This window comes from Bombina bombina, chromosome 2 (genome assembly GCF_027579735.1).
Source record: "Bombina bombina isolate aBomBom1 chromosome 2, aBomBom1.pri, whole genome shotgun sequence".
NCBI lineage: Eukaryota > Metazoa > Chordata > Amphibia > Anura > Bombinatoridae > Bombina > Bombina bombina.
The window spans coordinates 84,602,327-84,674,415 of NC_069500.1; positions in this window are offsets into that span (position 1 = coordinate 84,602,327).

Consider the following 72,089-nt stretch of genomic DNA (forward strand, 5'->3'; position numbering starts at 1 on the left):
TAGTGGCAGCGATGTTGCAGGTGGCAGATTAGGGGTTAATAAATGTAGGTAGGTGGCGGCGACATTTGGGGCGGCAGATTCTGGGTTAATAAGTGTAGGTAGGTGGCGGGGACATTAGGGGCAGCAGATTAGGGGTTAATAAGTGTAATGTAGGTGGCAGCGACATTGGGGGCGGCAGATTAAGGGTTAATAAGTGTAGGTAGGTGACGGCAATGTTAGGGGAGGCGGATTATGGGTGTTTAAACTCTGGGTTTATGTTAGGGTGTTAGGTGTAAACATAACTTTTTCTTTCCCCATAGGAATCAATGGGGCTGCGTTACGGAGCTTTACGCTCCTTTATTGCAGGTGTTAAGCTTTTTTTCAGCTGGCTCTCCCCATTGATGTCTATGGGGAAATCGTGCACAAGCACGTAAAACCAGCTCACCGCAACGCTGGTATTGGAGTGCGGTATGGTGCTCAATTTTGCTTTAAGCTGCAATATTGCCTGCTAATGTTTTGTAAACCTGTAATAGAGGCGCTATAGGGAGGTGAGCGGTGACAATAACTTGCAAGTTAGTACCGAGCAGCTCTTACCGCAAAACTCATAATCTAGCCGTATGTTTTTTGATTAGAAGAAAATGTTCTTTAAATTTTTTATATATATTTCTAAATATGTATTTATACTGTATATATGCCTTTATATGTGTTTATATGTATGTATGTGTTCACATACATAGTTACACATATAAACACATAAATACACATGTATACACATGTATATATACACACATACAAATATATATATATATATATATATATATATATATATATATATATATATATATATATACACACACACACACACACACACTCTGGAGCTCTTACCAGTGAAACACCTTGACATATACCCTATCACTTTTTATACCTTTTTAAACTCTTTTTTTCAATATTAAACATATATTTTTTAATTAAAATTATATATATATATATATATATATATATATATATATATATACACTTTATTTTAATGTGTTTTATATGTGTTTTGTGAAACTTTTATTTTAACACTAACACTTGCCCGCAACTTTTAAACTTATAATATTTTTGATGTTTAGCACGGCCACACCCTGCACTATCATTAGTGCTTCATTTATAATCTGGTCCACTATTGGGCTGGTAGGCATGAAAAGGGGGTACACATCTGTTGAATGCCTGTGTTCTCATGATCCATGCAAAGAAGATTTTCAACAGAGTCAACTAGAATTTGTTTACGTCCCTAGCAGGCTTTTGGTATGGTTTGGAGAGTATACTCACCCGACAGAATCAATTTTGGTAAATGGAGATGTGTTCCCACCCTTTGTACTGGGGCGTGGAACTAGACATGGCTGTCATCTGTCATGGATCCAATTTAATATAGCTCTAGAACATTTGGCAATCTATATTAGAAGTCAATTTGAAGCTGTATGGATTAAAGATCATGGTGTACATCTTGTGTTCTATAAAGATGATCTCCTTTTATATGTCCCAAATTTTAAACAAAATGTTCCAAAGCTATTAGCATAATTTAAAAATCTGTGTCATGTAAATGGAGATAAATTGGAGGTCACATGGTTAAAAAAAATTCCAAAACAAGGACATGTAAAGAACAAAATTGAGAGTAGTGTAAAATTCCTTCAAATATTAAATACTGCATAATAATCCCAGTCATTTATATAATTTAAAAATAACCCATGCGATAACTCAGATATGGATGATAAGAAGAAGAATGTTGAAGCAAATTACCTTTATGGCCATATTACAAAATTACAAATTACACTTTATGGCCATATTAATCTCATAAAAATGAAAGTGCTGTTCAAAATATTTTACCCCGTGGAGATGACTAGACTAAAACTTGCAATGCCCACTGCTTATGGAGGAATCAAATTATCAAATATACAATGGTATAATTGTGCTACCCTAGTAAAATTGGTAATTTAGTGGCTAGCAAAAAACAACATACCAGGAATCTAAGGAGATTAAAATGCTGTGCTACCCCAAAACACTCCTGTGCTAAATGGAGTGTAACAAAAAATGGCAAAAAATACAAAGGGGCCAATTTATTATGTCTGTCTGCATTTAACATCGCACAAGCAGATCACCAGAACTGCTTGTGCAATGCTGCCCCCTGCAGATTCATGGCCAATCGGCCGCTAGCAGGGCGTGTCAATCAGACCGATCGTATAGGATCGGGCGGATTGATGTCCGCAGCCTCAGAGGCAGCGGTCCAGTTATGGAGCAGCGTTCTTCATAACTGCTGTTTACAGCGAGCCAGAAGGCTTGCGCAGAAACAGGGACATCAAATAGTGGGGAGCTCCTTAAAAAAGGATAAACAACATACCGTACCTTATAAAAGGTTTAATAGCACATCATATCAACATACATAGTCATATACAAAATGACATATGTATTCTAATCCCTATAGGTACCTCTAAACATAAATAAGTTAGTGCCAGCACTATAAGTCCAGTACACAGTTCTTATTGAGTTTCAAGAGATATCCTATATGGAGTAAGAGATCCTTTCTTAAATGTTTACAGACTATAACATTCAATGAAAATCAAGCAAAAGACATCCTCTTCTTGGTTCTTACACAAAAGGTAAACCTGTGGGGCAAAAACAAAACAAAACAAAAAAACAAAAATAATGCAACACTGCTAAAACAGATAAAGAAAAACAGAAATTTACTGAAATTTAAAATTACTCACCGGATAGTCAAAATAGATAGCCTACGCGTTTTGACCTGTTTAGGTCTTTATCAAGGCTCTATTGGTCTATCCGGTTAGGTCCTTAAATAGTCCCTGGTGTAAGTGGTGATTCAGCACACATTCAAATGTTTTGGTGCCAAAATCGGCTAACTGCTGCTGCACTTCTGGTTCTGGTGAATGAGTGTAAAATCACCACTTACACCAGGGACTATTTTAGTAACTAGCAAAACCTGCAGATTTCACCTTTTATAAACATACAATACATCATAGCATAGATAGTATTTTTGGCACCACTCACATATAAAGCTGCTGCATAAAGCAAATAAACACACTGTAAAGTGTTCCAGTTGGGTGCTGGGTGCATTAGATGTCTGTGGATGGTGTTTAGAGTAGGCCCTGAATATGATACATTTGCCCAGAGGTAAAATTTTAGTGGGGGAACGTTTTATACTGGTTAAAAAGCAAAAGAAAAAAACCAAACAAATAAAAATCCCATTATCATATATTGTTTTAATAAAAGAGGGATTTGAGTCTTTGAATAACCTATTTATTCATACTGTGACTTTATTAGTGAGAATACAACTTTTTAAAAGCTAAACCACTAGTAAAAAACTCATTAAAATCGCTAACTGCACAAATATACAGACACAAATGCTTACGTTTCTGACAAATTGACACCGTATATAGAATCTATCTCTAAACAGGTATCAGAAAGAATATTATCCTCTTTTCAAATCTGTTGAAAGAGCGATTGTGGGGATGATGGCAACCAGAGGACACACAACTATGGTGTCACTGCTCTTATCACTGCAGGTGCAAAAAGACTGTGAAATTTGTACTTACAAAAACTAAACTCAAAACATATAGTTTTCTTTATTATAAAATGAGTTTCCTTACTTCTGCTACTGGGCAGAACAGGGGTGTGCTAGGAAGCAAAGCTGAAATTCCTCAGTCAGGTCTAGGTGAATTCTCTAAGCATTTTCCACTGCAGTTCTCGCTGTTTTATATTGCAAGCTGAAAGGTGCCAAGATTTTATCCAAATTAACTAAACAATGATTACTCTAATGGAAAAAAAACATGCATACAAAAAATACAGACAACTGTAAGATACTATACACTGAAGAAAAAGTAAACTGATTTGTATTGGCTGCATTATTTAATTTTTATCATGTGCCCCTGCTAATTTTGCTCTTTTAAGTTAAGTTTCCCTCTCTAGCAGACTTAATTACTTTCCACCATAGGCATCTTGCAGGGACATACCCTTTTTAAGAATTCCCTGAGGGCAGCCCCGGCAAGTGTCAATGAGGTTTTTCAAGTCTGATCCAAAAAATCTTAGATAATGGAGCCCTTAATTACATTGAACATATTAAATAATAAGTGTTAAGGAAATTAATACCTTCACTACAGTTTTAAAAAAATAGTTAATAAATAATAAAATATATAGAGAGGGTGACATTAAATGTGGAGCACAAAATATTAGCGCTATTGTGATTTTGCTTCCATTTTTCAACTTATTTTACACATTCAAAGTCTTTTTTTTATCTCTTGATTGATAGTCTAGGACATGCTTACATCTACATGTTGGATAGCGTGAGTGCACTAAATACCTTACATTATAGACTTCTATGGGGGTGCACCATAAAATTAATATTGGATATCGCTCGAGTGCTATGCCAATGGTGTGCTAAGCAATGTGTGTGCTAAGCCAACGGTCTGATAAGCAATGTGTGTGCTAAGGCAATGGTGTGTTAAGCAGTGTGTGTGCTAAGCCAATTGTCTGATAAGCAGTGTGTGTGCTAAGCCAATTGTCTGATAAGCAGTGTGTGTGCTAAGCCAATGGTGTGCTAAGCAGTGTGTGTGCTAAGCCAATGGTGTGTTAAGCAGTGTGCGTGCTAAGCCAATGGTCTGATAAGCAGTGTGTGTGCTAAACCAATGGTGTGTTAAGCAGTGTGTGTGCTAAGCCAATATTGTGTTAAGCAGTGTGTGTGCTAAGCCAATGGTGAATTAAGCAGTGTGTGTGTGCTAAGCCAATGGTCTGATAAGCAATGTGTGTGCTAAGCCAATGGTGAATTAAGCAGTGTGTGTGTGCTAAGCCAATGGTCTGATAAGCAGTGTGTGTGCTAAGCCAATGGTCTGATAAGCAGTGTGTGTGCTAAGCCAATGGTGTGTTAAGCAGTGTGTGTGCTAAGCCAATGGTCTGATAAGCAGTTTGTGTGCTAAACCAATGGTGTGTTAAGCAGTGTGTGTGCTAAGCCAATGGTGTGCTAAGCAGTGTGTGTGCTAAACCAATGGTCTGATAAGCAGTGTGTGTGCTAACCCAATGGTGTGTTAAGCAGTGTGTGTGCTAAGCCAATGGTCTGATAAGCAGTGTGTGTGCTAAGCCAATGGTGTATTAAGCAGTGTGTGTGCTAAGCCAATGGTCTGATAAGCAGTGTGTGTGCTAAACCAATGGTGTGTTAAGCAGTGTGTGTGCTAAGCCAATGGTGTGTTAAGCAGTGTGTGTGCTAAGCCAATGTTGTGTTAAGTAGTGTGTGTGCTAAGCAAATGGTCTGATAAGCAGTGTGTGTGCTAAGCCAATGGTGTGTTAAGCAGTGTGTGTGCTAAGCCAATGGTCTGATAAGCAGTGTGTGTGCTAAACCAATGGTCTGATAAGCAGTGTGTGTGCTAAGCCAATGGTCTGATAAGCAGTGTGTGTGCTAGGCCAATGGTGTGCAAGCAGTGGATTTCTACATGTAGTTTTGTGCTATACTATTAATAGTAATGGTTTATTTCAGATCTCAAAAAGTGCAACATTTTACAGTGGTATTTTGAATTGAGGCCAATCTCAATAGTTAACTCATCACTTGTGTGCTGAGTTTATAGTAGCCTACAATATCATGATTTATAATACTATTATTGAAATGGAAATCATTACTTGTTAAAATCAAATCATGCATATTAAATGAAGTAATCAACAGTTATATTTTAACAGTCTATTTATGAAACCAATGACGAATAAAATATTATCTGCAAACAAAAAAACTCGATTCTAGTAAAACCTATTTCACGAACTATATGTTTACAAAAGAATACATATTATATTTTGGTCTGAGAGGTGACATTGGCAAAAGTAGTTAGATTAGACTTTGAGTTTAAATTTTTAATGCAATAATTTCCTGCATTACTCTAGGATTTCACAGAGTGTTTTTAGCATTTGGAAATCGTTCAACGTCTTGTGAAGTGAAGAGAAATTGCAACAGCTTTTAATTTCCCTAAGGATTGTCGCACTACAGCGGCGCACGTGAATATTCATGTAAATCTAAAGCCTTGTATGATTTTTTGAAATAATTGGCTGCTTTAATAGTTCTTGGCGTTGCATTTCAAAATTTAGCTTTAGTTGTTATTGCAGATTTAACGGAATACCTACATGCCAAGAGTGATATTAAATATTTAGATTACAATCTCAAAACACATTGAAAATCTGTTGATGCGAGTATTGCATACCAAAATAGCATTGAGAGTTCTTGCTATCCTAGGAATTAATTAGACAAATCATTTTAGTTAGATAAGAAAATAAAAGCCCATGATAGGTATTTGAGTTATCTACTCTCAGAATTTGTGTTGTTTAAGATGAAAATGTATCTAAAATATAGTTTTGTTTCTATATTGATGTGGTCTTTAAAAGAAAAAAGGAAAATGTAGTTTATGTAAACTACTGATAACTATTTTAGAATAGTTGAATCAAGTCCATATTGTAATTTAGAGATGTATTTGGATTGGGGTATAAGTAAGTATTACACTTTATTGGAGCTTAATCCATTATGAGGTTATATAAAAAAAATAATTAAAAGTAGTAAAACAAAAACAACACAAAAACTAGAAATTAAACATATACGGCTAGATTACGAGTTTTGCGGTATGAGTGAAAAAGCTTCATAATGCTACCTTTTCACTACCACTGGTATTACGAGTTTTGCAGGTATAGCTGTCCCGCAAACATTTTTGGCCGTAACGCAAAGTAACTACCGCAGCTTTTAAAAAGTCCTTTCTCAATGGGACTTCTACAGCACCGGTATTACGAGCTTGCCTGTCCCGCCAAAAAGTGAGCGGTACAGCCTATACCGTCAAGATCCATACCGTAAACTGAAAGTTAGTAGTTATGAGTTTTACACTACAAATCCGTAACATAAAACTCATAACTAAAGTGCTAAAAAGTACACTAAAACCCATAAACTACCTATTAACCCCATAAACCGAGGTCCTCCCGCATCGCAAACACTAAAATAAAATTATTAACCCCTAATCTGCTGCTCCTGACATCGCCGCCACTATAATAGACATATTAACCCCTAAACAGCCGCACTCCCGCATCGTAAACACTAGTTAAATATTATTAACCCCTAATCTGCTGACCCTAACATCGCCACAACCTACATTACTGTTGTTAACCCCTAATCTGCCGCTCCTAACATCGCCGCCACTATACTAAAGTTATTAACCCCTAAACCTAACCCTAACACCCCTAACTTTAATATAATTAAAATAAATCTAAATAAAAATTACTATCATTAACTAAATAATTCATATTTAAAGCTAAATACTTACCTATAAAATAAACGCTAAGCTAGCTACAATATAATTAATAGTTATATTGCATCTAGCTTAGGTTTTATTTTTATTTCACAGGCAAGTTTGTATTTATTTTAACTAGGTAGACTAGTTAATAAATAGTTATTAACTATTTACTAGCTACCTAGATAAAATAAATACAAATTTACCTGTAAAATAAAACCTAACCTGTCTTACACTAACACCTAACCTTACACTACAATTAAATAAATTACATTAATTAAATACAATTAACTAAATTACAAAAACTCCCCCACTAAATTACACAAAATAAATAATAAATGATCAAATATTTAAACTAATTACACCTAATCTAATAGCCCTATCAAAATAAAAAAGCCTAAACTAAACTGCCAATAGCCTTGAAAAGGGCCCAAAGAAATCAGCTCTTTTACCTGTAAAAAACAAAATACAAACCCCCCAACAGTAAAACCCACCACCCACACAACCAACCCCCCAAATAAAAGCCTAAATAAAAAAAACTATGCTCCCCATTGCCCTGAAAAGAGCATTTGGATGGGCATTGCCCTTAAAAGGGCATTTAGCTCTATTGCAGGCCCAAAGCCCTAACCTAAAAAATAAACCCACCTAATACACCCTTAAAAAAATCCTAACACTAACCCCCGAAGATTCACTTACCGGGAGAAGTCTTCTTCCAAGCGGCAAGATGTCCTCAATGAAGTCGGCAGAAGTGGTCCTCCAGACAGGCAGAAGTGGTCCTCCAGACGGAGCTCTTTTTCTGCCCAAACTCTAAGCTAAAAATAAAACCCACCCAATAAACCCTTAAAAAAACCTAACACTAACCCCTGAAGATCCACTTACAGTTTTTGAAGACCGGACATCCATCCTCAACGAAGCGGCAGAAGTCCTCAGCAAAGCCGGCAGAAGTCTTCATCCAAGCAGGCTGAAGTCTTCATCCAAGCCGGCAGAAGTTTTCATCCAGATGGCATCTTCTATCTTCATCCAACCGGCGTGGAGCGGCTCCATCTTCAAGACATCCAGCGCAGAGCATCCTCTTCTGACAATGGCTAACAAAGAATGAAGATTCCTTTAAGGGACGGAATAGGATCAGCCAATAGGATTGAAGCTCAAGCCTATTGGCTGATTGCATCAGCTAATAGGATTTTTTCACCTTTAATTCCGATTGGCTGATAGAATTCTATCAGCCAATTAGAATTCAAGGGACGCCATCTTGGATGACATCCCTTAAAGGAAACTGTATTCTTCATTAGCCGTCATCAAAAGAGGATGCTCTGTGCCGGATGTCTTGAAGATGGAGCCGCTCCGCGCCGGATGGATGAAGATAGAAGATGCCGTCTGGATGAAGACTTCTGCCGGGTTGGATGAAGACTTCGGTCCGCTTGGATGAAAACTTCTGCTGGCTTCGCTGAGGACTTCTGCTGCTTCATTGAAGATGGATGTCCGGTCTTCAAAAACTGTAAGTGGATCTTCGGGGGTTAGTGTTAGCTTTTTTTAAGGGTTTATTGGGTGGGTTTTATTTTTAGCTTACGGTTTGGGCAGAAAAAGAGCAAAATGCCCTTTTAAGGGCAATGCCCATCCAAATGCCCTTTTCAGGGCAAGGGGTAACTTAAGTTTTTTAGATAGGATTTTATTTGGCGGTTTTGGTTGTGTGGGTGGTGGGTTTTACTGTTGGGGGGTTGTTTGTATTTTTTTTACAGGTAAAAGAGTTGATTTCTTCGAGGCAATGCCCCACAAAAGGCCCTTTTAAGGGCTATTGGCAGTTTAGTTTAGGCTAGGGTTTTTTTTATTTTGGGTGGGCTTTTTTTATTTTGATAGGGCTATTAGATTAGGTGTAATTCGTTTAAATTTTTGATAATTTATTTTTTATTTTGTGTAATTTAGTGTTTGTTTGTTTTTGTAATTTAGTTAATTGTATTTAATGAATGTAATTTATTTAATTGTAGTGTAAGGTTAGGTGTTAGTGTAAGACAGGTTAGGTTTTATTTTACATGTAAATTTGTATTTATTTTAGCTAGGTAATTAGTAAATAGTTCATAACTATTTACTAACTAGTCTACCTAGTTAAAATAAATACAAACTTGCCTGTGAAATAAAAATAAAACCTAAGCTAGATACAATATAACTATTAGTTATATTGTAGCTAGCTTAGGGTTTATTTTACAGGTACGTATTTAGTTTTAAATAGGAATTTAGTTAATGATAGTAATTTTTATTTAGATTTATTTTAATTATATTAAAGTTAGTTGGTGTTAGGGTTAGGGTTAGACTTAGGGTTAGGTTTAGGGGTTAATAACTTTAGTATAGTGGCTGTAAGAACTTCCAATCCCTCTGAAATGAATTAGTTGTCACTAAAGGATACTCAGTTGCGGAACAAAAGATATGGAAATGTATCACAGTATATTCAAGCTGAAACAAACAAAAAGTAGCAGCGACGAATATAATGTGAGTTAATATAGTAAATCTCTGCTTAATCCCAATGTAGTATGTTTTAGCAGTGGGAAAGAAAAGAGGTAAAGCAGTAAAATTACAACCAAATTACTGACTGAACTATAACTATCTCCCTATGAAAAGACTAAATACAACTTTCCTATAAGCGTTAAATAACACAAAACCTGTTACTTCACAGGAGTGTTATATTTCACAATTGTGTTATAGCAAGTAATGATCCCAAGAATCACTATCTAAAAGTGTGTGACAAAGTTCAATCAATTGGTAGGTAGCGCAGAGAGAGCGCACAGCTCCGGTAGCTAAGAGGTAGTGAGACCGGCCTGCCCGATACCTGTTACGTCACAGGGGGCGTGGTCCAAATGCCGTGGAGCGGCGATGGATAGCGTTCCGGTAAAAGAGCTTGAGGCTGCAATCACCCCAGCGGGGTACAAGGAGAAAGTTCAAGTAGGTGCACAGAAAGTCCTTAATGGTGCTGTGGGGTATTAGCTGGGTGAACGCCAAGTACTGCTGTGGCGGCTGGGCTGCGATGTAATCCTTGCAACAGGAAGATGTCACTGTTTGTGTAAAAAAGACCGAGTACTCTAGCTGTGGTTCAGTAGGTAGTTTTGCAGAGTAGGTTCAGCAGAAAGTTGCAGGAGCATGAGTCTGTGATAAACTCGTAGAGGTTAGCTTCCAGAGAGTTAGGCTTAATGAGAAGGAACAGGTTGTCAGCAGAAGCTGGGAGATCTGACATGCAGGTCTGCAATGCAAAATACTAAGCACCTGTCTGGTCTTAGCAGAATGGTGAGGACAGAGTGAGTTGAAGATTCCCCCAGTCAATCTGGGGCTGATGTTTCTGTAGCCAATGTAAGCCTAGAACAACTGGGAAAAGAGGAGACGGAAGAACATCAAAAGCTATGCTCTCAGTGTGGCCCTCAGAAGTTGTGACTTGTAAAGGGACGGTATTGTGTGTGATGGGACCTGAGGAGATGGTAGATCCATCAATAACACAAATGGAAACAGGGTTATCTTTGCAAACAATTGGAATTTTATTTTTTACAACAATATCCTTGTCGATATAATTGCAATAAGCACCAGAGTCGATGATGGCTTCAGTGTTGCATGTTCTGTTTACTCCCCACTGCAAAAGTAGAGAGAGGTTACAGTAAGTAGTTTGTTTTCCATTGGAGTGAGTAGAGAAAAAATGGAACTTACTTTTCTTTGTCTTGAGCAGTACATCACAGTCATGCACTGTATGTGCAGGGTTAGCACAGTACATACATAGTTGGAGGTTTCTCCTTCTCCTTCTTTCAGTGGGTGAAAGAGGACCACGGATGACTCCAATCTCCATTGGTTCTGGTTGTAGCTTGGAAGGTGTAGTGGTAGAATATCTTGTCTGTGAAGAGGCATTAGGCTCTGTGTAAACTTTTTCCTGTCTTCTTTCTCTGAGCCTTCTATCTATCTGGATGGCGAGTTTCATCAGTGCTTCAAGTGAAGAGGGTATTTCTATTCTTGCCAGTTCGTCTTTAAGCTGGTCGGAGAGACCGAGACGGAACTGATTCCTGAGAGCCACGGAATTCCACTGGGAATCCATGGCAAACTGCTTGAATTCAGTTATATATTCCTCTACAGCCCGGCGTCCTTGTTTCAGGCTCCTCATCTTATTCTCAGCCGTGAGCTGTATGTCGGTATCTTGATTCAATTCATCCATAGTGGAATAGAAATCATCCAGTGAAGATAGAATGGGGTTATTGGACTCATAGCAGGTATCGGCCCATACCCTTGGCTCACCTCTCAAGAAAGCAATGATGATGAGAACCCTAATCCTATCATTATTATAAGTTTTGGGTTTGAGGTTAAATAGTAGATTGCAGGCATTTTTGAATTGCCGGTATGCCTTACGGTTGCCAGAGAAAAGGTCCGGCAAAGAAACTTGAGGTTCTGGTGTGGAGTCAGATAGTGGAGCTTTAGAGATGGAATCCTTTATTATTCCATGTAAAGTCTGGTTCTCCAACTGGAGCTCACGTAGTCCCTGGCTTAACTGGTCTACTCTTTGGGAAAGATTGTAGACAATTTGTGGGAGTTCCGCTGGATCCATGGTGGCTTAGTATTATGTAAGAACTTCCAATCCCTCTGAAATGAATTAGTTGTCACTAAAGGATACTCAGTTGCGGAACAAAAGATATGGAAATGTATCACAGTATATTCAAGCTGAAACAAACAAAAAGTAGCAGCGACGAATATAATGTGAGTTAATATAGTAAATCTCTGCTTAATCCCAATGTAGTATGTTTTAGCAGTGGGAAAGAAAAGAGGTAAAGCAGTAAAATTACAACCAAATTACTGACTGAACTATAACTATCTCCCTATGAAAAGACTAAATACAACTTTCCCATAAGCGTTAAATAACACAAAACCTGTTACTTCACAGGAGTGTTATATTTCACAATTGTGTTATAGCAAGTAATGATCCCAAGAATCACTATCTAAAAGTGTGTGACAAAGTTCAATCAATTGGTAGGTAGCGCAGAGAGAGCGCACAGCTCCGGTAGCTAAGAGGTAGTGAGACCGGCCTGCCCGATACCTGTTACGTCACAGGGGGCGTGGTCCAAATGCCGTGGAGCGGCGATGGATAGCGTTCCGGTAAAAGAGCTTGAGGCTGCAATCACCCCAGCGGGGTACAAGGAGAAAGTTCAAGTAGGTGCACAGAAAGTCCTTAACGGTGCTGTGGGGTATTAGCTGGGTGAACGCCAAGTACTGCTGTGGCGGCTGGGCTGCGATGTAATCCTTGCAACAGGAAGATGTCACTGTCTGTGTAAAAAAGACCGAGTACTCTAGCTGTGGTTCAGTAGGTAGTTTTGCAGAGTAGGTTCAGCAGAAAGCTGCAATAGTATGAGTCTGTGATAAACTCGTAGAGGTTAGCTTCCAGAGAGTTAGGCTTAGTGAGAAGGAACAGGTTGTCAGCAGAAGCTGGGAGATCTGACATGCAGGTCTGCAATGCAAAATACTAAGCACCTGTCTGGTCTTGAGTGACAGGATTTATAGAGGAAGTGGGAGGAGTATTAGGAAAGGTAAAATCCTGAAAGTGGCTGAGACGTTGGGGGCGGCAGATTAGGGGTTAATAAGTGTAATGTAGGTGGCAGCAACATTGGGGCAGCAGATTAGGGGTTAATAAGTGTAGGTAGGTGGCGGCGGTGGTGGGGGCGGAAGATTAGGGGTTAATAAGTGTACTGTAGGTGTCAGCGATGTCGGGGGCGGCAGATTAGGGGTGTTTAGACTCTGGGTTTATGTTATGGTGTAAGGTGTAAACATAACTTTTCTTTCCCCATAGGAATCAATGGGACAGCGTTGCGGAGCTTTACGCTCCTTTATTGCAGGTGTTAGGCTTTTTTTTCGCCGGCTCTCCCCATTGATGTCTATGGGAAAATCGTGCACGAGCACGTAAAACCAGCTCAAAGCAGCGCTGGTATTTGAGTGCGATATGGAGCTCAATTTTGCTCAACGCTGCCATATTGCCTGCTAACGCCGGGTTTATGAAAACCTGTAATAGCAGTGAGCGGTAGAAATAATTTGGAAGTTAGCAGCGAGCCGCTCATAACGCAAAACTCGTAATCTAGTCGATAGTTTCACTTTTTATTTTGCCCTTTACTCCCTTTAAAATAATTTAACTCTGAAATGTGTTTTTTCTTTTTACTTTTGGGTAACAGCAAACATCTGCACACCTTCATCCTTATATTTAGAACTTTTTAATTAAAATAATGTTTAATTTTTCATTTGCCAAATGTTTATATATTCTCTATATAAACAGCATCTGTACTTCTTATATTTTGATTAACACAATAATATGTGCTCATTAGAGAGTATTTCCTCTGATGGAGCTGAGGAATCTGTTTTTTTCTTTACCCCAAGAACAATCAATCAATAGATATCTAATGCCTGAGCAGTTCCCCCTCCTAGTATATTTTATGATTATTTTACTTGTGCCACTACTGGTTCATTTTGCAAGCTATATTGCTTTACAAATGATTTGTTGCTTCATATTCTGGTGGCCATTGTGGATACAATGCTTAAACTTTGTATTGTACTTTCCAAAGATCTGCATTCATTTTCATACGAATGCACATTTATGACGAAAATCGGATTTGTTTTAATTTTAATGAAACTAATATCCTAATCAGAACACCAAAGAAAATGAAAGTAAACAAAAAAATACTGATGAAAATTGTCAGTTTTCATTCGCTTCCTTTAATTTATTTTTTAATGGGTTAATACTTATAATACTTTTATTTAATGTGCTTTGGATTGAGTGCTACCTGATACTCTTCTTGCAAGAGCCCTAATCACTCTAACTGGAGGCTTAGCGCGCTCGTCTCCCAGAACCTGCACTTTCTCACAAATGTCTTCCCAAAACATATTGCAAAGAGCAGGCCTGATTTTGCCATCCTCCAACTGCCTAGATCCCTCCAGCTAACCATAAGATCCTTTGTCTCCTCAGTATACCACTCCTCCCTGAGGCTTCTTTTGATGACAGTAATACCAGCAGGCTCAACCCAGTACTATACCTTGCTCCTGAGCTACAGTACTAGGTTTGTGAAATTGCCCAATGAACCCTAACCTAAAAAAACAAACAAAAACAAAAACTAAAAAAAAACACTAAAGCTCCAAATAGGTACTCACGATTTTTGAAGTCCGGTGGAGAAGGTCTTCTTCCAGGCGGGTCCATCATCTTCATCCACAGCGAAGGCAGCGCAGAGCGGAGGTCCGAAACGGTCTTCCCAGATGTGGTGATCCTCGGCAGCGGCCAATAAGATTTCAGTAGCTCTCATCCTATTGGCTGATTTTGAAAATGCCAGCCAATAGGAATGCAAGGTACCACAATAAATATGGGGTACCTTGAATTAAATCTTCAGTGTGCAGTGGATGATCGCATAAAGAGGAACCTCCAAGCCTTCGCAGAGGACCGCCGCTGCCGATGACCGCCGCCAAGGAGTGCCACATCTGGGAAGACCACTCCAGACCTCTGCTCTACGCTGCCTTTGTTGTGGATGAAGATGATGAACCCGCCTGGAAGAAGACCTTCTCTGCTGGGCTTCTTAAACCGTGAGTATCTATTAGGGGCTTTAGTGTTTTTTCCTTTTTTTTTTTTTTTTTTTTTTTTTTTTTAGATTAGGGCTTATTGAGCAATTTGCAAAAGAGCTGAATGCCCTTTTAAGGGCAGTGAAAAAAGCTGAATGCCCTTTTAAGGGCAATGCCCATACAAATGCCCCTTTAGGGGCAATGGGTAGTTTAGGTTTATTAATGTTATTTTTTTTTTATTTTGGGGAGTTTGGTGTGTGTGGGGTTTTACTGTTAGGGGGGAATTTGTTTATTTGTAATTTAATAGAGCTGATTTATTTAGGGCAATGCCCTGCAAAAAGCCCTTTTAAGGGCTATTGGTAGTTAATTCTTAGTTTAGGGGGTGTTTTTATTTATTTTTATTTTTTTATTTTCATAGGGATTGGGTTTATTTTTTTTTATTTTGGATAGTGTTGTTTATTATTTTTTGTAATGTTAGCCTTTTTTTATTTTCTGTAATTTTAGATTAATGTAATGTATTTTTTTTCATTTTTATTTTAATTGTAACGTGCTATTTTTTTTTTAAAATGTAATTAAGGGTTTAATTTAGGGGAGTGTTAGGTTAGGGGGCTTAGTCACTAAATTAGTTTTTTGTAGTTCACGATATTGTGGTTGGCGGATTTAGGGGTTAATAATTAGTTAGGGGTTAGTTTTTTTTTAATACTTATTGCGGACGGTTAGGCTTTTTTTCTTAATACTTTGTGCGGGTGGTTAATAGTTCATACGGGCGGTTCATTTACACATTGTAAGTGTAACCATTCATTATCACTTTGCCTGTTTAAATTATACTAGGCTATGATAGCTCTGCTTTTTAATCTCAATACAGGCACCAGTGACACTCCTGTGCTAATTTCCTGTGTGGGGGCCAAGTCTGTCTGCATACAGTGAGCTGGACCACTGCAAAGTTCCAGTCTGCCCCACTAGCACCATTGGGTGCATTTCCATTGTGATTACCTCTATCTATTATTGCTTATCCCCTGGTTTGACGGTACTAGGCCATGTTGGCGCTTCTGTGTTTTGTCTTCTCTAGATCATCGCCCATCTGGGACTGACCATCCTGCGACAGAGTGCTGCCTCCCATTTGGATACCAAGGACTCTTTGTTGTTTTTGTTTGATTTCCCATTTGTTCTATACACTTGTCTGTTTTATATATTTATATCTTTATAGATATCATATATATTCTGTATATTGTATGGGTTATTGTATGGGTTTTATTGTATTGGTTAGCCATTAGTGTGGAAGCGCCCCCTATGGGAAGTCTGCTTTGGTGCATCTTTCAATTGTTTTCTTACTATTGAACAGGCTACATAGGGAACACATTTTACTAAAGTATCTTAAAAAGCTTCTTTTTTTCTGTGGAGGCTCATCCCTGTCAACTATAAGAGTTGGTGCCTGTAAGCATTAAAAGAGAGTAGTATTGCATAATCAACAATTTAATATTAAAAATACAATGCAATAGACTTTTTTTCTGACCAATTTAAAAATTTCCTTCCATTTCCCTGCCCTGTCCCCTATCATGTGACAGCTATCAGCAAATCACAAATGTTATATGTAAACATAGTGAATGTTTGCACATTTTCAGTAGGAGCTGATGCCTCAGTAATTTTGCATTTGAAAAAACTGTGCATAATTTGATACATTTTGGAAGATAATTTGATTTTTTTTTTTTAAATTGCATGTTCTATATAAATACTTTTCTGTTAAATGTACTTGCATGAAAACTTTAAGAAAGTTTAATTAATGCTCTTTTATAATATGTGATAAAAATTGAGAATAATGTACTGTCATGTATTATAAAACAGAAACTGTTTTTACAAAGTACAAAGTCTGTAAACTTGTTCATAAAACATATAAACAACAGCACTCATATTACTTATAATGTGTTTATTAATTTATAAATATGTTGTGCTCCTTTGGCAGCGTGCCCAGATGAAAGCCCATAAAGATTGTCACTTGCTAATACTTTAAATGACATGTTCTAAATCATATTTAATCTCTTGTTCTCAAACCTCAGAATCCTTTTTCATTTAATTGTTTTCAATGATTGTGGGATTGAACACAACCCTTAATTAAAGTTTGTGTAATGATTTTTCAAAAAGAATAAAATAAAATAAAAAAAATGCCATTCAATTCTACTGAGATTTTTTTAGATAAATTATAAGATAAACTTTTCTAAAGGATAGTGATCAACCCTGTGTTTGATTCTAGCAAAGTGATGAAGAAAATTAAAGTTAGGGACAGATGATGAGTGCCGCACTATCTGTGCCCAAATTATATCGAGTCTATGGCGGCTGTTTGCACAAGTTGTAAGTAGAGGGCGTATTACAAGTTGAAAGTAAACGCGTTTGCTCTAACGCAATTGAATTTAATGTGTGTCAGGAAAGCATAACCTCAGCGTTCTTGTTAACTTTAATGCAATTCAAAAAAGTGTCACAAACCACATCAAAATTACATTAAAACGTAACGTACAATTGTACTCCTAATAACACTATCCATTAAAAATTATTAAAAAAAATTGCACAAAAAAGTTATAAGGCTCAAAGATATGAGGATTTAGGTGTTACAAAACAAAAAAAATGGACTGCATAGGGTTGTAACATAAAGATACATACATATATGTCTAAAGATATATATGTATGTGTGAACATATATATATATATATATATATATATATATATATATATATATATATATATAAAAATATCCAGCAAAGTGCACTCCAGATCCCAGGTATATCCGCCTTGGGTGCTTAAAGCAACAATAGTAATACCATCAAAACAAGCAGCACTCCAAAGGTCCTTCATCCATATATCACCTTTATTAAGTGAACGTTTTCGGGCTCAAAAACAACCCGTCCTCAGACTTACAAGGTTATCAAACCTTGTAAGTCTGAGGACGGGCTGTTTTTGAGCCCGAAAACGTTCACTTAATAAAGGTGATATATGGATGAAGGACCTTTGGAGTGCTGCTTGTTTTGATGGTATATATATATATATATATATATATATATATATATATATGTATATATATAAATATATATGTGTGTACATATGTATTTATGTATTTATATGTGAATATATGTATTTACAGACTTATATATGTATATGTATGTATATATATATATATATATATATATATATATAGTGCATTAGAGCCCATTGCAGCTAAGTAGTTAAAAACAGAAAAATCATATCTATGCAATATTAAGTGTTTAACTGTGTATTTACTGTAAATATTTCACATTACAATGTTCTTCACATAGGGAAATACGTTCTAAGTATTTTAAATAGATATTCCTATTATATATATGTTTATATCTTTACCTATATATAATCATATACACCTAGAATACAAGTTGTGTGGTACGGCAATACTGCTGAAAAATTGTCCTTTGCGAGCGGAATATTCAGTTCACCCGTGTTACAAATCGCAGCAGTACGGCTATACTGCTAGCGTTTTAGCCTATACCGCAATGATCCATTCCACTCTCAAAAAATGGCTTTGCAGTGTGGAATATTCAGCTCACCCGCATTATAGGTTGTGTGGTCCGGCTTTTCCTCTAGCGTTATAGCTTATACCGCCACAATCCATTCCGCAATCAAAGGCCTGTAGATATGGATTTTGCAAAACAAAAATGTTTCACAAAACTCATAACAAAATGTTACAAAGTAACTAACACCCATAAACTCCCTATTAACCCCTAAACCGCCATACCCCCGCATCGCAAATAATAAAATAAACCTATTAACTTTTAATCTGCCGCCTACCAACATCGCCAACATTAAATGAGTATTAACCCCTAATCAGAGCACCAAAGGGTTAAAATTATGGGGGATAAAAAAGATCATTATGAAAAGAGGGGGTAATATCACCCAACAACTACTCTACACAGAAGCAGAATATATTGTAGACTTTGCCACCCTAATACTAGGAGGTTTAATTGCAGAACTGGATTTGAATCCATTTAACTAATAATTCTCCATAATCTGTGAAAATATTATATAATAAAAATATCATATCTATAGAGATCTATAGTCTATAATTGATTAAACATCTAAATACTATGTGCACAATATTATACACCAATATCCTCTTCTATGCCACTTTACTATATACATTTCTAATTTGAACATAATAATTGTGTATATATATATTATTTATGACCTAAACATTCTTTCTCTCTATATGGATCTTATATATTAATAAGATAAAGTATAATTAGAACTAATTTCTTATAATAGGAGTGATAAGACGCAATGCTAAAACTCTTAACTAATAATATAGAAGACATATACGGCTAGATTTAGAGTTCGGCGGTAGATGGGCTGTTAACGCCACGCGTGTTTATGTTTAACGCACGTCATTGTTTGACTCCGGTATTTAGAGTTAATATAAGACCATCTAACGATGCTCCTAACGCGTGTATGTCACACGCGTAATCCTGCCCGCGTTAGACAGTCTCCCATAGAGATCAATGGGAAAGCAAATAAATTGCCTTTTTTAACCTAACACTCGATCTCGCGAGAATACGCACAGCTCGGTCATATGACGCATACCACATCATGCACAACAATAACACGCCGCAAATGTCACAACAACAATCAATCAACAAAGCACACAAGCATTACACATTCACAAGCGGGGGAAGTTTTAATACTATTTATACGGGGAATACGCATATACTTTAAGATGCGGAAAATCGCACAATAACAACAAGGATTAAAAAATATATACATACACTAGAAACAAAATCGCATTCAATATCATTATATATTATGAAAAACATACATATACAACACTTCACGAAGAACACACCATCGCAAATTCACATTTAAAAAGAATACTTTTGGACAATGAAAGCGAAAACGAACACTATGACATCATCGCATTCTACACATTCCACAAATACCAACTCTAAATGAGCATGCGCAAATTAACACACCTAATACACATTGCAATAATATTAATTGCTAATAAAGCACACCTGAACACTAATTACAATGGAAATTGGGACATCATTAAACATTTACACAGGGTATATAAGCACCACACAAGCATGGCTTCTTTCACTGTGTTGCTGGTGGGTCTTTGGAGATTTAAGAATAGAGAGTTTGCGAATTTTTGAGAGTGAGTTAGTGTTAGCGTGAGAGAGTCAGTTGGTAGTGTTAGCGTGAGAGAGTCAGTTGGTAGTGTTAGCGTGAGAGAGTCAGTTGGTAGTGTTAGCGTGAGATAGTCAGTTGGTAGTGTTAGCGTGAGAGAGTGAGTGAGTTAGTGGGAGTTAGTGGGAGTGGGAGAGAGTCTGTTAGTGGGAGCGTGAGTGAGTTAGTGGGAGTTATTAGTGATAGTTGTTAGTGTGAGCGTCAGTTAGTGGTAGTTAGTGAGCGTTAGTGGGAGTGTTTGTTATTGAGAATTAGAAGTAGTGTTAGTTAGCGAGCGAGTGATTTATCTGTACACTTAACACATTTACACGCAAACACATTCAATACATACATACACTTATCAATAACACTACATACACTCCATACCCCCTACCCCCTCATACTACACTCCATACCCCATTCCTTGTAGTCCCATTCCCTTTCATCCCATTTACTCTTATCCCATACCCCATACCCATCCCATACCCATCCCCTAGTTACATTTAGTTTACATATCCTCCTTTTAGTCTTATTCTTTTCGTTTATTTAAATACTCCTTACCCTCTTTGTTTTTTTTACATCCCTCACACTTTAAGCACCTTTTTTGTCTTTTTAGTTCTTTATTTTGACCCCCTTTCATTTCATCACACTCACTTTTTGTTTGATTATTTGGGGTTTAGTTTAGGGAGGAGATGGAGGCCAGGCAGGGGACAGGTAGAGGGGGGAGTAGAGGGAGGGGGAGAGGAACAGGGCAGGAAGGGGGGCAGGAAGGGGGGCAGGAAGCGGGGGTGGAAGCGGTGGGTGGACCCAGCCACTTGGTTCAAGATGACCAAGTGGCTGGGCCCAGTGGCGGTCAGAGTAGGGCTTCACAGTCCGGGAAACAGAGGGCATCGTCACAGGGGAAGGCCAAGGCGACTAGGGAGGCGAGGTTTACGATGGAGGAGAAGGAGGCCCTCGTAGAGGCCTATATGGCCAGGCATAGGATGCTGCAGCACCAGAAGACCACCCTGACTGACAGGAGGAGGCTCTGGAACGAGATTAGGAATGCAGTCAATGCAGTGGGTGGCCGGAACCGGGATATGGATTCTATCAAACATCGGTACCGGGACTGTAAACTTGAACTTAAAAAAAAGTTAAGCCTGGAGGCCCGACATGCCGCAGGGACCGGTGGCGGCCCTGCCCTTGAAATGGAGTACTGCAGATGGGAGGAAATGTTGCGGCCCAGCATCTCCGAGGTGGAAGTAGTCGGTATCGGAGGAATCGATACCGGGAACCTGCCACTCTCATCTGACGGTAAGCTCATTGAACAATAATTTCACATACGAATGTATTTCAATGGACACTATACGCAAACATTTACTTTCATGATTGAGGTAGCGAATACAATTTGACAAAACATTCAAATGTACTTATATTACCTAATTTGATTCATTCTTGAGATATATTTTAATGAAGAAATAGCCATGCACACGGTGAAACAATCACAGGAGGCAGCTATATTCAGCTAACAATCAGCATCTTATAAGCATATTTAGATATGCTTTTCAGCAAAGAATATCCAGAGAATGAAGCTAATTAGATAAGAAAAGTACATTCGAAAGTTGATACTAAATGTATGCTTCTAAATCATGAAAGATAAAACATTGGGTTTCATGTGTTAAGGATCAGATTAATGCTATTACGCTGTTTACACGCATTCTATTACTTTGCGGTTACATCAGTATCTAGGCTATAGGTTAGGTGTGCATTTAAACAGACTGAAAACAAACGCAAAAACATTCACATTGACCAGATATCACAAACACGGTTTAGAAAAAGCGGAAATCGTATTGATTGTTTGTTAGATTTCAAAGTGGATTAATGATTCTGCATTTGTAATTGTATCGTAAGCTAAGTCATTTAAACCTTGATTTGCAAATATGCTAATATATATATATATATTTTTTTTTTTCTTTATTTATATACAGAGTCTGGGGACGAGGCAGCACAGCCTCCTGCATCTCCCCGGGATGAGAGTGGTGGTGAGGAATTCCCACTTCGGAGGGAAGAGGCCCCCCGTGACGAACAGCGCACGGGAGATGATGAAGAGGCCCCGGAAGCACAGGAGGATCCCGCTGAACCCGCGGAACCCGCGGAACCCGAGGTCCCTCAAAGACCCGCACTCCGCCGTGCACGGGCACCCCGCCGTGCACGGGTTCAACAGGCACAACAAGAAGAAATAGCGGAGGTGCGGGTTCTACTGGAGTACATAGACCAGATGCGTACCTCCCGGATAGAAAACATAGAAGGACGACGCAGAATACTTGATGGGCAGAATCAAATAATTCAAGGCCAAAATGAAATAATCAGTATACTGAATAGAATACAAGAAGGACAAACAAGAATGTTTAATCTTCATCAGGAAATGTTCACATTTTTCCGGGAGGCGCATGCTGGTCTACCTCCTGTTGCTGGGCCTCTTGTTGCTGGGCCTCTTGCTGCTGGGCCATCTCCTCCTGCCGGCCCATCTCATCCTCCTCCTCAGCCATCTACTCCTCCTCCTCCTCAGCCATCTACTCCTCCTCCTCCTCAGCCATCTTCTCCTCCTCATCCATCTTCTCCTCCTCCTCAGCCATCTACTCCTCACCTTGGTCGTCCCAGTACTCTTCCTTCCACTCCTCCCACAACAGCTCCAAGGAGGACTCTTCGGAGTCGGCAGTTGCCTCTCCCAGAGCCTCAGCCCCGTGGGAAGAGGGGAAGGAAGAGGAAGTAAGTATTTTTTTCCATCTTCAAATTATTTTTTTGTGTAATGGATAGGTATGTGATGATGTGGTTTTCATACACTTGTGGACCACACTCTGTATATAATCGACTTCTATGGGACCGGGTCCATGGAGGAAGATTCTTTGCAGAGTGTGGGTTATAAGTGTGTGAAAACCACATCATCACATACCTATCCTTGTTCATGATATTGATTGGTTTCTGTGATGTGATGTCCAAACTGTTTCCCGAATCGCTAACTAAATTACCATAACAATTATCCATGATGGCATATTACTGTTTGAATGCCAATAACACAGCTTAAAGGGACAGTCTGAAAATTATTGATTACAAAGAAAACACTGTATTACGCATTATAAAGTTTGAAACAACAAAACATGGAGAAATACATGTGTGACTTATGTGCTTACCCTTGTATCTATGACTATGAAAAATGACCACTTATTTGTTGTTCTGACATAACAACATTTTAGATATCAATGATCAATACATGGTCAATAATATGCTGTATGAGCACAATGTTTTACATATACAAATGCTATCCAAATGCCCTCTAGTGCTCAAATTGTATAATGATTACAAGCACTCTTCAAGATTTAAGAAATGAGCACACCAACCTCATAGGTTTAGATAGCAAATTTAAATAAACCCAGACAAATGTTCAATTGTTGAGAAACATTTGATATCCTTGTTATTACAGAATTGACTTTTCGAATAATGTAAAAAAAAAATTTTTTCTAAACTGTCCCTTTAACAACATTACATATGCTAACACATATTTTAAGCTTGTTGGTATATCTACATGTACTTTGTCAAAAAATAATTTTTAAAATCACATTTATATTGACGTGTTAAATAAAGTCTATTTTCTTTAAGAGACATTATTGTGTTAATATTTTATTGTAAATATTTTTATTTTAACAATGAATATGGTTTAAAGTCCTTTTAGGAGTGGGGGGGGGGGAAATATGCTAACAAAAATATATTTGAAGATTAAACTATGTGGATCTCATACATGATACAAAAAACAACATTTGCATTCAAGGGACAGTATCCTATATTTTTTACATAACTGTATGTAATAGACACTACTACAAACAACAAGATTAACATATACTGATATCAATATTAAAAAGCTTCAAACACTTGCAAATAAAATCGGGTTAGCTATATTGAAAATATAGATGAACCACCATTACAACCGTAAAACAACACAATACCCCATCATTAACATATGAAAAGACCCTTTACACAAACTGGACAAAGCTGGAGATGGTACTCACATGAAACTCATTGGCTTTGCGAGGAGTAAGAAAATTACTTAAATTTTCTTACAACACAAGACAAAATAAACCTATTGGTTAAACAATGGACTATCTAACTAGAGACAAAATCAAATATTTTTATTTATAATGTGAGTGTCTAATGAACCTTTCATAAAATATACAACGAAATTACATTTAGAAGAAGTCGGCATCATATATTTAGCATATGATAAATGCATATTGATTACTTTATTCAAACACAATAGCGCATATTTATTAATTAGATATGTTCAACATTAAACACAACAGTAATTTTTCAGAAAAAGGAACATTGTTGACAAACATATTAAACATGGACTGTAGAGATTTGCACTTGCCTATAAATATCCTATGCATGAAAACATTTTGCTTTCGTTCGTTGATTCAACCAGACATCCAGCAAAAGAGAATGTGTTGGTCTTTATCAGCTATGGGTCAACAATGTAACATGATGCAAATAATACATATTCGCAAGCTTTTTAAAATTGCATGCAGTCACAAACGTTTTTAACGTGCACAAATATTGCGGGACTACGCAATCCAATCACACGTTTTTTTACCTTTACATGTGCCGTCTTAACATGGCGCTTCCTTGATCACGTAAGAACGCCATCCAATGAAAGGCACATTATTGATCACGTAAGAACGCCCAAAAAAAAAAGGCGCATCCTTGATCGCGTCAAAACGCAATCCAATAAAAGGCATATTCCTGATCACGTAAGAACGTCAGTCAATACAAGGAATCATTGGACAGCCTGGCAGGTGACGTCTTAAGCAACATGGCGCATCCGAGATCGCTGAAAAACCGCAGACAATACAAGGACTCAGTGACATCTTGGCATATCACTAAGAAACGTATTTATATTTTAGGAACTAGTATGTGTGTAGATTGCTATCTAGGAATGTCACCAAATCATGAATCATCTTTTCGGACTTGACTGTCCCTTGAACTATAGCTATGGTGTATATCTTTAACATTTAAAAGATACACATGAGAAATACATATGCCATTGATGTTTTAAGATATGTTTGGATTGTTGTTGAATAACAATAGTTATACATGGATTGATTAAACGTGTCATTTATTCAAGTTTAATTATTGTCAGCCTACCTATAGCCATATATGGGAGGAGATGTATTTTGTTAACATATTAGTTAACTAATATTCATCATCTACATTATTTGCATTACACACAGAGATTGATTTGGTTACACTTTGACAATAATATAGATTGGAAAATGAAATACAGGTGCTGTCAACATTACAATAAGATTGTTTATTAATAAAACTATATGTCCTTGTTCTTGTAAAAAGGACAAAAACGCTTTACAAATGGAAATACATTCATTTACAATAGTGATCAACATCACTTAAAGGGACATTATTTTGTTTTTAAAAAGAGCATACACATAGTCAATACTATTTAAATAAAATGAACACTTTACAGGGATTATATCATTGTATCAATACTCAGATCATTTGGTAAAGGTGCATCAATTCATGCAGAGTTTATAAATACACACATGGATCTGAACATTTAAATATACATATATACACAAATACAAAAATATATATACATATATAAAGAAATTACTCTGCTAATCATAATCAGGCAATGATAGAGCTAAGAGAAAATAATATAAACACAAATAATAAGATTACATTGGAGATGTTAATCTTAAAGTCATTTACTATTGTCTTACATATATGATTTCATTATAACAAATATATTTGTTAGGTCCCTTTAAGGATAAACAACATAAACTAGAGCTTGCAAAAAATAACAGGAAGAATGAGGACAAAGATTTGTGAAATAAAATGTATTTTATTAGTATGTAAGAAAACATACACAACGTTTATAAATAATCTTGTAAAAATAAGGAATATATGAGCCATATGACAAGGTAACACAGTGCATCACAGTCCATGAAGAGAGTTGCCAAGGGCCAGCATAGCCCCATTGGAGACACATGGCAAGGTAACACAGTGCATCACAGTCCATGAAGAGAGTTGCCAAGGGCCAGCATAGCCCCATTGGAGACACATGGCAAGGTAACACAGTGCATCACAGTCCATGAAGAGAGTTGCCAAGGGCCAGCATAGCCCCATTGGAGACACATGACAAGGTAACACAGTGCATCACAGTCCATGAAGAGAGTTGCCAAGGGCCAGCATAGCCCCATTGGAGACACATGACAAGGTAACACAGTGCATCACAGTCCATGAAGAGAGTTGCCAAGGGCCAGCATAGCCCCATTGGAGACACATGGCAAGGTAACACAGTGCATCACAGTCCATGAAGAGAGTTGCCAAGGGCCAGCATAGCCCCATTGGAGACACATGACAAGGTAACACAGTGCATCACAGTCCATGAAGAGAGTTGCCAAGGGCCAGCATAGCCCCATTGGAGACACATGGCAAGGTAACACAGTGCATCACAGTCCATGAAGAGAGTTTCCAAGGGCCAGCATAGCCCCATTGGAGACACATGACAAGGTAACACAGTGCATCACAGTCCATGAAGAGAGTTGCCAAGGGCCAGCATAGCCCCATTGGAGACACATGGCAAGGTAACACAGTGCATCACAGTCCATGAAGAGAGTTGACAAGGGCCAGCATAGCCCCATTGGAGACACATGGCAAGGTAACACAGTGCATCACAGTCCATGAAGAGAGTTGCCAAGGGCCAGCATAGCCCCATTGGAGACACATGGCAAGGTAACACAGTGCATCACAGTCCATGAAGAGAGTTGCCAAGGGCCAGCATAGCCCCATTGGAGACACATGGCAAGGTAACACAGTGCATCACAGTCCATGAAGAGAGTTGCCAAGGGCCAGCATAGCCTCATTGGAGACACATGACAAGGTAAAAGAGTGCAACAGGCACAACAAAAAACTGATAAAAAGGCCAAATGGCAACAATATAAATACAAATTCAACATGTGGACGGAGGATTATTATCTGCCACCATGGAGCATATCCAGATCCTCCACTTACTGGTCATCCTCTTCATTGTCCTGTGCATGTCCAGCTCCAGATTCAGGCCTTGAACGTAATTGCATAATTTCACGCAGAGTCAAGTCCTGAATCCGGAGCTGGGCCTGCATGGTGTCGTTCATCCCTCTCAGGACAGCTGCGTTCCTCAACACGGCCTGCTCTACTCTTGCTATCCCTTCTAGCATGAGCCATGCTGAGTCACAGCCTAAAATAAAATAAAAATAAATATTAAGGATAATTACACAACAGAATAAAAGATTTTAATACATACATTGTCATCATAAAGACAAATAATTATTTACATCAATTATTTTTCATATATTCTTTACACATGAATTAGGTTATTCAGACAGACAGAAATCATTAAAGGCTCATGTTACTCAAACATGTTGTCCCCTTTAATTGGTTTTAGATGATCCACTTATACAGCTTGAGTGTATCAAATCTTGTTAAAGGATTTACATTGTACTTACATCAGCAATTTAAAAATTCAATTTAGACTGTGGTAGGCACACCTATCCTTAAACATTTTGGCATTGAGGACAAGCTGTGTAAACATAGCAACCAGAAGAAATTACATTCCCACTGGGTTAGACAAGAGATAATGTATCCACATTTGGACATAAAATTTTGGATCCAAGTAGTGGTGTTTGGTATATGTAGTGATATCCAATTAAAGGGACACTGAACCTAAATATTTAATGGACTGATTCAGATAGAGCATGACATGACAAATCTTTAGAAATTACACATATTCATTATATGTTTTAATTGTCAAGCTATATTTTGAATGCAAGAATGTTGGTTTTTATGTAAGCCAATATTTGTTGATGAACTTTGTTTGTGCATGCTGGTTGATGGATACATTCATCCAACAATAAAGAAATGATGGCCACATTTATTTTATTGTTTAAACTAATTATAGGAATAAGTTGTTTTCCATAAATATATAAAGAGAATGACGAATAATTCATAAGAGTATTCTATTATACATTGGCTTAACATTGCATGCTGGATTTGAATCACAATTTAACCAATTTAACTTCACTGTACCTTTAAGTATCTTATAAAGTGTATTTAGAATGATACTTACAGCTGTGCCTGGGAAGGACAATCTGACACCCAGGACAATGAAGGTTTAAACAGGGGGGAGGGATGGGATTGGCTTGGGGAGGGATGGGATTGGCTTGGGGAGGGATGGGATTGGCTTGGGGAGGGATGGGAATGGCTTGGGGAGTGGTGAGCTGCTGCTCCAGGGTAGGCCGTACAGCTGGGGAGTGGGGAGTTTGGGTCTGGGCAGCTGTACGGGCCAGAATACGGGGAGAGCGGCGAAGGGGGGTGTCTGGGCGTTTTTTGGGAGGGACAGGATATGAAATATGGGAAGGGCTGGCAGTGGTCGGGGCATGGTCATGAGTTTGGTGATGGGAAGGGCTCTGGGTGTGTGCAGAGGTGTGGCCATGGTCAGGGGTGTGTGCACGGGGAGGGGTCTGTGACTGGGCAGGGGCGGAATCCAGATGACCAGAAGTGGTGGATCCATCTGAAAATGTAAAAGAAATATATTAACATCTCATACATCCTGACATAAAATCAACGCATTTCAAATTGATTATGTTTTCAATATACTTCGAAGTGTGTTTGAATCTGTAAACTATTCTGAAATGAGGATATGGTATCTATATAGGCACTCAGATGAATCTCAATGACTGTCTGTACAATGTGAAACTTATTATTGTGTTTTGGCATGGAATATGCATGTGACATAATGATGGCATGAATTATATATTCTTAAAAAAATATATACAAGCAGATTTTCATGCTGCCTGATATAGAAAGGGGGCAGTAGTGTATTTGAACAGACAAATAATATTCCTTTTTAAAGGGAAAAAGCTGTAGACTTTGAATGTCTTCAATAAAATGATTTCAAAAAAAGAAACATGTTGGAAACATGATAGATATATTTCACATACCATCAGACTCCAAGGCAGCCTCTTCCTCCTCCATCCCACATGTGACATCAATCTCTGTAAAACATAACATGTTGTGTACACCTTAAGATCAGATATTATAACATATGTTACTGTTGCTCAAATACGCACATCAATGTTGCATTAAAGATATACACACACAAAGTTATGATTTACATCATTTTGATGGAGCATACAAATGACAATAGATTTGTTATTGTCAATAAATCAGAATATTAATGTATTGTTTGTCTTAATGTTAAATTCATAAAAGCATAGTACATAGAACATTTAAGATTTCTCATGTGTGTATCACTTGATGACTGTTGTCAAAAAAACAAATTGAAAAAAACATATGTTAGACATCTTATGAATAACAAATGTGTAGAATAATAAAGTAGAAATTATTAATCGCTCAATATAAAAAATAAATATATAATCAGAAGATAAATTCTATGATTTTTTATAATGTTATGCTTCATCGGAATCATGATCATAATATTGATTAGCAATACACCTTCAATTACATATAAATGAGTCAATGGACTTACCAGGAGACCGCAAAGGCGGCTCTATGTCACTGCTGGATTCCTGTGGGCTTCCCACACCAACTCTCTCTATGAATGATATAGATATATATTATTAAACACATTTTGGATATCACTAAATCACATCTGTCTAGAATTTTAACATTAATCAACTTTAAAATGTGAAGAATAGAGCAGTCATTACACCAGAAAATGCTTGATTGAATCAAGTGGATTCTGTAAACATATCTGTATTGAACATATGTTTAATGTCAGACTACATTAGACATCAAATTCATCTCAGATGCTGCTATTGCATATCTAAATATACCCAATGATCAATGTTCTTAACCCTTTAAGGACACGGCTTTCACTTTGCTCAATTGTTTTATGACGGAATAATTCCGTCATATGTCCTTAAGAAGTTACAAGAATACACACAAACCACATATTGAGGAGCATCTGTTGACAAATCTAAACAAACATGTGTCACATCGACCCATTTTTTCAATGTACAGTAATCTTGTTTAGGACACAACACATATTTATCACAATACATAACAAACTTGATTATTACAAATATGTAATCATGGTGCTGTTAGAGTATGCAGATATCTATAAAGTAACTCCAACAGATAATTAGATTTATATATCAATAGTTTTTAATAAAAATAATGTAAAGATGAATGAATCTATTTTGTCTTAAAGGGACACTGACATGATTAATTAAAATAATTGATTTCTATGTTCAAACTGTAAAAAATGATTTAACATTGACTCCTATTATAATTAGAATGTTGTTCGATATTAATCTTAAAGGCAGATAAGGAATATTGGATTCAATAAATATTGTTTGTTGAAGGTATCCACCAATCATCAATATAAACCCAGGTTGGTCAACAAATATTTAGATGCACATAAACGTACTTTCTTTATTTTAAACTACATTTAGCAATAGAATATGTCACATATGATGATAGTATTATATGTTATGTTTATTAATATTGCATACTGTATGTGAAAGACAATATTAATAATTGTAGCTCAGTATCCCTTTAATCTAAAATTAAATAGATTCCACAATGTTGTTGTTTGTTAATGAATTATCTACTCCATATGTTGATGTAATGAATGGTATTGAGCATGCAATTAAAATCAAATATGTTATTTAAGGATATCCGAATAATTATATAATTTTCATCTATTAAATAGACATTACATATAAATATTGAACAATGTGTATTTAGTATGTAATGTTCATTCCATGTTTCTAAGACAAATGTCAATTAAAATGAGACATACCATACTGTGACAAGCCCTGGCTTGAGGATCCAGCAGCCACATCCATATCTGTAATATATTAAATGCGGATTGCATATCATTAATACTAATCATGCCATGTTTAAAATATTTACATTAATAACAAATCAATAGAAAAATATTAATCCTTTGGTAGTCCCATGAGTTAATAGTTTCCGCAATTAAATTAATGATAAATATATCCTGGACTCTTATTTTCAATCAGTTGTGTTGTTTACTGTATCTTTAAGAATATCTGCTTGTTATTACATAATCATCAATTGATGGCCATATGTTATAATTTATTAGTATTATTCGTTTTTTATTAGATATAATATTTAAAAAAAGAATACTGTATTCTTCACTAATCTAAGAATTTCCATTTAATTTTTAACAACATGTATAAAGCAATGCCACTTTCCGCAAACCCATGTTAACGTGGATGAGAAATGCCATTTTCGCGATCATTGCGCAATGATTCCAAGCAGAATTACGCATCCGTCATTTGAACAACATGTATAAAGCAATGCCACTTTCCGCAAACCCATGTTAACGTGGATGAGAAATGCCATTTTCGCGATCATTGCGCAATGATTCCAAGCGGAATTACGCATCCGTCATTTGAACAACATGTATAAAGCAATGCCACTTTCCGCAAACCCATGTTAACGTGGATGCGAAATTACATTTCCGCTCTGTGACGCATATTCTGTAGAGCGCAAGAAACATCATTCCTATTTCATGTGTCAATAATCTAAAATCAGAGATCTAAACATCATATGTAGTGTATGTTGTGAGATCTGTATAGGTTTAGTATCTGACTATATACACATTTTTGATTTTTAACATTATAAATATTATATGAAGTTGGATAATTACCTGGTTCAGATTCTCTATCGGCTCCTCCCAGGCCACCGGACGGAGAAGCATCTGCCCTGTCCCCCGCGTCAGGACTTTCAGATCCCGCAGCTGGGAGGGAAGAAGAGGAGGCCGAGGATGGCGAGGATCTAAATCTTTTGGGGACCCGGAGATTGAGGAGCTCGCATAAAGTCACCTCATAAGGGAGTAGGTACAGTTTCCGCGGGGCCTTTCTTTGGCCCCCTCTTTTACGGGCTTGTACCCAGTCCCTTATGAGGTTGACTTTTTTCGATAAACGCAACCTCATATCTCCGAATCTCCTCATGATCTGATCCTGGGTCCTCTGGACGTCACACACCAATCTAACCGCATTGGTGATAGACTCCCAGAGGGCCTTCTTAACAGGCGCATCTGTCGAGCTCCTCTTGTTCCCAAACAGCTGGGGATAAAAGTCCTTGACGGCGTGGACCAGTGCAGCGCTCTCCTCCTTGGTGAACCTGGGAACTGACATGCCTGCTGGGTTGTCCAATAAATATATTATAATAATATAAACTGCCTGCAGGCATTAGAGAACTGACAAAGATGGCAACGTGTAATGGACTTTTATATGGTGAAGTAAACATGAGATGCACCATGGGACAATTTATCTGTACATCTGATTGGATAAAAGTTTGAAATATTGTTATAATGTCTGTGAGACCATCCTGACTCAAGTTGTGTTTGTGTGATGAACTCTGATTGGCCGTTCCTTAATGTTTCATATCTTAGTAACTTCCTTACACATACCGCTTGGTGGTGCTGTAACTTCATTTTTCATGTAGACTTATTTGTAACTCATGGGCCTGTCATGCGGATATGTGTGACGCAGATTTAATATCCGGGATCCGTGAAATATTAATGATTAAATACTCTTTAAAATCTAATCCTGTCACATTATTAATGTTGTAGACATTTCTCGGTTTAATAACGGTCTGTTTCTTTAATACAAATACACATTTAATATTGTATGTCTTTATTGTTCTTTAAATAAATTGATTGTGAAGTATTGACATTGCTCTATTAAATGTATTTATAATGCACATTGATTGTGTGCTATTGCGTGACATTACACTAATGTTTAAATATGCTAATCTGGTGTTTGAAGATGCGTTTCCCACGCAATATTTATTAATGTTAAAATTCCGGTTAGAATGTCAGTAACTTGGATAATCTGTTTATAAATGTTAAACTACAGCTTTGTTATTCGCAAATAAACCTCGAGCTTGTATTTCTCTGAAGTGCTCATATATGTTATTGTGCAGTGGCGTCTTTAGTTTTAAAGAGACATTACAAACAAACAATTGTATCAAATGATCTGTAGAGATAGAAGATTGTTTAGACTTTAAACTGTAAATCATTTTCTCTTAGTATTTATATATCCTCAACAGAAGAAATTTAAATGCACATGGTTGAGACAATCACATAAGGCATCTCTGTGCATCCACCAATCTTCATCTACTGAGCCTATCTCGATATGCTTTTCAAGCAAAGTATGTCAAGATAGCAAGATAAGTAAATACACTCTTTAAATCTCTTAAAGGGACACTGTCCAAACAAATTTACCATTGGTGATTGAGCATGAAATGTTAATCAACTTTATTATTTAATACGATTATCAAATGTTAAGTTATCTTGTTATGTTTCTTTGCAAATCAATAATGATATTTTATATTACGGACAATTGTTTAATAAAAACCTGGGTTGTCCTTGACGATTGTTGCATCAATTATTCCAAACAATCACGTTCTGTCCAGAGTACTGAAGCAAATAAATTAGCTATTTACTGCCTTATTTCTAAAGTAATGATAGCAACATCACAATGAGCATTCATAATATGAGACAAGTTTTAAAGTTGATTCCAATAGAATACTCATTCAGAATGTATAAATCATTGTTTTTTTAAATGGCTACCTTTAAGTATATTTTGAGTTCATGTCCCTTTAAATAAACATTTCACAATAATGCTTAATATATCATAAACCTAGGCACCTTCCTTTTGCTAAATGAGTCTAACATATGAGTAAAGCAAATTTAGATTAACTTCTAGATTGTTTTACACACTGACTGAAATATATTTATTAAATGAGGTCTTTTTTAGCCTTCAGCGTAGAGGGACATTAAGCTATATGTTATGTATGCATTTTGTATCATAATCTTATATTTGACCAACTTAATATGTTTTGTTATTCAATCATTATATTGTAATTATATATATTCGTGGATTAAATACATCTCTACATAGGCTATTTTGATGCTGATTGTTGTTTGCATATAGATGCCTTATATCATTGACTAAGATATGTGCATTTATTTTTATTTTAACAAGTATATTTAAAGACTGAATGTAATTCTATAGTACATTCTAAATATGTTTAAATTCTTGTATGATATTTGTAACAATGTATACAAAATATACATTTTGAATGACCCCTTTAAGGACCCAAACATATTGTATTTTGATTTAACATTGACAAAATTAACTAAAGGGGAAATTACATTCTATATAGATATTTGATGTCTAACCCAAGAGGTAAGATTGTAATAAATACATAATATTACTAAGTATAGTTAAATGACTCCACTAGAAAATTACATAGATTAACCTGGCATCCAATAACTAATGTTTTAAAAATATCAAGTTAAATGACCTACCATTTATAAATGTAATAATTGTAAAATATTTTCTAATAATGTTTTGAGATACCTAAGGAAGATACATGATCTTATACAATTCTTTTTACATTCAACAACACTGTCACTTTCATGTAATTGAACCACTTCACCTTATTAAATGTTAAAACAATCATAATATTAATACATATCCTAAATATTTTTAATATATACTTTTTCAATATAAAAGCATTGAAGAATATGACTCCCCAATTAATGTTAAAAGATATATTTTAATATTCTCTGAAGATTTTTATTTTCTACTATTAATGCATTATTTTCTCTTATGCATGTGCTTGTCAAATAGCCAACTACCAGTCATGGGAGTCCAAGTTTTATTTATTTACAGATTATATTGATATATATTAGAATCTGTTAAAAATAAACATATATTTAATAGAAAATAATTAAATATTCCAGGAAGTCATCAGATGCCAATCTGAAATGACAAATAATAAAAATGGAACAAAGTTAATACACACGTTGTAAAATATTCATAAAATACATTTAAAATCATATGGTGTCTATGCTCTAACTTTGATCAACATTTTTTAAAGATAATCATTACATTGATTTTAAATTAATGAAATACATACACCATTATATTGTTTATTAAAAATTATATTTAAATATCAGAAATTAAAATTATACATAATAATGTATATCACATGTAAACAATATATGTATGCTGAACATAAATGTAATATTTCATGCCCATTCAAATACCTCTATATCAACTATAATATGTATTCCTTTTTCTGATTGTGATCCCTAAATATCTAATTAAGAACTAAATATGACTAATGGATGTAAGCTACTAATATTCTACAGTCTTCACTAGCATGCATTGGTACACCAACCTGGACAATGCATGGTCTTTGAAAGTCAATTCAGGGGTAAACAGTTGATCTTCAATAGGTGTCTTATTCATCAGTTCATTAAATAGAGGACTGGGAAATACCATCTAAAAAAGTAAAATCATCTAAGTGTCTGATTGTGATCCCTAAATATCTAATTAAGAACTAAATATGACTAATGGATGTAAGCTACTAATATTCTACAGTCTTCACTAGCATGCATTGGTACACCAACCTGGACAATGCATGGTCTTTGAAAGTCAATTCAGGGGTAAACAGTTGATCTTCAATAGGTGTCTTATTCATCAGTTCATTAAATAGAGGACTGGGAAATACCATCTAAAAAAGTAAAATCATCTAAGTGTCTGATTGTGATCCCTAAATATCTAATTAAGAACTAAATATGACTAATGGATGTAAGCTACTAATATTCTACAGTCTTCACTAGCATGCATTGGTACACCAACCTGGACAATGCATGGTCTTTGAAAGTCAATTCAGGGGTAAACAGTTGATCTTCAATAGGTGTCTTATTCATCAGTTCATTAAATAGAGGACTGGGAAATACCATCTAAAAAAGAAAAATCATCTAAGTGTCTGATTGTGATCCCTAAATATCTAATTAAGAACTAAATATGACTAATGGATGTAAGCTACTAATATTCTACAGTCTTCACTAGCATGCATTGGTACACCAACCTGGACAATGCATGGTCTTTGAAAGTCAATTCAGGGGTAAACAGTTGATCTTCAATAGGTGTATTATTCATCAGTTCATTAAATAGAGGACTGGGAAATACCATCTACAAAATAGAAAATCATCTAAGTGTCTCCAATAGGATGTCTCCACAGCCTTATTCTATCAAATAGTTTGCACTTACCATGTGAACATGTATTTGTATGGTTTTCAAGGTCAGCAGAATTGAAATATAATGCCAGACATGATCCCATTGGTATACTTCAATTTCAATCTTGGCTTTTTCCTCACTGTCAGTCTTGGAAATCTTCACTGTCAGGCTTCAAATTGTTCCCTTTCAGTCTTTAGATTAAGTCATCTCCCTAATGTAAGAAATTATATATAAAGATTTCATACAAGTGTGTGAATCAGTTCTGTACCCCTCTCCCACCCCCCATTTCATAATAAATATCTATCACTAGCTTACTAAGCCTGTGTATGAACCTGTGTTATTTTCTATCAAGTGTGAAGATGAGTCATATTGAGCAGAACAAACCTCTGTGTGACATTGAACCATAGTCATTCTAGAGTATCCCTTTCTGATTATGTACATTTTAAGTAATGTGTAAACAAAGTTATATTTTTAAAAATGTATGCCATATGATGTATTTGTGTACAAATCATGCCAGCAACAGTCCATACATTTCTACTTACCATCTGATGTCCTCTTTAAAAACCAGGTGGCAAAGACTCGCTATAGGACCCAATGCCCAGAGCATCACCTATATTATGAGAAATAAAGATTATTCTAACATTTGATCAATACTAACATGTTTGCACAATTCTCTACTTGTCATTTCCCTAGAGTTCACATCTATTGAAAATACTCCAGTGTAACTTCTATTATTTACCGTCTAAAGTGGCGGTTGATGACGTCTGCTCTGACATCAAGTCCCTCGTCCTGGAATTCCCCCTCTAGAACAGGATCATCCTCCTCATCTCTGAGGAGGTCTCTGTCCACCGGGACGGCCTGCAGCATCCCAGCCCGCTGTGCAATATTATGCAGGACGCTACAGGCTACAACGATCTTAGCCACCTTCTTTGGGTTGTACTGGAGTGCTCCTCCAGAACGGTCCAGGCACCTGAATCTCATCTTCAGGAGCCCGAACATCCTTTCAACCACCGCCCTGGTTCTCTTATGAGCCCTATTGTAGCGCTCCTCAGACACATCAGTTGGGCTACGCAAGGGGGTAATGAGCCAAGGCCGGCTCATGTACCCAGAATCACCTATAAATTTAGAACAGAACATAATTCAAACAGAATACTTAAACTAGTATATTGTTGTATAAATATATTTTTTAACAACCATAATCCATATAAAAAGTTGTCAGAAACATAAAAAAATAAAAATAAATTTATATATAAATCTGTATCTTGCCATTTCATCTAAGACATGCTACATATGCGTATTTCTCCTAAACCAAACCTTGTGTAAAATGCTAACTACATGGTTACATTGCATTCTCTATATGAACACTTAAGGTAAGACATGCTACATATCTGCATTTCTATAAAACTAGACATTAGCGGAAAAAGACAATGACAGGGTTAAATTGCATGAGATAATATCTTGCCATTTCATCTAAGACATGCTACATATGCGTATTTCTCCTAAACCAAACCTTGTGTAAAATGCTAACTACATGGTTACATTGCATTCTCTATATGAACACTTAAGGTAAGACATGCTACATATCTGCATTTCTATAAAACTAGACATTAGCGGAAAAAGACAATGACAGGGTTAAATTGCATGAGATAATATCTTGCCATTTCATCTAAGACATGCTACATATGCGTATTTCTCCTAAACCAAACCTTGTGTAAAATGCTAACTACATGGTTACATTGCATTCTCTATATGAACACTTAAGGTAAGACATGCTACATATCTGCATTTCTATAAAACTAGACATTAGCGGAAAAAGACAATGACAGGGTTAAATTGCATGAGATAATATCTTGCCATTTCATCTAAGACATGCTACATATGCGTATTTCTCCTAAACCAAACCTTGTGTAAAATGCTAACTACATGGTTACATTGCATTCTCTATATGAACACTTAAGGTAAGACATGCTACATATCTGCATTTCTATAAAACTAGACATTAGCGGAAAAAGACAATGACAGGGTTAAATTGCATGAGATAATATCTTGCCATTTCATCTAAGACATGCTACATATGCGTATTTCTCCTAAACCAAACCTTGTGTAAAATGCTAACTACATGGTTACATTGCATTCTCTATCTGAACACTTAAGGTAAGACATGCTACATATCTGCTTTTCAATAAAACTAGACATTAGCGTCGGTAAATAACAAATGGTTAAATTTAATCCTATAGCTGAACATGACGCTAACAGTTAAAAAATACAGGGGCAATTGTCAAAATAATTAACCATGTTGTGCACAAATACTCACCAACGAGATAACCAGGGGGCATTTGTCTTTCCTCAAACTGTCTCCACAGGGACGACAGAGAGAGGATGCGGGCATCATGACAAGCCCCTCCAAAATTCGCATACACATGCATAATCCTCATCCGTGCGTCACAAACATACTGCACGTTGAGGCTATGAAAATGTTTGCGATTTCTGAAGGGCAAGTCATCAATTGGAGCACGCAGCGCAATGTGGGTACAATCAATGGCTCCCAAGACATTGGGCAATTGAGCAATATCAAAGAATTCCCGCTTCAGGCGCCTCCAATCACCATCATTCTGTGGGAATCCTATGTATTGCTTACTGATACGTACCATGGCGTTCAGAAAGTTATCAAACACCCCAGAGAATGTACCTTGAGCCAGGCCATGCATGTACAGTTCTCCGGATTGAAAACTCCCTGAGGCCAGGACGTATAGACAGCTTAGCATCTTACTCATGGGGGGAACAGCAGTCCTTATTTGTATACGTGGCTCCAAATGAGGTTTAAGAAGCTCGTAAAGGCCAATGAGCTGTTCGCGATCGAGCCGATACTTATCAAAAACCTCAAAGTCACTCATGTTTTCCAAGGTGGGTCTCACCCTGTAGACACAAGGACCTCGAACCAGACGACCCCTTCGTCTCGGTCTGAGCCGCCGAGGCTGCCTGATTCGACCAACAGCTAGTTCGCCAATAGCACCACCAGCAGCGTCTACCATGTCATCGTCATCCATCTTTCAAAACAGCGTAACAAGGTAAGCACTTGATCTGATGTGGATCACAAGTGATGCATTGGCCATGTTGTTTGGGGGATTTATAGTACAATTAGTCCAATGGTAGTGAGTTTGTAATGATTGCTAATTGTATTCACTTGTTTGTATGTGAGCGGCGCGAATGCTTTCACAGTGGGCGTTTATTTGTTGTTTGCTGAAATGTTAGTTTCAAACAATGATTCTCAATGTGAAAGTGTCAAATATCACACATACAGTGCATGTTTGTAATGTTTGTTCATATGCGTAATCAATATTTCTTAAACGCGATCTTATAGTAACAAGCACACGTCCAGGCTAACATGAATGAAAGTGCATAGTTGTGTATAATGTGCATCGAATGTGATCGATCAATGTTGCTGCAATATTGTTTTTAAACGATAAAGTAGCAGCTGCCATCTGTAGTATTGTATATATAAGTGATTGCCGAGATGTCAATATTGTACGCGTCCCTTTAAAATCGCAATAATAATTCCGAACTTTCCGTCTGCCATCTGTAGTATTGTATATATAAGTGATTGCCGAGCTGTCAATATTGTATGCGTCCCTTTCAAATGGCACTAATACTGAAGCACTTCCGGCTGTCATCTGTAGTATTGTATATATAAGTGATTGCCGAGATGTCAATATTGTATGCGTCCCATTAAAATGGCACTAATGCTGAATAACTTCCGGCTGTCATCTGTAGTATTGTGTATATAAGTGATTGCCGAGCTGTCAATATTGTATGCGTCCCATTCAAATCGCACTAATACTGAAGCACTTCCGGCTGTCATCTGTAGTATTGTATATATAAGTGATTGCCGAGCTGTCAATATTGTATGCGTCCCTTTAAAATCGCAATAATAATTCCGAACTTCCCGTCTGCCATCTGTAGTATTGTATATATAAGTGATTGCCGAGCTGGCAATATTGTATGCGTCCCATTCAAATCGCACTAATACTGAAGCACTTCCGGCTGTCATCTGTAGTATTGTATATATAAGTGATTGCCGAGATGTCAATATTGTATGCGTCCCATTAAAATGGCACTAATACTGAATAACTTCCGGCTGTCATCTGTAGTATTGTGTATATAAGTGATTGCCGAGATGTGAATATTGTATGCGTCCCATTAAAATGGCACTAATACTGAATAACTTCCCGTCTGCCATCTGTAGTATTGTATATATAAGTGATTGCCGAGCTGTCAATATTGTATGCGTCCCATTCAAATCGCACTAATACTGAAGCACTTCCGGCTGTCATCTGTAGTATTGTATATATAAGTGATTGCCGAGCTGTCAATATTGAATGCGTCCCATTAAAATGGCACTAATACTGAATAACTTCCGGCTGTCATCTGTAGTATTGTATATATAAGTGATTGCCGAGCTGTCAATATTGTATGCGTCCCTTCCAAATGGCAATAATAATTCAGAACTTCCCGTCTGCCATCTGTAGTATTGTATATATAAGTGATTTTATATCTGACAATATTGTATGCGTCCCATAAAAATTGCACGAATACTGAATAACTTCCGGCTGCCATCTGTAGTATTGTATATATAATTGATTTGCGATCTGACAATATTTCTTAATTGTCCCATTGAAATCTCCATAATAATGCTGTTCAAAAGTGTGGTTTACGTATATGTTGTATTGTAGTATTGAGTGTTAAAGTTCCTAAAGGGGCGGTACAGTGGTGAATCTGTGATGTGTATGGTTGAATCTTGTAATGACGTCATGATATTATTAACCTGCCTATGTAGTTGTGAAATCCTCATTGTGTTGTTGTATTGTGCTACATTGTTATTGTGTGCTGAATAAAATATAAATGTGTGCTTTGTGGTTGCGTGATGGGTGATGCGTGTTATGTACATGTACGTATATATTGTGATTGTGTCCCACATATGCTGACTTCTATATAGCGGTCTGGCATTGTTGTTCCTTCCCATAAAGTGACATCTGTAATCTGGTGTAATGATGTTCGTGTTGTACGTAATTCCTAATGGTTTCTGGTGATGGAATCATGATGTTAAAAGTACAGTAAAATCCATATGTTGTGTTTTGTGATTCCTAGAGAGAATGTAATGTGTTTTTCCCCCATCATTTGAATGCACATGTATGAGTGAATGTTAAACGTAATGTATGTGCATCCATGACTGATCATGTGTTAAGCATATGTAGATATGCTGTTGCTGCAAGCATATGAGTTGAATAACTGAAATGCAATAATAAAGGTAAATGAGAGATGTTTCCCATTGTGTAGTGTTTGTGAATCCACAAATGTGTATTGAATTTTATTTTAATTGTAAATGTAATTTTATTGAAATAATAATGTGTTACTAGTGATGGGGATTTGTAGTTGATGTAATCTAAAAGTGTTAAAAAGATTTATGGTGTGGTGAATATTTAATATTAAAAAACATAAGTCCACCATAGGGAAATAGTCATTTCTTGATCTATTTATCATAGCTGGGTCTAACGCATGAAATCATGTATTTTCTAGCGCTGGTATTTGGAGTTTTTCAGTCTACGCTATTTGCGTGCGTTAGGGAAATGAGGGTTTCGCGTGCACGAGCACGTCTTCCCAATAGAAGTCAATGGAGGCTCCAAAGATTTCTATTTTTTTTTTCTAAGACTGGTTTTCCTCGTAAAGTGAGTGACGTCATGATCTTGTGTGAAAAAGTAAATAAATCGTGTTCTTTTTGTAATAAATAAATATTTTGTGTATGTCATGTAGTGTATATTGTTTGTATGCATCGATGAGTGTATGTTTGTGATAATGTTATTCGTTAGATGTAGGTATATGAGGGTCTTTTCCCGTATGTCCATGTAAGTCAATGGGAAAATGGATTTGTGTGGATTTTTTTCAAACACCAGAGATCTCGCAACTTTAATCCTTTGTATTTTAACGAAAAAATAAAAAATAAGAAAAATAAAGATAGTGTTGTGTTTGTATGAGTGTAAGTGTACTTTGTGTAATATTTGTTTTGTGATTCGTGGATGTTTTCTTTTGCGGTATATGTTTACTACTGGGTCTGAGGTGGCGGTAGAAAGGTGAGCGTTAGGTGTATTTTGAGTGGCGGTAAATAAACTCTAAATACCGGAGTGCGTAAGAAACCCGCGTTAGGAGCCTCTAACGCTGGTTTTTACGGATAACGCCGAACTCTAAATCTAGGCCATAGTGATTTTGATCTATAAATGGAAAAGATATATATGAATAGGTACCAATATAAGTTTACAAATTTAGATAATATCATGAGGTGCAATATCTCAAACTATACACACCATTAAAGTAAGCCCATATTCTGAGTGAGAAACGTATGCTTGGAAATGGAAGGTGAAAATAAAATGAGTGAATACCACTTTAAATAAGAAAAAGAAAAAAATGGAATTATGGGAAAGACAGGTATAAAAGGAAGCGAAACCCCATACAAGTCATCTTGATAAAGGCAGTGAATGCCGAAACGCGTTGAAGTGACTTGTTTTTAAAGCATATATACGCTGAACCCTGAGGAATTTCCTTGAAATATTATTTGGAACTTTTTCACCCCACGCTATTTGCATTTGGACACATACTGCGATCCGGTTGCCTGACTGGTTCCTACAAGGTTACATGACCCAGCTTTTGACACAGGCAGTGAAGACGCTGGATATTCCTCGCAAACTCAGGAGACATCTGAGCGGGGTGGAGAGACGAAGCAAGGCAAGTCTGCCATTGAATGTGTTCATTTGAAGGATACAAAGCAGCCAGTTCAGAGGTCCGGTAAGATTCACACATAGGATTTCACACTGACAGGTCAGTAAGTAGCAAATTACTACTGAGAAAAGTAACAAATTATAAGTACTGTATATAATACTGATCAAGCGCATATACATTTACGCCAACATTTGAAGACTGTTTGTCACAGCGTATATACTATTATGCAAACCACAACATCTATGATATAAAGAGATATATGAATACGCAATCACATACCTATATTTTTAATGAGGATCAAGAAGGGAATAAAAGTCTGTTGACTCAATGATGTTTTGCTGGAAAAACTTGTTTTATTACGAGAATCCAAAACAAGTCAAAGTAAGCAAAAGTGAACAAAGTAAAGTACAAACGGGTCACAGTGAGGGACGCCTGACGCGTTTCGCGCATGCGTAGATGCGCTTCTTCAGAGGCTAATTAGTTAGTGGCCAGTACAGCTATTTAAACGATACAACCACCAATCCTAGGGTAGCTGTAAGGGATGGCCAATGGGTGCAACATATCCAAGCAGCAGTGTGTTAACATATAATATGCAATCAAGGTATTTTCAAATGGTTGCTGTTTGGAAGGGGCACATCTAAATACAAAGTTCACTGTTAACAACTCTTCAATCAAATATAGAACATGTAAATCAACAATATTCCCTATGGAGCTAAACATACATATAAATAAAATTATAAAATAAAGTAAAATATATGTACTAGGAATCAATAATTAAAAGTAGTAAATGGGAAATAAATAAAACTGTATCATATGGTTTGCTATAAGTCCTGAAATAACATAGATGTGAATCTGGTGTACGTAATCCCAAGAATGTCTCAAAAAGGCATAATTTAGGCAAAATAGGGAGTAAACCAGAACGGGGTCTGAAAGTTCAAATACAAAGTTCACTGTTAACAACTCTTCAATCAAATATAGAACATGTAAATCAACAATATTCCCTATGGAGCTAAACATACATATAAATAAAATTATAAAATAAAGTAAAATATATGTACTAGGAATCAATAATTAAAAGTGCGGTCATACACCCTGTAAGAGCTGTGACTACACAGAAAAAAATTATACTTTTACCTCAACCAACACTAAAGAAACATATACTATCAGACAAAGAATAGATTGCACATCGCAATACGTTATCTATCTGATTACATGCCAATATTGTTTCCAACAATATACAGGAATTACCACACGTCCTTTAAAAGACCGAATAAGAGAGCACTTACTGTCCCTAACTGAAAAAGATCCTAGAACACCAGTGGCGAAACATTTCCGCCAACATGGCATAGGGACCACATTCTTCTCCTTTATGGGGATTGAGAGAATTGTACAAAATGCCAGAGGAGGAGATAGAACAGCTAGGCTACTAAAAAGAGAAGTATATTGGATCCTAAAATTGAACACAAGATACCCCCATGGCATCAATAAAAGATTAGATGTTGACCTATATGTATAGGTACTACTACCCTACCTAATCCCAGTATTAAACCAGTGGGAACCAGTAGAATCTTCAATAATCTTACCGTAGCGAGCTAATACCCATGGGTCTGAGGAACACTAGCTATCTAAATAATTGATCCACATCATATGCATAGATATAACACAAGTAACATAACTACCTATATAAGTGTAGACTCTACAAACACTAATTCCAATATCCACTTAAATAGGAGATGGATAGATATACATCCTCCTTTGGTATCCTTACTTTGATTTCAGTTTAGTAAACCTTGTAGACAATTTTGTTAAAGATTTTACATACCTTCCCTACCCCTGTATCTATTTCCATATAGATGCCTCTCTAGTTTTATTAGTTTTTGCCTTATTTAAAATATTAATTTTATTAGTTTTCAGCCCTGTCTTTCAGACCCCGTTCTGGTTTACTCCCTATTTTGCCTAAATTATGCCTTTTTGAGACATTCTTGGGATTACGTACACCAGATTCACATCTATGTTATTTCAGGACTTATAGCAAACCATATGATACAGTTTTATTTATTTCCCATTTACTACTTTTAATTATTGATTCCTAGTACATATATTTTACTTTATTTTATAATTTTATTTATATGTATGTTTAGCTCCATAGGGAATATTGTTGATTTACATGTTCTATATTTGATTGAAGAGTTGTTAACAGTGAACTTTGTATTTAGATGTGCCCCTTCCAAACAGCAACCATTTGAAAATACCTTGATTGCATATTATATGTTAACACACTGCTGCTTGGATATGTTGCACCCATTGGCCATCCCTTACAGCTACCCTAGGATTGGTGGTTGTATCGTTTAAATAGCTGTACTGGCCACTAACTAATTAGCCTCTGAAGAAGCGCATCTACGCATGCGCGAAACGCGTCAGGCGTCCCTCACTGTGACCCGTTTGTACTTTACTTTGTTCACTTTTGCTTACTTTGACTTGTTTTGGATTCTCGTAATAAAACAAGTTTTTCCAGCAAAACATCATTGAGTCAACAGACTTTTATTCCCTTCTTGATCCTTGTTCTATAGCGGAGGATATACCCCACACTGTTCTGTTGTACCAGTAGCCCAACCAGCGTTGATTTCCGGGAGTGCCCGGAACTACAATACCCACAATCCACCTAGCGACGTCACGGGGAGCGCAAGAGTACACCACGTTACCAGAGCCGGATCTCCAAGCACGCCAAGAAGGACCCACACGCTGCACCCCCACGGAAGGGTTTCCACACCAGTCCGAGGAGAAGTACAGCAGTGCGCCCAGGCACCCCACCAAGTCTTGTGGAGGGTAAGAGATCTTCCGGATAAGCTTACAATGACTGTCTATTATCTCTGCACTTAGACACCCGTGACATCTAGGTTGGAGTGACATCTACACTATCACCCAAATACGGAGCTTAAACACCAGGAACCAACGCTGGGACTTTTGTATTTACTGCATACTGACTGTTGTCCCTGACAAATACGGATTTCATTGGGACTGATTCCTTGGAAACAAGAGGGTGTTATACTTATACTACTCATAACCCCCTCGTGGAATCCTCATACTGAACACTTGCTTTGCCTTTTTGATTATTTTATATTTTTAATGGAATAATCCTGGACTATACATCCAAGACAATTTTGTGAAGAAGCCTTCTGACACCACATCAAACAAGAGACATCTTAAGAATCGCTATTCTTACAGATACATTTGCACTAAAAGTTTTTTATCGCAAAGTTTTTTATTACAATGTTTCTTTTCTAAGTTGCAACTATTATATCACTATAAAAGTGGTTTATTCACTAAATTAGAAGAGCTTTCCCTTTAAAAAATTAAAGCTCCGTGTATACACAAAGAAATTCAAGACTCACAGTCTAAAAGGATATTTTTTTAGGAATGGGCATGAATAACTGAAATATTATTTTCTCACATATATATTCATCTATATTAAGCACCTCTTAACTGTCTTTCTATTATATGTTCTAACTAAGATACACTTTCTATTTATATGAGGTATTGCTTCAACACAGGATATTATAGTTCAGTATAGAGGGATATTTTATATATAGATTTTAGATAGGGACTCTTTTTGATATACATTATATGTATATGGAAGGAGGACAATATAATAAAGAGTTAGGTAAAAAAAATTATAACATTCTCGGTTTATATTTTAACCCGATTGTTCATACTTACATATACATATATATATTATCCTTGCTATTTTTTGTATTTTAATGTCGTGTGGCCACGAATCATTTGTGCAACATATATACTACCTGGTTTTTAGATCGTGATATACATATATTTCTGCTTGTATCATTAAATAAATATATATATATATATATATATATATATATATATTATATCTATATATTCTCAGTGGTTTTTGTTTATGATCATACATCCATAATTTGATATATACTATTTTTCTTACAATTTTAAATGGTGAAATTATTCTAGATATTTATCTATAACATACTCCTCGGCTTAACTAGCGCCACTCTATTACCTTTTGTTGTTGATACAAAGCAAGAAGGATCCATGCTTTCATATTGTTTACGCCAAATTCTGACCCTACCATCTAAATGTCACCGCTGAAATTGAGACTCATTAGACCAGGCAACATTTTTCCAATATTCTATTGTCCAATTTTGGTAAACCTGTGCTACTTGTAGCCTTAGTTTCCTGTTGTCAGCTGACAGGAGTGGCACCCGGTGTGGTCTTTTGCTGCTGTAGCCCATCTGCTTCAAGGTTTGAGGGGTTGTGTGTTCAGAGATGGTATTCTGCATACCTTGGTTGTAACAAGGGGTGTTTTGAGTTACTGTTGCCTTTCTATCATCTCGAACCAGTCTGCCCATTCTCCTCTGACATCTGACATCAACAACGCATTGTTGTCCACACAACTGACGCTCACAGGATATTTTCTCTTTTTCAGACTATTCTCTGTAAACCCTAGAGATGTTTGTGCGTGAAAATACAAAGATCAGCAGTTTTTAAAATACTGAGACCAGCCCGTCTGGCACCAACAACCATGCCATGTTCAAAACCACTTATATCCCCTTTCTTCCCCATTCTGATGCCTGGTTTGAACTTCAGCAAGTCATCTTCACCACGTCTAGATGCCCAAATGCATTGAATGGCTGCCATGTGATTGGCTGATTAGCAATTTGTGTTACCAAGCAATTGAACAGGTTTACCTAATACAGTGGCCGGTGAGTGTATGTACAGTATATATATATATATATATATATATATATATATATATATATATATATATATATATATATATATATATATTTATATCTATATACATATATATATATATATAAAATCAACATGGTTATATTAATATATGTTTTACCTCTGTGATTAACTTGTATCTAAGCCTCTGCAGACTGCCCCCTTATCTCAGTTCTTTTCACAGTCTTGCATTTTAGCTAATCAATGCCCTCTCATAAGTAACTTCACGGGCGTGAACACAGTGTTATCTATATGGCACACATGAACTAGCGCTGTCTAGCTGTAATAACTGTCAAAATGCACTGAGATAAGAGGCGATCTTCAAGGACTTAGAAATTAGCATATGAGCTTACCTAGCTTTAGCTGTCAACCAGAAATACCAAGAGAACAAAGCAAATTATATGTTAAAAGTAAATTTTAAATTGCATGCTCTATCTGAATCATTAAAGTTTAATTTTGACTAGACTGTTCCTTTAAGATTAAATCATCCCTTATGAATGCCCTTTAACTTAATTGGATGATAACTGCTAAATATTTTTTGCATACAAGTATACATTTTGAATTTATTGTGTAAGACAGGTGAAATTATTTAATTATATTATAAATAACTATATACAGTATACAGTATATCATTAAAATAATGTGGCATTATACTGCTATTTGCAGAGAAGCATACAATTAGAACACTGGTACAAATTCTTTATTGTAATACTGAGTCTTATTTAATCCTTTGATCAATTAAATAAAAACTGAGCTAACATAAAATCATTAAGGTATACAAATAAAAGACAAAATCTGCTTCTTAATAACCTTAGTACGGGTCGAGGTATATATGGCTTTAGGCATTACAGTGCTGTGTTCAGATCTAACGTGTCAATCTAGCAGTCTTTTCTCTTGGCTAACTCTATCAGTTCAGATCTCAAGTGACTATCATTGATCTCAAGCTTTATTAACAAGAGGGTTGGAAGACTTTGCATTCTGTAAACTTTCAATTGTGTATAAGTCAATAACAACATTCTGTGGGGTTAATACTTTTTGAGATATAAGCTGGGGCCAAAGGGGAACTGATCGCACATTGCAGGGATGTCGGGAGGTGGGCTTAACCACTCAGTTATATAATATATTCTTTATGATACACAGCAAACATATTTCAAGATATGTAAATGAGGTACTGGCTTTTCAAGACCTGAGTATATCAGGAAAAACACAATAGCAGGTTACAGCTGTCTTAATCTAGGATATGTAAATTAGATTATGTATCAGAGTAGATATCTAGAGTCCAGACAAGATACATATTGTACAAGACAAATAATATATAAACTATAGGTCAGGATAAAATACAGAGGTACAATCCAAGGTTTTTACAGGGAACTGAAAAACATATAATAAATGTGAGAAAAACTGTAGCTTCAGGGCCTCTTCATTTTGTGTGGTGGACTTGTGGACAGAGGCTTGTGCAATGATATATTTGGGCAGTGGGAGGTCGCGCCACAAAGCTGGGCAGACAAAGTTCCTGAGAGCGCCCAGCAAATGATAAATAGAGCCTAAACAAGTAAGAAAAAAATGGCATACCTTAAAGGGACACTCAATCAAAATTAAATTTTTATTATTCAGAAACAGCATGCAATTTTAAACAACTTTCTAATTTACTTCCATTAACAAAATGTGCAGTCTTTTTATATTTAAACTTCTTGAGTCACCAGCTCCTATTGAGCATGTGCAAGAATAAGTGTGTATGCATTTGTGAATGGCTGATAGCTGTCACATGGTACGTGTATGCATTTGTGATTAGCTGATGGCTGTCACATGGTACAGGGGGAGTGGAAAAAGACAAAAATTTAAAATTTGTCAGAAAAAAAATCTACTACTCATGTGAAGTTCAGACTAAGTGCTATTGCATTGTCTTGTTATCTTGCATTTGTTGATTTTGCAAATCTACTGTGTTGACTGGTCCTTTAAAAAAAAAGAAAGTGAGAAGTGAGTGGAAGATAAAGAGAGAGAAAGAGAGAGAGAGAGAGTTGAAGATAAGAGGAAGATTATGATGATGGTGATGAGCAAAAGAAAGAAAAGAAAGAGAAAGATAGAGACAGAAAAAGAGAGAATGGGAAAATAGAAAGACAAAATTAGAGCAAAAAATAGAAAGGAGAAAATATTTGCTATCCTCAGAAACCAATTTATTCCATAAATGTACCCAAAAATAAACCATGGTTCAAATGTATGTTTCCACAAACCATGTTATGCCAACTACATGCCTACCCATCAGATGTCAGACCACATAAATATATGCCACATCAGAGCTAAAACCAGACTAACAATTCATGCAGCTTATTTAAGTCAGTTATGAGCACACATTATTACAGACTAGAGCAATGCCACATGTAACCACATTGTGTCAGTGCATACGGCAGACCCCACACCAGACCAATATTTATTGCAGCCAATTTAGGCAAACAATATGGTCACATCACCTTGAACCAGATTAGTGTCTTCTGCACCCATATTATTCAGTTATATGTCTGCCCATGTTCCCAGATCAGATCAAAGTACCCTTCAGCTAATTTATGCCACATTTATGTCTACATAAGACTGTGGAATAGAGCAATGGCCCAGTCACAGGATGTATGGAGGGGGGCGTCTGGAGGGGGGCAAGCAAGGGCAAACACCTTAAATCTAAGCATAAACACTGAGTCTTCTTATAGTAACGAGCCCCCGTTTTAAAAATCTATCCTACTAAACAAATTTCCACTGATGAAATTATGCTTATGGACTTAATTTCTACCCCCCTCTCCAACCGGATACATTTCTGTGGACACTCATAGGCCCAGCATGCATTTATTTGTTAGTAACATACATTCAGAGTATACATTTAACACATTCTGAACCAGTAACACACACACTGAACATTAATGTAAACCAATTCTAAAGGAGTGACACTTAAAGGGACAGTCTAGTCCAAAATAAACTTTCATGATTCAGATAGAGAATGTAATTTTAAACAATTTACCAATTTACTTTTTTTTTTTTTTCCTTTCAAAGAGCTTTATTGACATAAAATCCAAACTTGGCTCTGGTTACAATATGAGCCTATAGAACTTTCAAAAAGGATAACTTACAAGAACATTAGCAGCTTCTGAAAACTTATCTTAGCTCTATAATGATTGCAGAGGTTGACCTCTACCAATACCATAGTTAAGTTCGCTAGCCACTTTTGGGCTAAGAAAGAGTCCATAGCCACATTTGGTTGGTGAGGGTTAATGAGGTAAGTTCAAAGTTCAATAAAGATAAGGGTATTGGCCGGTGTTTCCTGTGTATTTATGCTTTGTTTATCAAAACCGGTCTTAGGAATGTCTAACAGATCATAACATGTTTGTCAAACGTTTACAAATCTACTCATCCATATCATATAAAGTATTACATACAACAATATTAAAGGCGTAAGAAGCGTGAGCATGGGAGGGAAAAAGGGAAGAGGGGGGAAAGGTCATCGGAGTTAACTTAAAGTGAGAGTATATGTTCAGTGAACTTATGGTGGTAGACAGGTAACCAGATTGCCCTAATTCTTCATGTGTTTAATGTGTTTCCTAGCCCTTCTCACCCTATCTAATTAAGCCATCTTTTACGTCAATCATCCTTATGCGCATTCCAACGCATCGTCATGTATTCGTGTATTTCCAATTTGCCTATTCCAAAAAAGTGGTTCCTTTCCATGAGGAGTAAATTGTCCACTTGTTGTTTCCATGTTGTGAGGCTTGGTATTTCCGTTCACCTTTGTAGTATCAATGATTTGGCGCTATTGAGCATTATAAATAGAAGATTTTGTTTTGATTCATCTTTGAGGTTTGGTAGGTCATGAAACAACAGCAGCCTAGGGTCACTGAATATGTGCGCATCTAGGGTTTTGTTTATGTGTCTTATAACATCTACCCAAAAGGTTTCCAATTTCTCACAGCCCCACCACACATGATGCATATCTGCGGGCACTCCGCATCCCCTCCAACACTTATTACTAGCCTGCTTGTATTCCAATTTACTTTTATCACCAATTTTGCTTTGTTCTCTTGGTATTCTTAGTTGAAAGCTAAACCTAGGAGGTTCATATGCTTATTTCTAAGCCCTTGAAGGCCGCCACTTCTCTCAGGGCATTATGACCACTAGAGGGTGTTAGTTCATGTGTATCATATAGATAACACTGTGCTCATGCACATGGAGTTTTCAGGGAACCAGCTCTGATTGGCTAAAATGGATGTCTTTCAAAAGAACTGAAATAAGGGGGCAGTTTGCAGAGGCTTAGATACAAGGTAATCACAGAGGTAAAAAGTATATTATATAACTGTGTTGGTTATGCAAAACTGGGGAATGGGTAATAAAGGGATTATCTATCTTTTAAAACAATAAACATTCTGGTGTAGACTGTCCCTTTAAAGTGCAGAGATTAACCCACATTTGTCTCAATAAAATAGAACAGTGATTTAACTCAGTGTGTGCCAAGAAGAACTTCCCCCATATTTGCTGTAGTGATATTTACTGTTTTTCATGCCATCTTGGGGTGACATCTCTGCACTTCATAAGCATCTTTACAGAAATTCCCTAAAAAAATATGGCATCAGCGGCCTCTTAAAAATGGCCGCTGGTATAGAAAAATGACACTGGTAATGTATGACAATGGGAATGTGTTAACCTCTGTTCCTTAATATTTAAATGGTGAAATTTGAGAAGAAATAATTACACCCAAAACATTAGTGAGCTGGAGCTAAAGAAACGGATAATACATTGATAATGCTATTTAAGCCAACCTAGACAATGTTTAGAGAATTGTAGAATAAGTTACAAAGAAACTATAAATAAATGTTAAAATGTCAGTTATAGTATACAACAATACAATACAAAAATCAATACTTAACTTCTGTTAGTCTGAATTTATGCAGGTAAATACCGAGGGACACCATATCACATCTGTGACTCAGCAATTCCGGATATAAGCACTGGCACTTTGCATAGTCCACAGGGAGGTCAACTCATGTCATTTTAGACTCCATTGCTATGCACTGATTTTAAATTCAGATCCATCTTCATTAAGCAAACTAAACGGAATTCCTGAGAATTTGTAACAACAAAATAAACTTTCATGATTCAGATAGAGAATGTAATTTTAAACAATTTTCCAATTTACTTTTATCACCAATTTTGCTTTGTTCTCTTGGTATTCTTAGTTGAAAGCTTAACCTAGCTTAACCTAGGAGGTTCATATGCTAATTTCTTAGACCTTGAAGCCCACCTCTTTCAGATTGCATTTTAACAGTTTTTCACCACTAGAGGGTGTTAGTTCACGTATTTCATATAGATAACACTGTGCTCGTGCACGAGAAGTTATCTGGGAGCAGGCACTGATTGGCTAGACTGCAAGTCTGTCAAAAGAACTGAAAAAAGGGGCAGTTTGCAGAGGCTTAGATACAAGATAATCACAGAGGTTAAAAGTATATTTTTATAACTGTGTTGGTTATGCAAAACTGGGAAATGGGTAATAAAGGGATTATCTATCTTTTAAAACAATAAAAATTCTGGTGTAGACTGTCCCTTTAAATTACACCCTGAAAACAATTCTTAGCAGCAAAGGAAAAAATCATATGTCTCCAGTACTATACAATGGATATATTCAACTTATTCTGATACTTGTCAACTGAATGTTGCTTTTACTTGACAAGTACAGAAAAATCTAGCTAATAATGTGTTCTTTTGCATTACATATAATGAAACAAATGTTCACGTTGACATTCCTTATACCATTTAAATGGTTTTATAGAATGAATGCTGTCATCTAACTATCTAAGGTGACATTAGAATGCTGATTGCACAGATTTTCATATAAGGACCATATGTTGGACTTACTTAAATTTTGGAATTGCTCTAATATTTTTTCTTTCACTTTTTGACCTGGAAACAGTTTTTATAGACTGTATACACCTGTTGTATTTCATTGAAAAATGAACATTAAACTAATAAATGTTAGATTTCATATTTGAATGGTGTATTCATTATAAGGAAAGTTAGTCAATTTTTTTTCTTTCCTAAGATATGGTGAGTCCACTGAATCATCAATTACTAGTGGGAATATCACTCCTGGCCAGCAGGAGGAGGCAAAGAGCACCACAGCAAAGCTGCTATATATGTCACTTCTCTTACCCATAATCCCCAGTCATTCTCTTTGCCTGCGGTGCAAGGAGGAGGTGAAGTTTTGGTGTCTGATCTACAATCAAGATTTCGTTATTTTAAAAGCAGAGCAGGTTTGCTCTGATCTTTCTGAAAGGTCTAGCCTTAGCCCATGTCAGTCTCTTCAATATGGCAGTGGTGGCATTTAAGCAATTGAGAACTTGTGGGGTACAATCTTCACTGCGTTTTCCCAAAACATTTTGCTGCCCTATTTAGATAAGTTTACTCAGTCTTTCTGTATTTCCACAGGTCCATGTGAGGGAACGCATTCTCTCAAACCAGGTGAGCTCTCCTGCTGCAAGACAGATGAATATTAAGGTAAGTGCCAATTTTATTTTTCAATTTAGCAGGGAAAAATTTGGCACTTATTCAGCTGAAACACTGCAGGGGAAAGTTTTTTTTTATTATTCCTGTCAGAGTGCAGGTTTTTATGGCAGTTTTTTCAGGCACTGTTATTGTGAGGAGTTTTTTATTTTTATTGATGGCTCAATGGGGTTCAGTTTTTTAACGGATTATGTACTTTTTTATAAGGGTTTTTTTGTTGTAAAAAAGAAACAGCTTTTTTTGTCAGCTGAAGGACTGCCCCTTTTAGGGAGGTTCAGTTTTGTGATGACTGAGCGCTTGGCGCTTTTTTTCACTTCCTGTGGAGGGAGATGCACATTTTTTTAGATGTCTCTGCTGCTTTGATTGCTTCTTGCCATTTTAGCTTCTCTGGAATCCAGATTGTAAACGGGATTGTTTTTTCCTCAGTTTGCTGCGGGTTGCAGGACAGGTAGGGCACCTCAGTAATTCTGCCGAGGTGTAGAGTGTTGCCTGGGGTATGTTTTCTTGATTTGGTAATTTAAAGCGAACATTTAATTTAATACAGTTTTGTTCCAGGTTATATCCTTTGTTAAAATATTTAAAAAAAAAAATTTTTTTATTCTTTTGTATTATAGATCAGGAGGCTGTGCAGGATGTTACCTGTAGCCTATGTTTTGATGCCCAGGTGGAACCCCCAGTACCTTTTTGTTCTTAATGTATTGAAAGAACTTTAGCTTATAGAAAAACACTTTTTGACTCTGAGCCATCATTAGCTAAGGCGGATGCTGTTCAAGAGGCTCCTGTTTCAGATGTGCCGCAGCTTTCTCATCAAGTGTGCCAATCCTATTCATTTGCACATGCAGTGCCCTGCGTTTCCTCTCATACTCCATCTGGAGTTACTTTGCAAGATATTGCTGCCCAGGTATCTTCTACGGTATCTGAGGCGATGTCTGCTTTTCCTATGCTGCAGGGAAAACGCAAAAGGAAATTTAAAGACGCAGTAGGTAAGGTTTCTGATCCTGAGGTGGCTAATCATAGTATTTCCTCTCAGAAGTCTGAGGATGAAGATTCTTCGGATGCATCTGAGGGTGAAATTTTGGACTCAGGCAGTATAATTCCTTCTGCTGATGCTGAAGTTGTGTCCTTCAGATTTAAGTTGGAACAGATCCGCTTGTTACTTAAGAGGTTTTGGCTACCTTATATGACTCCAATACTACTATCTAGTAAGCTGAACAAGTATTTTGATGTTCCCTCTGCGGTGGAGGTATTTCCTGTTCCAGCTAGTGCTTCTGAGACTATTGCATGAGAATGGGAGAGACCTGGTATTCCTTTTTCTCCATCTCCTATTTTTAAGAAGATGTTTCCTATAGCTGACTCTGTTAAGGAATCGTGGAAAACGGTTCCTAAGGTGGAAGGAGCTATTTCCATTTTGGCTAAGAGGACCACTATTCCCATAGAGGATAGTTGTTCTTTTAAGGATCCAATGGATAAGAAATTGGAGGTATTATTAAAGAAAATGTATGTTCACCAAGGTCTTCAATGGCAGCCTGCGGTGTGTATTGCTACTTTTACCAGTGCTGCAGCTTACTGGTTTGATGCATTGTCTGATTCTATTCAGACAGATACTCCTCTTGAGGAAATCCAGGACAGGATTAAGGCTCTTAAATTAGCCAATTATTTTATTACGGATGCTTCCTTACAGGTCATTAAACTGGGAGCAAAAATATCTGGTTTTGCTGTTCTAGCTCGTTTAACCCTTTGGTTAAAATCCTGGTCTGCAGATGTTTCTTCTAAATCTAAGATATTAGCTATTCCCTACAAGGGTAAGACCTTGTTTGGGCCTGGTTTGGCTGAAATAATTTCAGATATCACAGGAGGAAAGGGATCTTTTCTTCCTCAGGATAGAAAGAATAAGCAGAAAGGACATCAGAGTAATTTTCGTTCGTTTTGTAACTTTAGAGGTAAACCCTCCGCTTCCTCTTCCAAGCAGGAACTATGCAAGTCTTCCTGGAAGTCTGGTCAGTCTTGGAACAAGGGGAAACAGTCTAAGAAGCCTGCGGCTGACTCAAACTCAGCATGAAGGGTCGGCCCCCGATCCAGGAATGGATCCAGTAGGTGGCAAGCTTTCTCAATTTGCTCAAGCTTGGATATGAGATGTCCCAGACCTGTGGGCCGTGGAAATTGTATCTCAAGGGTACACGATAGAATTCAAAACTTTTCCTCCCAGATGCAGGTTTCTTCTCTTAAGATTATCTGTAGACCAGATAAAGAGAGAGGCGTTCTTATGTTGTATCAAGGATATTTTTGCCCTGGGAGTTATAGTTCCAGTTCCTCCGCAGGAACAGGGTCTGGGTTTTTATTCAAATCTCTTCTGGTTCCCAAGAAAGAGGGGACTTTCAGACCTATTTTAGACCTAAAATGTTTAAACAAATTCCTCAGAATACCGTCCTTCAAGATGGAGACTATACATTCCATTCTTCCTTTGGTTCAAGAGGGTCAGTTTATGACAACCATAGACTTAAAGGATGCGTACCTTCATGTTCCCATTCACGGGAATCATCACAAGTTTCTAAGGTTTGCTTTCTTAGACAATGATTTTTAGTTTGTGGCTCTTCCATTCGGCCTTGCCACAGCTCCCAGAATTTTCTCAAATTTGGTAGTGATCCCGTCTCGGGACATTGCAGTAGTGCCTTATCTGGATTACATTCTGGTTCAGGCGCTGTCTTTTCAACAAGTAAACTCTCATACGTAGATCTTGTTGTCTTTCCTTTGCTCCCACGGTTGGAAGGTGAATCTTGGAAAAAGTTCCCTGATTCCAGCCACAAGAGTAGTGTTTTTGGGACCATAATAGACTCCCTATTAATGAAGATATTTCTGACAGAGGTCAGAAAAACAAAGATCTTCGACTCCTGTCTTGTCCTTCAGTCCTCTCTTCGGCCATCAGTGGCTTTATGTATGGAGGTTATTGGTCTGATGGTAGCTTCCATCGACATCATTCCGTATGTCAGTTCCATCTCAGACCTCTGCAGTTATGCATTTTAAGACAATGGAATGGGGACTGTGCGGATCTGTCTCTGCAAATAGTTCTGGATCAGGCGACAAGGGATTCTCTTCTGTGGTGGTTGTTTCAGGGACACCTCTCCCAGGGAACTTGCTTTCGCAGACCTTCCTGGGTGATCGTGACCACAGATGCCAGCCTTCTAGGTTGGGGAGCTGTTTGGGGGTCATTGAAGACTCAGGGTCTTTGGACTCGGGAGGAGTCAGTTCTCCCTATAAACATTCTAGAGTTGAGAGAGATTTTCAATGCTCTACTGGCCTGGCCTCAGTTAGCCATAGCTTGGTTTATCAGGTTCCAGTCGGACAACATAACACCGGTGGCGTACATCAACCACCAGGGGGGAACTCGGAGTTCCTTGGCCATGACAGAGGTGGCCCGGATAATCCACTCTCACAACTGTTGTCTTTCTGTGATCCACATCCCAGGAGTGGACAATTGTGAGGCGGATATTCTGAGCCATCAGACCTTTCATCTGGGGGAGTGAGAACTCCATCCAGAAGTATTTTCCAGTTTAATCCTTATTTGGGGCAGCCAGAACTGGATCTCATGGCTTCTCGGCAGAATGCCAAGCTTTTGAGGTATGGTTCGAGGTCAAGGGATCCACAGCTTTCTTAATAGATGCTCTGGCGGTTCCTTGGAACTTCAGTCTAGCATACATATTCCCTCCGTTCGCTCTCCTGCCAAGAGTAATTTCTTGGATCAAGCAGGATCTGGTATGCAGATCTAGTGGAAATGTCGTCTTTACCTCCATGAAGACTCCCTCTTCATCCAAATCTCGTTTCTCTGAAACTGACTGCTTGGAGATTGAACTCTTGATTTTATCTAAGCGTGGGTTTTCAGAGTCGGTCATTGAGACCATGATTCAGGCTCATAAGCCTGTAACAAGAAAAAATTACTATAAGATATGGTGTAAATATCTGTATTTGTGTGAATCCAGAGGCTACTTTTGGAGTAGAGTCAGGATTCCTAGGATTTTGTCTTTTCGCCAGGAGGGTCTGGAGAAGGGTTTGTCAGCTAGTACTCTGAAAGGTCAGATTTCTGCGTTGTCTATTTTGTTGCATAAGCGTTTGGCAGATGCACCAGACCTGCAATCTTTTTGTCAGGCCCTGGTTAGGATCAGGCCTGTGTTTAAACCCGTTACTCCTCCCTGTAGTCTTAACCTTGTTCTTATTGTTTTACAGCGGGCTCCGTTTGAACCTATGCATTCCTTAGATATTAAGATGTTATCTTGGAAGTTTTTGTTTCTTGTTGCTATTTCTTCTGCTCAGAGAGTTTCGGAACTCTCAGCTCTGCAGTTTAATTCTCCTTATCTTATTTTTCATTCTGATAAGGTGGTTCTACGTACTAAGTTAGGTTTCCTACCTAAGGTTGTTTCAAGCAAGAAAATTAATCAGGAGATTGTGGTTCCTTCTTTGTGTCCTAATGCTTCTTCTCCTAAGGAGCATTTGTTGCACAACCTAGATGTTGTGCGTGCATTGAAGTTCTATCTTCAGGTAACTAAGGACTTTCGTCAGTCTTCTGCTTTGTTTGTTTGTTTTTCTGGGAAGCGCAAGGGTCAGAAAGCTACGGCTACTTCTCTTTCTCTTTGGCTAAGGAGTATTATTCATTTGGCCTATGAGACTGCTGGACAGCAACCTCCTGAGAGAATCACTGCTCATTCCCCGAGGGTTGTTTCTTCTTCCTGGGCATTTAAATATGAAGCTTCTGTGGAACAGATTTGCAAGGCTGCAACTTGGTCCTCTTTACATGCTTTTTCTAAGTTTTATAAATTTGATAATTTTGCCTCAGCTGAGGCTTCTTTTGGGAGAAGGGTTCTTCAAGCAGTGGTGCCTTATGTTTAGGTCTACCTGTCTTGTACCTCCCTTATCATCTGTGTCCTCTAGCTTGGGTATTGATTCCCACTAGTAATTGATGATTCTGTGGACTCACCATATCTTAGGAAAGAAAACATAATTTAATCTTAGCTGATACATTTATTTATTTCCAGATATGGTGAGTCCACGGCCCACCCTTTATTTATTTTATTTTTTCTAAAACCCTCAGGCACCTCTACACTTTGTGTTATCTTCTTTCTCCATTTTTCCTTCGGTCAAATGACTGGAGATTATGGGTAAGGGAAGTGACATATATAGCAGCTTTGCTGTGGTGCTTTTTGCCTCCTCCTGCTGGCCAGGAGTGATATTCCCACTAGTAATTGATGATTCCATGGACTCACCATATCCGGAAATAAATAAATTTATCAGATAAGCATAAATTATGTTTTTTTATTAATGAGGCCAACATTAAAGGGACACTCAAGTAAAAATTAAATTTTAATGATTCAGATAGAACTTGCGATTTTAAACAATTTTCCAATTTACTTCCATTAACAAAATGTGCAGTCTTTTTATATATTTACACTTTTTGAGTCTCCAGCTTCTACTGAGCATTTGCAAGAATTCACAGAAAATATGTAAATATGCATTTGTGATTGGCTAATGGCTGTCACATGATACAGGGGAGTGGAAATACACATAACTTTGAAATTTGTCAGAAAATAATCTGCTACTCATTTGAAGTTCAGACTAAGTGCTATTGCATTGTCTTTTTATCATGCAGTTTTTAATTATGCAAATCTACTGTATTTAGTGGTCCTTTAAATATTTCTAAATCTTAAACAGTGAAAAGTGTCCAAATAATGTTCATATCTAAGCTGTAGTGATCCACATATAATTAAATTAACGGGACTAGATTTTGCTAGTTTATTGCTCTGTCTAAAGGGCTATCAATTTGATGAAGGTATTACAAGATATTTATTGCTACACTGATTTTACTGACAACCATCCCCCAGATCAGTGTAAAATAACATCTCTGAGGCTATAATGAACACAATAAATACTTTCAAAAGCCCTATTAAATAATACACAGACAAATAAACAGACTTACTCTGACCAAATTAATTTTAATTGGTACAAGAAACATTTCCATTAACCCACTGGCATTTCAGCAAATACATTTACCTGTTACACAATGTTATTCTTCCATTATGACAAAAAATAATGATAAAATCTATAATTCAGGATTCTTGATTACCACATAATAATTTTTTATAGTGATGTCTTGTGGAAGAAAGTAAACTGAACCTAAGTAGAAAGTATCTGGACTCCAAGATAGTCATAAAAAAATCCATTTCACAAAATAATTTGATGTCTACCTCTAAAGATTGGTTTAGCTGAGATTACACACATTTTTTATTGGTCATTAAAAGTGTTTTTTATATTGAAAAGATGCTTGAGAATTATGGAAATTTTTATACCTTAAAATAATAAATTATAAATAATAATCACAACAGTAATAAATATATAGGCCTCTAGTTATGAAGGTCTGTCGGACTGCGGATGAGGTCCGACAGACCTCGCTGAATACAGCGACCAATACGCTCACCATATTCAGCATTGCACCAGCAGCTCACAAGAGCCCGACAGCAGGGAGCTGTTAATCAACCCGATCGTACTCGATCGGGTTGATTTCCGGCGATGTCTGTCCGTCTGCTCAGAGTAGGCGGACAGGTTATGGAGCAGCGGTCTTTGTGACCGCTGCTTCATAACTGCTGTTTCTGGTGAGTCTGCAGGCTCGCCAGAAACACGGGGCATCAAGCTCCATACGGAGCTTGATACATATGCCCCATAGGGTCAGATTACAAGTGGTTCACTAAATATCAATTTCGTGAAAGCAATATTAGCACTCCACTGAGTAATACCAGCGCACGCTAATGTGTGTCGGTATTACAAGTTGAGAGCATATTAACACATATGTATATAATCATATAATCATATACATATATATTTACTGGGAACACACAATTCCCATACCATAATGTAAAAACACTTATCAGTGACTTTTTTTTTCTTACACCCACACCCGCCAACTTTAGCCCCCATAACTGTAAAATTGGTTTAATGTATGTATTTTTCCTTTCGGTTTATTTTTGTATACAAAATTGTTGCATTCTCATTAAAACCTCAACCAATTCAAATGGGCTGAGTTTGCAGGGAGGCAGACCTTAATATTATTATTATTATGCAATTATTTTCTCTATCTGTATATACATAAAGGACAATACTTAGTGAAAGCAATTGAAAATTATCATTTTAGTACCTATGCTCTTGTTTACATATATTTTCTATAGCCAATACTCCTGTGCTGAAATTTTCAGTATAGATGGCAATTTTAGAATACATTAAACAGCACAGTTAGAAATTTTATTTTTATATAAAAACCTATTAAATGTTGTATTGTATATTATTTTACTTATTTATTTTTCTCATCTATATATTCTGTTGCTCAAATGCTCCTAACACAATCACAGGTTAAAATCCGGAGTGCACTTATAGTATTTGCTAAATAGTAATACTCCTGACCGGAATATAACATTAATTACTTTAAAATCGGAGTCTTAATGAAATAAGAATATAACAATTAGAAATGCAGTATATGAATATATGAATAAGCATTATTATACGGTGTATATACATATGACAAACAAAGAATATAAGTGGGAATAAGCATACATCGTTAGCCTTTGTTTACAATCTATCTGTTAGCGGTACCATCAACCAACCAGCAATCCAAAGACAATATGAGATCACAATTATGGGCGTGCTGCTATGTGCTCTCCAATGATCGAAGACAGCCTTTGTTTACTATCAAACATCTGTTCAATACCATTGTCCAATCAGTAATGTAAGAAGATGACAATGTCACATAAGGAGGTGTTGTTATACACTGTCCAATGAATGTTCCTAGAAAGAATGACACCGAATGTGTGGGCGTGGATTCACACGCTATATAAAGCCGACATCCAAGCGGCACAACTATCCCTTGAAAAAGCTGTCCACAGCGAAACATGTCGGGTAGATTAGGGTCTTTGTGAGGAGTCCTAGGAGCTCCTGTGTTTTTAGCCAGCCTTATGCTTTCCTCAAATTACTGTAGTCATTGCTACCTAATTATTTAGATACTTTATATAATAGTGTATGTTGCAAGGGATACTTTTCGGTTAGTGGTTTTGTCTAACTCTGAGCATAATTTAAATACAAATATAAACCTTATTAAAACGTTAATAGATAGCATATTACAGTGAAAGGTTTGATTGTTATATCTGAGCTGTACCTAAACGGTCTTACTCTGACTAAAGCTAGATTATATACGCAAACCTTGCTAATAACGCTACTAGATGTCTTATGATATTGTAAGGTTGTACTATACTTTAATTCAATACAAATGTTCTGAGAGACATAAGATACCACTTGTAATTTGCCAATATACTACTCAGTTGCAAGAGACCAAAAGGGGTTGTTTTATCACAGCTTTATTAAAGCACAAATATATAATCTTTTTCAAGCTGTTAAATGTCAAGTAAACAAATGTCAACACGAACAGTATTGTAAGATGTATATACCTTAAGCCTGTTTATAGCTGAACTCATATATATATACAACATTATTATGGTGCATAAAGAACTTAATAAAACTCAAAAATTACAAATTGAGAGTATCAACTCACAACTCTGTACATATAATGGTTAATAGTATATATCTATGTCTAAATCACTGAAGAGACTTAATAAATAGACTAACATTAGCTCAAAGCCAGCGTGCAGGCGTGATACTAATAACTCATATTAAGCAACTGTTTGAACACAATAAGCATTTGAAACATATGTACCATGTTCAAACTTTAACCAAATATAGACATTAATATTTAAGTTTGAGCAAATGAGTAGGTATGACATCTTTAACTATTACTCAGTAAAAACGTGAACATTACAATTGGAACATAGTGTGTACAAATACTATTCTAGTTGGTTTAAACACACAACCATATGTATGAAATTGATATACAGTAACTATATTTCCATAGTATTACTACTGAGTAGAATTGACTTACTATTGACCAAACCTATTATATATTTAACCCCAGTGGGTGATTTGATCACATATACACACTGCAACTATTTATTAAAGTTGGACCACTGCTGATACTTACCTGTATAATACCCTAGAGATTTATTGCAATTGTAGTATCTATAAATTGATTTGATGGAGGAATCGTAAGAGCGATTTTAATATAATTTCCTATCTTATTGTATAACTAATAAAAGTTAAGTTTAATTATTCATTTCCACTAGTTCACATCATATATGTTTGATTAATCATATCTACTTACAAATAACCACCCAGAGTGCTATTAAGTGTATTCTTTTCAGAGTAAGTCTCTTCTTACTCTTACCAATTTATTAAATGGGAGTACATTGTCCCTATAAAAGGGGGCAAAATAATAATAATAAAAATAAAGTATATTACTACACATATTAAACAAATTATAAAAAGGTACACCAAACACTTTATGTACCTCCCTCTAGTTATGGGTGATGCCATTTTGAAACTTACACGTATCTGAAGGAGAATTTTTGGAATGTTTTTGGACTGTGTTGCAGTCATCAGATTTGAAATGAGTGTATATTTTAAAAAATACATTAAATTCACAAAGTAAAACATCAAATAATGTGCTAATAATGTGTTTTCAATATAGTACAGGGTGAATTGAATTGTCAAATGACTCTTTTTGTTAGTTTTTTTGCATTTTCCATACTGTCACAACTTTTTCGGAATTGGAGTTGTGTATATATATATATATATATATATGTAATACTTAAACAAGAATTGTGTGAATTTTTTTTTTTCCACACTAAGTTCCCTATATCCAGCACCAGATCATAGGTTATAAATCAACAAACTAGTATGACCATATTGGGACTATGTCTATTGGAATTACCACACAATTATTATATACTTGTCATAATAAATAACGACAAAGAGAAAAAGAAAGAAATTAAACATTTGCAATATGTTTACTGAAATCACTGCAAGAAAGCCAGATAACAAATTAAGGCCTAGATTTAGAGTTCGGCGGTAGCCGTCAAAACCAGCGTTAGAGGCTCCTAACGCTGGTTTTGGCCGCCCGCTGGTATTTGGAGTCAGTCAGGAAAGGGTCTAACGCTCACTTTTCAGCCGCGACTTTTCCATACCGCAGATCCCCCTACGCCATTTGCGTAGCCTATCTTTTCAATGGGATCTTCCTAACGCTGGTATTTAGAGTCGTTTCTGCAGTGAGCGTTAGAGCTCTAACGACAAAATTCCAGCCGCCTGAAAATAGCAGGAGTTAAGAGCTTTCTGGCTAACGCCGGTTTATAAAGCTCTTAACTACTGTACCCTAAAGTACACTAACACCCATAAACTACCTATGTACCCCTAAACCGAGGTCCCCCCACATCGCCGCCACTCGATTAAAATTTTTAACCCCTAATCTGCCGACCGCCACCTACGTTATCCTTATGTACCCCTAATCTGCTCCCCCTAACACCGCCGACCCCTGTATTATATTTATTAACCCCTAATCTGCCCCCCTCAACGTCGCCTCCACCTGCCTACACTTATTAACCCCTAATCTGCCGACCGCAAAGCGCCGCCACCTACGTTATCCTTATGTACCCCTAATCTGCTGCCCCTAACCCCGCCGACCCCTATATTATATTTATTAACCCCTAACTTGCCCCACACAACGTCGCCGCAAGCTACTTAAAATAATTAACCCCTAATCTTCCGACCGCAAATCGCCGCCACCTACGTTATCCCTATGTACCCCTAATCTGATACCCCTAACATCGCCGACCCCTATATTATATTTATTAACCCCTAATCTGCCCCCCTCAACGTCGCCGACACCTAACTTCAATTATTAACCCCTAATCTGCCGACCGGAGCTCACCGCTATTCTAATAAATGTATTAACCCCTAAAGCTAAGTCTAACCCTAACACTAACACCCCCCTAAGTTAAATATAATTTTTATCTAACGAAATTAATTAACTCTTATTAAATAACTTATTCCTATTTAAAGCTAAATACTTACCTGTAAAATAAATCCTAATATAGCTACAATATAAATTATTATTATATTATAGCTATTTTAGGATTAATATTTATTTTACAGGCAACTTTGTAATTATTTTAACCAGGTACAATAGCTATTAAATAGTTAAGAACTATTTAATAGTTACCTAGTTAAAATAATAACAAATTTACCTGTAAAATAAATCCTAACCTAAGATATAATTAAACCTAACACTACCCTATCAATAAAATAATTAAATAAACTACCTACAATTACCTACAATTAACCTAACACTACACTATCAATAAATTAATTAAACACAATTCCTACAAATAAATACAATTAAATAAACTAGCTAAAGTACAAAAAATAAAAAAGAACTAAGTTACAGAAAATAAAAAAATATTTACAAACATAATAAAAATATTACAACAATTTTAAACTAATTACACCTACTCTAAGCCCCCTAATAAAATAACAAAGCCCCCCAAAATAAAAAATTCCCTACCCTATTCTAAATTAAAAAAGTTACAAGCTCTTTTACCTTACCAGCCCTGAACAGGGCCCTTTGCGGGGCATGCCCCAAGAATTTCAGCTCTTTTGCCTGTAAAAAAAAACATACCATACCCCCCCCCCAACATTACAACCCACCACCCACATACCCCTAATCTAACCCAAACCCCCCTTAAATAAACCTAACACTAATCCCCTGAAGATCTTCCTACCTTGTCTTCACCATCCAGGTATCACCGATCCGTCCTGGCTCCAAGATCTTCATCCAACCCAAGCGGGGGTTGGCGATCCATAATCCGGTGCTCCAAAGGCTTCCTCCTATCCGGCAAGAAGAGGACATCCGGACCGGCAAACATCTTCTCCAAGCGGCATCTTCGATCTTCTTCCATCCGGTGCGGAGCGGGTCCATCTTGAAGCAGGCGACGCGGATCCATCCTCTTCTTCCGATGTCTCCCGACTAATGACGGTTCCTTTAAGGGACGTCATCCAAGATGGCGTCCCTCGAATTCCGATTGGCTGATAGGATTCTATCAGCCAATCGGAATTAAGGTAGGAATTTTCTGATTGGCTGATGGAATCAGCCAATCAGAATCAAGTTCAATCCGATTGGCTGATCCAATCAGCCAATCAGATTGAGCTCGCATTCTATTGGCTGTTCCGATCAGCCAATAGAATGCGAGCTCAATCTGATTGGCTGATGGGATCGGCCAATCGGATTGAACTTGATTCTGATTGGCTGATTCCATCAGCCAATCAGAAAATTCCTACCTTAATTCCGATTGGCTGATAGAATCCTATCAGCCAATCGGAATTCGAGGGACGCCATCTTGGATGACGTCCCTTAAAGGAACCGTCATTAGTCGGGAGACATCGGAAGAAGAGGATGGATCCGCGTCGCCTGCTTCAAGATGGACCCGCTCCGCACCGGATGGAAGAAGATCGAAGATGCCGCTTGGAGAAGATGTTTGCCGGTCCGGATGTCCTCTTCTTGCCGGATAGGAGGAAGCCTTTGGAGCACCGGATTATGGATCGCCAACCCCCGCTTGGGTTGGATGAAGATCTTGGAGCCAGGACGGATCGGTGATACCTGGATGGTGAAGACAAGGTAGGAAGATCTTCAGGGGATTAGTGTTAGGTTTATTTAAGGGGGGTTTGGGTTAGATTAGGGGTATGTGGGTGGTGGGTTGTAATGTTGGGGGGGGGGGGTATGGTATGTTTTTTTTTACAGGCAAAAGAGCTGAAATTCTTGGGGCATGCCCCGCAAAGGGCCCTGTTCAGGGCTGGTAAGGTAAAAGAGCTTGTAACTTTTTTAATTTAGAATAGGGTAGGGAATTTTTTATTTTGGGGGGCTTTGTTATTTTATTAGGGGGCTTAGAGTAGGTGTAATTAGTTTAAAATTGTTGTAATATTTTTATTATGTTTGTAAATATTTTTTTATTTTCTGTAACTTAGTTCTTTTTTATTTTTTGTACTTTAGCTAGTTTATTTAATTGTATTTATTTGTAGGAATTGTGTTTAATTAATTTATTGATAGTGTAGTGTTAGGTTAATTGTAGGTAATTGTAGGTAGTTTATTTAATTATTTTATTGATAGGGTAGTGTTAGGTTTAATTATATCTTAGGTTAGGATTTATTTTACAGGTAAATTTGTTATTATTTTAACTAGGTAACTATTAAATAGTTCTTAACTATTTAATAGCTATTGTACCTGGTTAAAATAATTACAAAGTTGCCTGTAAAATAAATATTAATCCTAAAATAGCTATAATATAATAATAATTTATATTGTAGCTATATTAGGATTTATTTTACAGGTAAGTATTTAGCTTTAAATAGGAATAAGTTATTTAATAAGAGTTAATTAATTTCGTTAGATAAAAATTATATTTAACTTAGGGGGGTGTTAGTGTTAGGGTTAGACTTAGCTTTAGGGGTTAATACATTTATTAGAATAGCGGTGAGCTCCGATCGGAAGTTTAGGGGTTAATAATTGAAGGTAGGTGTCGGCGATGTTAGGGAGGGCAGATTAGGGGTTAATACTATTTATGATAGGGTTAGTGAGGCGGATTAGGGGTTAATAACTTTATTATAGTAGCGCTCAGGTCCGCTCGGCAGATTAGGGGTTAATAAGTGTAGGTAGGTGTCGGCGACGTTGTGGGGGGCAGATTAGGGGTTAATAAATATAACATAGGGGTCGGCGATGTTAGGGCAGCAGATTAGGGGTACATAGGGATAACGTAGGTTGCGGCGGTTTACGGAGCGGCAGATTAGGGGTTAAAAATAATATACAGGAGTCAGCGATAGCGGGGGCGGCAGATTAGGGGTTAATAAGTGTAAGGTTAGGGGTGTTTAGACTCGGGGTACATGTTAGGGTGTTAGGTGCAGACGTAGGAAGTGTTTCCCCATAGGAAACAATGGGGCTGCGTTAGGAGCTGAACGCTGCTTTTTTGCAGGTGTTAGGTTTTTTTTCAGCTCAAACAGCCCCATTGTTTCCTATGGGGGAATCGTGCACGAGCACGTTTTTGAGGCCGGCCGCGTCCGTAAGCAACTCTGGTATCGAGAGTTGCATTTGCGGTAAAAATGCTCTACGCTCCTTTTTTGGAGCCTAACGCAGCATTTGTTTTAACTCTCGATACCAGAGTTAAATTTATGGTGCGGCCAGAAAAAAGCCCGCGGAGCGTTAACAGCCCTTTTACCGCCGAACTCCAAATCTAGGCCTAAGAATATACGAACGTGGGCCCACTTATGTATTTAAATATTGGCCAATATTTCAAATGTCCATTTTATAAACTTTATCCTTATGTATTCCAGGTAGTAGTATTCTGAAATTCTAGTAGTATTCTGAAATTATTGTTAAAAAAGTAGAAAAAGTAGATACATCAGCAAGGGGTGGCAACTTAGATAATATATTGCTTCAAAAAGAATGTAAGTGGATATATGATCTCAAAGCTTTGAAACCTTATGGACTGAATGAGGAGATAAATTATGCTCCTTTTCTTCAAGAAAATTAAATCATGACAATATGAGCTAGTCCCCAATCATTTAATAACAATAAAAAGAGTCCTTACTATTGCTGTCTAATTTAATAAAAAGAGAAAAAATTCTATCTTTAACCCAACCACTCAGTAATTCGTTAAAACCAAATTAATAATAAAATAAAAGTACTTAAACAATTTAAGTTTGTATTTCCCAAATGTTACAAAACAAATGGAATGTTAAATATCTTCACCAATGGTGTAAATTCTTCATCGATTATGATGTTATATATGTGATAATAGTATATAGAAATGAAAGTAATCTGCCAGTCATAAATATGTAAAATAAACAATTAATGCATATTTGGTAAAATGGTTTATTAAAGGTTGTTACAACAACAAAGAAGTATAAAGGTATCCTCGCAATATTAAAATATAAAGTAATATATTGAAGCAATATGTTAATATTTATTTCACCTTATGGGCGGAACAGATTCAAAAATCATACTTTGATGAACTTACCAGCTTACAAGAAATTGTTACAGTAATTGCTACAAATGTTATCCCACCCCTAGAGTGTTGAAAAGCCTTCTCATATAATATCGCTGAGAAGGATAAGCCCGCTGTACGGCTAACATAAATGAAATCCCATATGTTAAGAACATTAACAATAATTTCAGAATACTACTACCTGGAATACATAAGGATAAAGTTTATAAAATGGACATTTGAAATATTGGCCAATATTTAAATACATAAGTGGGCCCACGTTCGTATATTATTAATTTGTTATCTGGCTTTCTTGCGGTGATTTCAGTAAACATATTGCAAATGTTTAATTTCTTTCTTTTTCTCTTTGTCGTTTTTTATTATGACAAGTATATAATAATTGTGTGGTAATTCCAATAGACATAGTCCCAATATGGTCATACTAGTTTGTTGATTTATAACCTATGATCTGGTGCTGGATATAGGGAACTTAGTGTGGAAATTTTTTTTTTCACACAATTCTTGTTTAAAGGGACAGTATACACTCATTTTCATATAACTGCATGTAATAGACAGTACTATAAAGAATAAGATGCACAGATACTGATATAAAAATCCAGTATAAAACCATTCAAAAACTTACTTAGAAGCTGTCAGTTTGGCTCTGTTGAAAAGGTAGCTGGAAAGCCCACTGCAAGTGGGAAATAAGACACTCCCCCCTCCCCCTTCTTTTGCATATGAAAATACCCTTTACACAAATAGGAGCAAGCTGGAGTAGGTATCTGACGGTATTCACATAAAACTTTGGGGCTTGTTTAGGAGTCTGAAAATCAGAGCAATGTTATTTAAAAATAAGCAAAACTATACATTTATTTTTTAAAAAAAACTTTATGGGCTATATAAATAGATCATCCACAATACATTTATGCAAAGAAAAAATGAGTGTATAATGTCCCTTTAAGTATTACAATTAATATTTCTCTTCCCTCCGTGCACAGGGTGGTTCTGATATTAACTTACAAGTCAGACCACTCGAAGGATTTAGAGTGTTAATAACAAGAGGTAGTGCGAACTGGATAATTCTAAAAAAAAAAATAATATATATATATATATATATATATATATATATATATATATACCAGACATGTAGGAGAAGATGCACTGATGTCTTGTAGTGTATCAAAAGTTTGAGGCTTGTCAGTGCTCCCACGAGTGCCCATCAGTCCAGATGCGGGTGGCTTTATGAAGACTGCTAACGTTTTGCAGAGAGAGTTGGGGCTGTGCAATGAGATAATTCAGCCAGATGCTTCCAGCTGTTCTGCGCGACATATATTCTCTGCCTCTCTATGTTTGTGTCCCCTCCCGTTCTAGTCATTGTGCCACCACATATGGCCCTACTATGAAGCCTGAGTAAGGAAGGAAAAATAAATAAATATACACACTAAAAAAATATTATGTCATGCACCAACTTTATTGTAGCACCGGCCCTGTTACTGTACGACCCTTTCATTCCTTATAATAAGATCACGTCATTCACTGTAAGTATGAAAATATGACAACATGACTTTAAAAATAAACATGTTATATATTCTTTTATGCACTTAAGAATTTATAGAACATCTCAGCATTTATAATTTAGTTTAGGTTTAACCTTAATTAGAAGTAATGATTTAGATTTTATGAAGATATGGACACAGATAATTGCTTTGTTAGGATACAGTGAGCTAAATAAAAACAGTTTGTCACGACTGTCTGCTTCAGGCTTTAGAGTTCTCTTTTTCATTTTCACTTGTCTAGTAATCAAAACAAGGGATCAAAGAGAGTCAATTAAAATGCCCAAGAATGTAACTGATGTGTTTAGAGGCGATCCCATTGGAAATCTGACAATATTAATCACATCCTATTAAAGAGAACAAAAGTGTATACCAGTTACTGAACAGAGTATACTTTAGAGGCGAGAACAGCATTATGAGTCAGGTGTATTTAAACATTTCTTAAGTATGGAAATGCCATCATAGATGTTTGTGTCTTAGATAAAAACAAGTATTATTCTTGTTGGGCTGACTTCTAAGTGTAATATCTTTTTGTAATGATTTAAAGGGGCAGTCTGATGAATCATGATAAAGCTATTACATTTTACTTCAATATATAATTTGTTAGAGGATGTCATTTTATGGGTTAAGCACATAGAGGTGCAGAGTCTCTAGTCTTAAAATGACATGCTCTAATGAACTGGCCTTTAAAACCAAGGAAATTAAAGGGACATAAACAGAAGCCCCATAAATAGCCTCATAAAGGTTATGGTGAGCTAACTTTGCCAGAAGGCAATGCGTAGTAGTCCAACTTTTACTTCCATAAACAAATTAAAAGTAAAATATTAGCGCCTGAGCAAACGCCTTGGGTTTGTGATATATATTTGTATGTATTTATGTGTGATGTTGGACTGTGAAGGGCTAAAAGGAATATATTCCCAGTCCCAATTCCCAGTCCAGCCCAGCCACACACATATTTTTTTTGCTCACTGCATGTACTGTGGCCTAAGGCTGCATAGGCTTGTAGCTTGTTCCTTTATGATTGTTTGTGTCCCTCTCTCTCTAACACCTGTCTCTCTCTATGGCATGGTGTGTTTATTGTGGGTGGATTCCTGTGGGCCTTGTTTGTTGTCCCTATACTTTCTTTCCATCCTCCCCTCTCACCTTGTGCCACCATTGTCTTCCTTGTCATTCCCCTTTGCCCCCCACTGTTACTACTTTGACTCCTGCTATGACAGTTTTGACTCCCTATAGGGCTACCACTGGAATTCCCAATTCGAGTGCCAATTAAAATCCCTCTCCTCCCTTGACTTGGTTTGATTCCCCTTCCCTTGAGCTGACCCTTTCATTACCAGGACATGCCTCTTGAGTGGCCCTTGATCTCCCCTGTGTCTGCTACTTGGACTACCTTGATTCCCTCCACTGTCT